Source organism: Crocuta crocuta, unplaced genomic scaffold (assembly GCF_008692635.1).
Source record: "Crocuta crocuta isolate KB4526 unplaced genomic scaffold, BGI_CrCroc_1.0 scaffold90, whole genome shotgun sequence".
NCBI classification, from domain to species: domain Eukaryota; kingdom Metazoa; phylum Chordata; class Mammalia; order Carnivora; family Hyaenidae; genus Crocuta; species Crocuta crocuta.
Genome location: NW_027527449.1, coordinates 2,126,454 through 2,185,529, shown reverse-complemented (window position 1 = coordinate 2,185,529; position 59,076 = coordinate 2,126,454). Strand labels below are relative to the sequence as shown.

The 59,076-nt window shown below is 40.0% G+C and overlaps 1 long non-coding RNA gene across 1 annotated transcript; it reads left to right on the top strand.

The window, feature by feature from the left end:
* Window positions 1-24,079: 24,079 nt before the first annotated feature.
* Window positions 24,080-35,713, top strand: LOC144230196 (uncharacterized). Its single transcript, XR_013334724.1, has 5 exons — window positions 24,080-24,266; window positions 33,506-33,679; window positions 33,810-33,932; window positions 34,850-34,918; window positions 35,638-35,713. It is a non-coding gene; the product is annotated as an uncharacterized LOC144230196 (long non-coding RNA).
* The last annotated feature ends 23,363 nt before the right edge of the window (window positions 35,714-59,076 follow it).

Sequence of the window (59,076 nt, the reverse complement as noted above, 5' to 3'; positions counted from 1 at the left end):
AAAAAAAAAAAAATATCCAAAAAAGACCCAACTGCCACCGCCCCCTCCCCCCCAAAAGAAAATCACTCAGAATCTTTAAGAGACAAATTTATTCCTCTTTGAACACTATTCTCAAAAGAGACCGAGAGCAATTCCTTTGTTGAAAAGAATAAAAGAGCAACACTGAACTACAGGCATTCTATCACTCTGTTCTAGAAAATACTGTGCAAATATTAAGACTGTAGACATTTTCCTCTGCATCTTATTTCACTTTTAAGCTAACTTTCTATCTCAAATATAAAATTGCTTAACATCTAAATGAAGATTTCTATATCCCAGAGTCATCAAAATTACTGCTTGTACATGAAATCTTCTTGCTGGTAACTTTATATTTAACCTCCAAGGAATATAACAAATATCTGTTTACAAAGCATAAGGAAGCTCATAGCACTGAATAATTTTAGCAATGGCTCCTGAACACGAGAGCTGGTGATTTTAAACTATGATTCTGCAGATTGTTAAGAATGATTTGCACATCAGGTGTCTTAATAAAGAGGCTGAGTGTCAGGAGTCATTAGCCCAATGGACCCTGTGAACCAGTGTCTGTTTCAGAAATTGATAACAGAAGAGCTTTGTCAAATAGGAAAAAAAAATAAACTCGATTTTCGCATAGGCACCATTTAGCCTAACCATCTTGCTTACTCCTTGACCCTCTGTCCTCCACCGATTAGGGAAGTACACACATTGCTCTGTGAAATAAATCTGATCCTCCATTTGACTATAGGAAGTTCCCAGGGTTTCAACATAGCTAAGGACTTGATATGTAATATCTCACTTAATTACACCATGAACCTTTGAGGTTGGTATTATTTTCACCATCTTAAAGAAGAAACGCAGAGAGGTTAAGTGATTTGTCTAATACCACACAGCTTGTGAAGAACAGAGTTAATATTCAAACCCGGTGCATTCCAGAACCTGAATTTTTTTATCAAGCTGATATGATTTATATGGCATCAAAAAAGTTTTCTTTTCATCCAAACATACAACTACGATGACTTATGTACTATAGTGTCTTCAATTTTACTACTGGGGTTTATTGCTGTTTTTTCTATTAGTTCTTTTTAAGAAATGTTATGCTACCAGGGTGCCTGGGTGGCTCAGTCAGTTAAGCGTCCGATTTTGGCTCAAGTCTTGATCTCACAGTTCCTGAGTTTGAGCCCCATGTCAGGCTCTGTGCTGACAGTTCAGAGCTTGGAGCCTGCTTTGGACTCTGTATTTCCTTCTCTCTCTGCCTTTCCCCTGCTTGTATTCTCACTCTCTCAAAAATAAAGAAACATTTTTAAAAAAGAAATGTGATGCTACTAAAAGGGGTAATTCATCGAGTTACTAATGTGTATCAAATTATTAAAATTATTAAGGAGTGCTAACTTACAAATTAATCCTGTGCGGTTTAAAGGCAGATGAAATCACAAGGTACCTAAAAGCCAGGGACTCAACAAAAATGGGAGAATACAAAAGAATGGGAGTGTGAAAGGGTGGGGAGCAAAGACAAACCTAATTTATATGTCCTGTCCTCAGCGTCTGTTCTATATTTAAAGGAAACATCTCTTCCCATTCCATCTGAAGCTCACATTATCGACAGCATTTATTGTAAGAAGAAGGATTCAAGGAACATGTTTTGATGCTTGATATTTTATGTCCTGACTGAATGCTCATGTTTTATTTGGCAAGAGCAATCCAAGAGCAGCCAGAGTGAGGGAACGCGAATGAGGTAGAAAGGAGAGAATGTATGCACACAAAGGGAGGCACTGCCCTGCTGGTCACAGCTTCCCAGCCGGTCTCCAGAGAGCTGGGTGACCACAAAGAACATCTCAAAAGAGAGGCTAATATGGAAAAATCACCATCTCTGAAAAGCCCATCAGAGGCAGGAATGGAGAGAGAATTGATTCCATGTCTTCTTTTTTTTAAGATTTTTTTGTTTTTGTTTTTGTTTTTTGAGAGAGAAAGGGGGAGAAAGAGAGATAGAGAAGGGAAGGGGCAGAGACAGAGGGAGACAGAATCCCAAGAAGGTCTGAGCTGTCAGCACAGAGCCCGATGTGGGGCTCAAACCCACAGAACTGTGAGATCATGACCCGAGCTGAAATCAAGAGCCAGACGCTTAACCGATGAAGCCACCCAGGCACCCCGAATTGATTCCATGTCTAATACTGATCAAAGTTCACCGTAGGCGGCATAGAATTCCTAGCATGTGATATTTTTACTCTTGTCATATGGATTGTTCACACTTTACCGACGATTAATACCTGTGTATGCTAGCTGAGCTAACATAGAGGGTATTGCATGGTTTATCTGAAACAGGGGAACCAGAGAAGCACCCACTTGGCCTTCAAGGCTGCCCCTCAGCTCTGAGCGTTATAACCATGACTCACAGAACCACTTGCCTTTGACTGGTTCCGTTAAATACAAACTGAGGAGTTGCTGGGACATACAGTCCCTTGCATGGCCAACAAGGGCTCATTTTACTGTTGTTGGATCTATTCCATTCTTGACTGCGAGTCTATCTTTAATATCCAGTTATAAATGGTAAGATTCTGACTTTTGAGAATATTGGAGAAATGAGTCAACATACAGAATATATTAAATGATTTTTTTTGTGAGGCCCTGGACAGAAATTGTAGAACGAGTTATAGACCTTGGGAGGTTTTCACCACCAGGAGGCTATTCATAAAAGCACACTGCTTTCCAATGGCAGGTATCTGAGGAAGCAAGCCAGAGGGCAATTAAAGTTAATTGATATGTTATTGTTCTCTGTGTTGTAACATTAAAATAAAGGAGAAAAAAAAGAGTTAACTTGTCAAATTGCTCTTTTATGTACCAAAACTGAAAACAAATGAAGACATCCTTATGACGGAGGTATTAACCAAATACTTTCCTTGACCTTGACCTTATTCTCCTCCCTAAACAGTGTGGTAAGGCCTAAAAAAGCTGCCCACTCATTTAAAAAGTACTTTGAAGGGTGGAAATTTACTTGAAACGGTGGTTTCTGATTATGGAAGAATTCATTGCACATAAAAGACATTTAAGTCCTTTGGTAATAATTTCATCCACATTAAAGTTCAAGCATAGTTTCTTAGCTATATTAGCAATTTGACCTCTTTGATTGTTATAAACTTGGTCCATTTTTTTCCTTCTCTCCTATTCTTTCCATCTCTTTAATATGCATACAGAGTTTAAAAATCTGGTTAAAAAGATTATAAATTAGTCTATGCCCAAAGAGTTAACTAGTTGTAGAAATCAAGAGACACCAGAATTCTACTTATTCTATAGGTACAATAGCCATCCATAAGTCACTAAGACATCCTCAAATATTTTCTGTTTTCTCATAAATGGTAATATAAAAATTTCTATTTGAGACATTAGGAAAATAACCAATTAGGATAAGTGACAACTAACATTTGTTAGTATGCTATGTGTCCCAGGTTCATACTGCTTGCTTATAATTCTCATAATTTTATAAGTTAAATATTATCATTACTCATATTTTTCAAAAATATTTCGAAAATATTATCATTTTCATATTTTATTTATTTTGAGAGAGAGTGTGTACTGAAGGGACAGAGAGAGAGGGAAGGAGAGAGAATCCCAAGCAGGCACCACACTATCAGCACAGGGCCCAATGTGGGATTCAAACTCACAAACCATGAGATCATGACCTGGGCTGAAATCAAGAGACAGACGCTTAACCAACGAAGCCACCTTGGAGCCACTATCATTACTCAGATTTTAATCATGAAATTGAGTCTTAGACATTCAGTTGCTATAAGCGATTTCTTTCCTCTTCACATAGGTATTACCTGCTTGATGGCAGAAATCTATTCCTGAAAAACAGACTTTCTGCATGGAAACATTAAGAGCCCATTTCTATCTATTTTAAATGATAAAAATTATAGTGTGTTATATATCAAATCAAAACTGCAAATCAAGTTCCTAAAAGGTCACTGAAACAAGTAAAATGCTTACATAGGTAAAAAACTATCAAGTTAGGATGTCAAATGCCTAAAGCTGTATTCCCTGATCAATACACAATGCATATGGCTGTTGACAGTGACTGAATGAGGAAGATGCCCGTTCTTAAGCCAGCAACAGCCAGGGTGGACATGCCTTGGGCTGGAATTCCTTTCACTGTTCAAAGGACTCTGACAGTCTACCAATTGTATTTGGGCTATAATTTAAGGTTTACATGCACAGTGACCTGTTTAAAATGAACACTGAGTTTTGAGGTCCTGAAATTTTTCCTTTCCAAATATTAGCCATAGTTTATTTTAGGGGGAATTACCTATATGCATGTGATATGCAAATAGATGACATAGCACAATGGAGGAATTTGAGAAAGGATTATTTATAAAGGTATGAGCAAGGTTAAGAGAAGCCCGTTCTGGGCCCAAAACATTGAGGGGGTCCTAAGTGACATCTGGAAAATGTAGCTGAAAATATAGAAGAGGCCACTCAGAGGCAGCTGTGGCCTTAGCAGAAGGATGGTGCTACCCCATAGCCCAACTGGGAGGGGTCTGGGGAATAAGGATCCCAACCCTCTGATCCCCTGCTGGTTTTCCAATGCTACACTCAACTGGAAGCCAGAGATCAAGGAAGGCTGCTGATGGAATCTATAGAAGTCAGCCTTCCAGGACAGCAAGCAGGGTGCAGAAAGGGAGAGAGTAGATCAGAAAACATTTATCACAACAAGCAGGAGTTTGTCCTAGTTTGAATTCTCTGCTTTGACCCTCCGTGTTGAATTGGTTTCCATAAACGATATCAAGTCTCTTGTCATTTTCCTCTATCTTCCAGAAGCAGAACGCTGAAGTGGGAACCAAGTTCACCCCAAAACTTCTAACCAATTTCATATTGCTGAGATCCCTCGTGTAAAAATCGTATACACAAATACGAGTTGGACCAGAGAATAAACTGTTACGTGTTCCAGACAAGAAAACCCCAGTTGAAATGGGCTTTAAGTCTTCCCTTTGCAACGAAAATATTTGTAGGATGAGTTCTATCTATAGAAATTTATTCAATTCAAACCCCCTGAATTTTCCAAATTGGCTTAGAGGCCTTAGGCATTTCAGAACTACCATTGCCTCCAAAATCTTTGGCCAAAAATAGATTCCCACAGCAGCTGCAGACATCAGCAACTTGTAGGAAGTTAAAACTGACATTGCCCAAGAACTAAATCACCCTCTGGTCAGCTGCTGATAGGCTAACACTCCCTAACCCCTTTCCCAGAAGCAATCAAGCAAGAGGATGGTTACATCTGCAGATGAGTCCTACCTCCATGGAACTCTTTCAGTCTTAAGAGGTTTCTGTTGCTTTACCTGAATGCCATCGTCTGCTGAGGGGACATGGCTAATTGCTTGCTAGCTGTAGAAGGCGGCCAAAGGAGTCATGAGAGGTCCCAAATCAGAAGAAGTCATCCATGTTGATAAATTGGCTCCTGACTCATTCTATACTGCCTGCGGGAACTCATAAGGGCCATGGTCTGTCACAAGTGTAGACTCCTTAGATAAGGGGCTAGCTACACTCAGGGGAAGTAGATGTCAAAACCTAAGCCAGTGACTGCGAGCTTTATATTGTTGTACTTAGTTCTCAAAGATGACACCACCGATGGTGATTATGCTGTGTATGTGTAGGGAATCTGGAAATCCTGATCCGGGAAATCCTGATCCGGGATCACACTGTGCACCCATAAAGGCTGCCCTTTGGCTTGTGGCTGCTGCCACTATTTACAGAACCACAGAATCCTTATTTCCCAGTCTACCAAATGAGCCCTCATTTGCTGATGTATATGTTTTGATAGGAATCCTTTTCAATGGTGCTACTGGCTTTACGAGTGGACATTGGTAGAGTATGTCATTTACTCATGGTGGTTCCACAGGCCCACGGACAAGCTGCAGGGCACAGGAGAGATTCTTCTTTAGGGTGATTAGTGCAACTGTTATGAGGTGTTTCCCATTTTTACTCACTGCTCCATCCCTCATTGACAGTCATGTCACTCCCAGCTTAAACTTCTCAAAGGCTTTCTATTGTAAAGAGAAGAGATCACCAACGAGTAAGTATGGCGGACACAGTTTGCGTCTTGCACCTGACTCTTCTCACATGCCACGTGCCCTCTAGCCACAGTGCTAACCATGTGGGACCCTTGTCTTTCCTACTCTTGCTGCAGTAAAACTTCCTCCCCGACTCTTGCTCTAGGCCCAGACTCTCTCAAGTGCTGCCTCTTCAGAGTTAAAATGAGCAAATCAGAGAACTCTAGATGCTGGCGAGGATGTGGAGAAACGGGCACCCTCCTACACTGTTGGTGGGAATGTAAACTGGTACAGCCCATCTGGAAAACAGTGTGGAGGTTCCTCAGGAAACTCACAATAGAACTCCCCTATGACCCAGCAATAGCACTGCTAGGAATTTACCCAAGGGATACAGAAATGCTGATGCATAGGAGCACATGTACCCCAATGTTCATAGCAGCACTCTCCACAATAGCTAAAACATGGAAAGAGCCTAAGTGTCCATCAACAGACGAATGGATCAAGAAGATGTGGTTTATCTATACCATGGAATACTACATGGCAATGAGAAACAATGAAATCTGGCCATGTGTAGCAACATGGATGGACCTTGAGGGTGTTATGCTGAGCGAAATAAGTCAGGCAGAGAAGGACAAATATCATATGTTTGCACGTATAGGAGGATTAGGAGGAACTTGACGGAGGAACAAGGGGGAGAAGAAGGGCAGAAATGGTGGGGGAAAGGGAGAGAAGCAAACCATAAGAGACTCTTGAATGCTGACAAAAACTGAGGACTGATGGATGTGGGGGGAGGGGGGATGGGCATGTAGGAGGACACTTGTGGGGATGAGCACTGAGTGTTATGTGGAAACTAATTTGACAATAAACTATTAAAAAAAAAAAAAAAGAAAAACTCCCTGCCCCCCAGCCACTCCCCATTACATGGCTCTATACGTTCACTGCATAACAAATTACTAAAATTGAAATAAGCTTTAAAAATTTCTGGTACTGTCTACCACCTCTATTTTGTTCCCTGCGGAATCTCCTGTTCGTAGAACTATTCTTAACACATAGTATCAAATACATATTTGTTGAAGGAATTTCTCTAAATGTAATTTCCACTGGACTGTCCATCATCTGCCTGTGAGGTTGCAGTATTTTGCATGCATGTGTGTGATCATGGGCACAAGGGTAGCAAGATGATGGAAATACGGAAAAGACTAAAGACGCATTCCCTGTTTTCAGAAATGGGAGTTCTACCACCTTCTCAGGTTTGAGAAAGAAACATTAGCACATTTATATATGAAATATGCTGATTCACCCATAAACTTTTATATCCATTCATTTTAGTACAAATTCACATCTTAGCAGAAATCACCTAAATTCCCAAACCATGTTGGAAAATAATTGTCACCATGGATGTTTATTCATGTTGTTATTCATATTTAATTGCTAAAGGAAAAAGGAAACAGAAAAGAGAAGTCCTCGTTTTCTCTCTCATTGTCTCTCTCTTAGCCAAATCAAGAAGGCATACCCTAGTAACCATAAAACTATCAAAGGAAATGGGACTCTTAGTTACCATCGGTTACCAGACAACTACTTGAAATTTCCCTGCCTCAATTTTCTCACAGTAAACTTCCCTCTTTATGTGGGTAATGAAATGACTTTCTCAAAATAAGAAGTATTAGTCCCTAGTAGATGGTAAAATATCTTCCCTACGGGCAGATTTTTCAAAGGTTTTAGATTCTTATGTCTTTTTCATTGCCACAATCACTATGAACACAATCAACTAACATATTTTGTTCATGACGTGCCCTCTGACCTTGTAGAATTAATAGTATGTTTTAAACTAGGAGAAAAATTCTCTCTAAGCCTTAGTAGGAGCATGGCCAGTATATAAAGTCCTTAGAATGTATTTTGAGCTGCTGGGAGTTACTTATATTGGATGTTTGATGTACGCATTCTGTTTTGCTTTCCTCTGAAATAATTCATTTGCCTTCTAAATGGAATCATGAAAATACTTAATAAAAATGGTAATACATCCAAGGGCACATGGTTATAACTGAAGGATTGATGCAGAGAACATTTTAGCGAGTGAAGGTTGGAGGTCGTGTATGGAGACTGGAGAAGAGGCTGGGCTGTTCATTAAGTGATAGTCGGCTTCATGACATTTTCCTTTTGAAAGATACTGAGTTGTGGTTAGGATTCCTTTTGTAAGTTTTATCTGGGGTTAATGTATCTTTCTCTAGCGAATCTTTCACGACCAGTTACACATCAGAGTATGGTACAGAGCTGCTAGTTAGAAAATTATACTAGAGAATGGGTTTGAAGTCACAGACTCTCATGCCCCAGTTCTAGGAAGTCTTGAGAACATAAGTGTTACAGATAATGCCTCTCAGATCGCAGAGAAGGGATGGAAGGAATATAAAGATAAATTTCCACAAGCAATCAACAGTTACAAACCGGGACACCTAAAATCCAGCAGTGAGCTGTGGGTTGTGGGTTCCCTTCTCCATGCTCTCTCCAAAAGATAAATAAAAGGTGACAACCTCAGGTTAGCAGAATGATTCAAGGCTATCTACCCGCTGGCTGCGTCCCCCCCACCCTACCTTGCCCTTTCACCACAGCCTGTCCTTCCCCATAGCCTCTCAGTCTCTTCCATAATCCTCAGTTTAATTAGCCCCTGGAAAGTCCCAAGTGAAGGAGCTACTTGTCCCTCTCAAGATTAGTTACTACTGAGCTATGCAGAGGCCCAGAAAATTGGTTTATAGTTTTTTTTTCCCTTCCATCTTCAGAGTTACAAACCACCCACAGACATCTGTGAGTCACCTATTGCTCATAACGATTGCATCTTTCTGCTGAGGAGACCACAGATCTTGTTGACCTTGACTGAGAAAAGGTGATAAGCCCAAACTGCAAGGGTCAAAGCTGAAGACAGGCACTGTTAAGCCTGAGGGAATGAAAACGGAGTTTGTTGGGCAATATTGTTGTTTTAAAAATGTGGTTTTTTGAAAAATCATTTCAAAATAACTTAGAAGGTAGACATCCAGGTTTTGGGGAGGGGTATCACCTAAACTTTGGAATCAGAATTTCTGGAGAGGGTGCTCAGGAATCAGCATTCTAAATAAATTTGGTTGGCTGTGTTTGGTAATTAAATAAAAGAACTGCCCCCCTACCCCTCAAAGGATCAGTTCCTCTTTTAAGGGAAAGCTGTGAAGACAATACCCCACTTGGTCCCAGCAGGTTTGCAGGGTAAAACCCAAAATAATAAGGATGGGAGAAGCTGACGGTAACAGCAGCTCATTTGGGTGGTTCTTAATTACTTTGGACTCAGAACTCCTTTATGTTTAAAAAACAAAACAAAACAAACAGATAAAGGTTTTTTCTTAATGTGGGTTTTATCTATCAATATTTATCATACTAGAAATTTAAAATATGCTTATGAATACATAACACCCAGGGGCACCTGGGTGGCTCAGTCAGTTAAGCATTTCACTTCAACTCAGGTCATGATGGCACAGTCCATGAGTTCGAGCCCCGCATCAGGCTCCGTGCTGACAGCTCCGAGCCTGGAGCCTGTCTCAGATTCTGTATCTCCCTCTCTCTCTGCCCTTCCCCCACTCATGCTCTATCTCCCATTAGCTCTCAAAAATAAACATAAAAAATAACAATAGACCCCATTATATGTTAACAAAAATAAGAGATTTTAATGAAAAATACCGATATTTTTTAAATGAAACCTGTAGTGAGAAGAATGGCATCATTCTACAGTTTTGCAAATCTCTACTGTCTGACATAACAGAAGAGAGCTGGATTCTCAGACCTGCTTCTACGTTCCATCTATTGTGAAATCCTAGGTCACGTGGCTTCTGTATACTCAAAGCCCACTGGTGAGAGAATAAGAGGGAAAAGACAAATCATCTCAGCATTTTTATGAAAATAGTTTTGATCTGATTGGACCCACAGGTAGGATCTCAAGGACCCTCCCAGAGGCCCCCCGACTCTGCCACAGTTTGAGAACAGGTGGCTTCTAAGAGTTCTGAGCTCCTTTTACCATTTAACTCCCACAACAACCCTGTGAGGCACATACTGTTTTCATTATCTCTATTCTACAAGTGTGGAACCTGGGATAGAGAGACAGCATAAGAAGTCACAGCTGGACTTAGAGCCAACAGTCTAATGCCAGTAGCCAAGACCTTGACCCTGGTGTCCTACTGCCTTTAGGTTTGGAAAGCTGAGGACGGGCATATCCCCAGGACATCCATCCAAACTAAGACTCTAGCTCGCAGTCACTGGTGGAGATTTTGACATCTACTTCTCCTGAGTGTGTCTGGCCCCTTATCTAAGGAGTCGTCACTCCTGACACACTGAGGCCCTTACGAGTTCCCACAGGCAGAATAGGGTGTGTCTGGAGCCAATTTATCAACAAGGATGACTTTTGCTCTGATCTGGGGATCTCTGGTGGCCTCATACAACCAGCAAGCAATTAGCCACGTCCTGGTGGCAGATAGTCCATTCACGGAAAGCAGCAAAAACTTTCCACGGCCGAGACAAGGACCATGATGATGGCACTCATTAGTGCGGGCTTGCACGGTGACAGGGGACCCAGCAGCAAGGCTTCCCCCGCCCCCTCCACACTCCTCCAGGGGGCTCCTGGGCTTCCACTGGACCCAGTCAGCTTTACCCCTTGTGGCTTCAGTTCCTGCAGTGAAGGAATCCTCAGGTAGGAGGCACACAGAGAATACTTAAAACACCGAGTTATAGATCAGGGAACAGGGAGAGGGAAAGGTCCCTCCTTTGTTGATCACCTTGCTAGGGGCAGGTGCATTTTCCACATTTGATTTCTCTGTTTTTTAAAGTTAATGTATTTATTTTGTGAGAGACAGAGAGAACAAGCATTGAAGGGGCAGAGAGAGGAGGACAGAGGGCCCGCGGTGGGCTCCTTGTAGACAGCACAGAGCTGAGGTGGGGCTCGAGCTCACCAACTGCGAGATCATGATCTGAATGAGCCACCTAGGTGCCCCTCCTTTCTCTCTTTTCAATATTGATCCTTTCTAGAAAAGAAAGGCCCTCAGTAGACCACCATACAGGAATACATGGATTCCTTTGGTGGTATGTTTGTATGTATCTATCTATTTGCGAGAGAGAGAGACAGAGAGAGAGAGAGAGCATGAGCAGGGGAAGGGCAGAGAGAGAGGAGATAACGGGAATTCTAAGCAGGCTCTACACTGTCAGCATGGAGCCCAATGTGGGGCTCAAACTCACAAACCATCTGATCATGACCAGAGCCAAAGACACTTAACTGACTGAGCCACCCAGGCGCCCCACCTTCAGTGGTTTTTAATGTAGCAAACAGCATGATAGGAATTAGAATGACTCTACATTTATAAAAGATAAGATGGGACAAACTTTTTAAAACTTGCCCCGTAGCAACTTAAAACCTACTAAAAATGTAATAAAAAATACATGGCTGTAATACTTTTAGAAATAAATATTTACTTGATCTTGACACAATAGGATTATAACTTCCCTAAAATGGGTGTCTTTTTTTTTATTTGCCAAGTAATATGCTTCTTGTCATACAATATTAAAAGAACAAAGAAACAGACTGAAAAACACTTTATCTTTAAGTTATTTAGGCCTAAACTGAAGGAATATTAAGACTTGCAGTTAAGGAAAAATCAATGAGGATGTTAGGCCTTTGGGCAGACTTGCCTTGCATTTTAACAGAGTGCTTATTCTATCAAATAAAAAAAAAAAAAAAGAAAAGAAAACACACACACACCCAAATACTCCCTCTTAAAGTCGGAAAGAAGACAACGAGGAACAGGGTGGCCCTGGGTGGTAAAGATCACACTGGCAGTGAAGAAGTTAAATGCTGTCTGATCTCTTTCTGTTCTCCCTCACATCTTAACCAAAGAATGATTTCGATCTCTAAGCTGCTTCTAATTAGGTCTTAATGACCTCAGAGTTGTGTGAGTTTACCATGTTCTGTACCTCATTTGATTTCCCCCCTGGGCTAAAACAATACCAAGAGAATGGAAATGAAGATAAAATACACCTCTATGGTCCCAATGGTTATTGCATCAGAGATATATAAATACAGAGAAGTCTAGAGGGAAAGATTATTATTAACACTAGCTCCATGACCTATGCTAACCAAGAAACGAAAGTAATTATAGTGCTTTCGTGTGCCGGGTGAGGGGGTCCTCACACTCAGAAATCATGAATGAAACGATGGCACACAGCTCTACTGGTGCCTCCAAGGCTGGAGGTTTGGGGACTAGTGAGTGCTCTGTACAGAAGGAATGGAAAAACAATGCGCAGTCCCTGAGAAGTGTCAGGAGAAGTGTGACTTTTTTCCTTGAGGTGGGGGAGCCACTTATCATTAACCTACATGACAACAATAATGAGAAAATAACTGAGTATGAAAAAAAAGATGCATAACATATGGTGTCTGATAGCAAAATACAGCACCATAGTGGAGAGATTTTCAGAGTGATGTTACACAGCCTTTAAGGTGAATTTCAAATGTTAACATTTCTCTTTTAATAGGTGACATGACTATTATATGCATATGTGCCTGCTTTCTACATACCCCAGCCTCCTATTTGTAAGTGAATGAGGGTGTAGTAAATATTTAGTCACTAGTAATCCTGGGTGTTACGTTTTATTTATTTGCATTTTAGAGTTTGCACTCATTATAACTCTATAATTGGCAATCCCTCTTAACTAAGGACTCATTCAGTTGTTTTAAAAAAATCTCAACAGATTTTAGCCAAGGATTAAGAGGAAAAAGAGTTACCAAACAAGACTTCAAATGTTGTAAGACAGGATGACTCATTTGGAAGTGCTGTTAAATCCGTAAATCTTGAACAGGCTTAAAAATATGCCTAAAAATAAAGTGACCTAGGTATCATTTAAAGAGGAGAAAGGAAAAAGAAGAAGGAGGAGGAAGAGGAGGAGGAGGAGGAGGAGGAGGAGAAAATAAAGCTTGACAATAGGCCATTACAGCACATTGACTGAGCTGGTAAAGTCACCATGATTAAAATGAAGTAATTCACTTTGAACTAACACTACTTGACTCCTCTAATGTGCCTGAGGACTGTCCGTGTCGAGCCCAGAGGAAATCTTTTGTGCTTCAGTTAGCAATAAAGCTTGGAAATCATTATTCTTTCTAAGATGAACATAGATAACAGAGGAAACCAGAAATGTCCATGCTCTTGCATTAAACTTGCAGCCTGCAGGTGGCCTAGCTATATGCTGCCTAAAAATGGGTGAGGTTTTTATAGATGTACTAGTTTAAATGTCATAAAAGCCTCATCACATGAAGAAGCCATCAGCCAATGAATTTAGCTTATTAACGGGCAAAGCGCACTGTTGAGGATGTATGCAAACCACCATCAAGGGCGATAAAGATCACTCCCTAATGCATGAAACCTACACATTTAAGATTATCATCATTAAACAAAGCATTATATTGGCCTTTTGGTCTTTTCAAATGAGCTGTCCACATGAAGGTATCTCCCATTTTGTTCTGCTTTGTAGAAAAAGCAATCTTTTAAGAGCGGATGTTTTGCAATTTGGGGTGGGGGGGTAGTGACAGAATTGGGAAGTCATTCTGATTTTTGTGCATCTTGCTCTGCCCTGCTAAACGTGTAGCTTCTCTCATAGGACCGCTGCTTCATGTCCATTTATCTGAGTACCTACTGTGTATTAAACCCTCCATGACAAAACATCAAAACACAACAAAATCAGCTAGACACCCTGTTTTCCCTTCCCCGCAGTTAATTATGAGGCGATTTCAGGACATACTGTTACAGGTTACTCAGAGTGTCCCATCACTCAGTTCTACAATTTTAGAAGCAGAAATGAATTGTCTCTCTGTTCTTCCACGGAATAAATGCCTTCCCTTTGATGCTTTTATGCCACTGTGTAAAACACAGTGAAGTGAGGTACATGAAACTAGGTTAAAAAGCTTAATATAACTATACTAGGTTGACAAAGCTGAGGATTAAAATTCAGTCGCGCATGCAAAAAGTGTAATAAATGAATGAAAATATATGTTATGGGTCATTTCTGCTTTAATAGCACCTTTGTGCTATGGAATCCAAATAGCAACAGTCATCTTATACACGCCTCACAAATGAAAGAACATTAGGTTTCTAGGAAGCTAATGACACAGCCAGCACGGAATGAGCCTTGTGCCCACGGATTTATTTCATGCAAACATACAGGGCGTGTAGAGATAACTTATCAGTCAAAGATAGGACTCCATTTAAAGCTGCTGCAACATTGATGTTGTGGTTTGTCTCCATTTTTCAGCTAAATAGAGGTTTTCTTTTTCGCTTCCCATAAAGTCTTCAACTAGCTCAAGCCTTCTAATAAATTGCAAACTCTGTAACAATATATCTTCTATTATGCCGCTTGTTACTTTACTAAGACAGGAAATTAAAGCAATAAAACACTTTCAAAATGATAGGGCGCACTCAGGCAGTCATTTTTCTTATGTTCCAGTATTATTCTTCAAAAGACCTTTTATGATACTAATATTAAATTCTTTGAAGTCAGAAGAATCTGTTGAAAGTGTTGAATTTCTAAGATATAGAGCTCAAATATTGCATCTACTCATGCATTTATTAAAATTGAATATGGAGTAGAAAATTTTGAAACACAACGTACAATACGGCTAAATAATATATGACCAGATACATCTCGAGTCCACATTAGAGAGTCCATTGTGTGGAAATTTGATTGAATGCTCGGGAAAATCTATTTTGCTTTTTCTCACCTTATGTGGCCAAATGCACAACATATGTGGTCATTCACGGGAAAGGCTGGCCACAGAAAGACAAAGCTTGGTGAACCAGACAAACACCATCATGATCACTTATGCAGCATGTTCACATAAAGGAAATTGAATCAGCCTTATAAGGCTGTGCATTCTTGATTAACCTCTGAGAAAAAAGGTCAGACAACTGTTCTTTTAAAGGGCTAAAAGAGAAATGTAAAAAACTGCAATATATCCTAGGCAGTGCATTAGGCGATCGCATTAAACAGCTCATGGAGCGATGTGGAAAAAAGCTCTCTTCATTGACTATTACTAAAAAAAAAAAAGGTCTTATTTTCTTCTCAGCAATAAGCATTTCCATCCAACCTTAAGGAAAAAGAAGTAGATGGAAAATAAAGAGATAGGCAAAAAACCGTTGAAAGTGTAAATTTAAAAGAAGGGAGAGATCGTATAAAAGCTCCTCTCTCTCCCCTACCTTGTCTTAAGCACTTCATTCACACTACATACATCCCTAGCCACAGACCCCAACCTACACCCGCCTGCCCTCCCCCGTTCCTTCCTTCCTTCCCTTCTTTTTTGCAAAGGTTTGCAAAAAACCCAGCAGGCTGAAGGATGAGCACTCCGTCCCCTAAGAGGAAACAAAACCCCAACTTCCCATTAGGTAACATTACAGAGTTGCTTGAGCAGTGCAGGAATTTTCCTCCTCTTTGGAAACCCCAAAATGGTTGATCTCTTTCTCCACGTATCATTTTAAACAACTGCTATTTAGCAGGTGTGAATGTTCCAATTAAATAGCAAACACTTTTCCGAGGCAGCACTAAGAGCCTTTGCAAAGTCAGGCTCCATTCCCACCCACTTCCTTTCCTCGCTCAGCTGATTAAGGTCAGCACTTTAAAATTAGAAAACGGAGCCCTTGAACTCCTTGTCACAGTCATATACACACTTGCTAACATTAAAGGATCTTCCACACACCAAAGGGAAGTCAAACTGGGCTATGCTGCTAATTTACTTCAGTTCTTTACCAATTCCTATTCCTGTCTAGAAATATCTTTTTGATTTTTTTTTTTGAAACATTGTCCTGAATTCCCAGTGATAAAATTAGCTGGTCCAATCTGAGGCATTAGTCCTCGATAACTTCTGTTTCCCTTCTCATATGACACAGTTCGTCTCTGCTGGAATTCCTAAGCAATCAACTACCTGGCGATACTTTTCCCCAGAGACCTTTCTTTGCACACTATATCAATTAACACAAAAGCAATTTTGGACCCCCTCCAATACGCTACACTACCATCTGGCCTCCCTGGAAGCTCATGGAGAAGGGCAGATTTCAATTTGTCAAAACAAGGCAAATTCCCCAAATTATTTTCAAATTATGCATGTTTACTTTAATGTTGTGCCCATTCATCTCTTCAAAGGTACTTTGCACAGTCCTTTAAAGGGATTCTCCGGCTTGTGTGCTCTCTCTCACTCTCCCCCTCTCTCTTAAGAAGTAGAAATTGGGGTTATCAGGGCTAAATTTTAACTTTAAAGAAATAAGAGTTTATAAAAGCTAAAGAGCTTGCTAATCAGGGTCAATAACACATTATCAGATGTGTTCACACCCTACACGCTCTGTTGCAACTGCCCACTTATTAATTTGGGAATGTTTGATTTTTAGGCAGTAACACATCCATTATTATTTGAGAGGTCCTAAGAAGACTCGCATCAAAGAAATATGTTCCAGGTGTGACCATTTGCCACTCTTTCCCTGTAAGGCTCTGAAAATTCCTGATAGAATATAAGCAGTTAATTTGGAAGTATTAATAAATTAAGTCATTTTTCACTCATTATAAAGAACTGATTTGGCAGATGAGTTTGGCCATTACCTTGGAAAGTTCTGTTGTGAGGAGAGAGGGCAAGGGAGATGTAGAGTCAGCCAATGCAGCAGCCACTGGCACAATGTAAATTTATTAAAATTAAACACAAGTTCAGAAACTCTCCTTTCTCCTTAGTCATATTAGTCACATTATAAGTGCTCAACAGTCACATGTGGCTAGTGACTACCATTCCAGAGAGCACAGCCGTGGGACCTCCCCATCACTGAAGAAAATTCTATTGGGCAGTACTCATGTTCAAGAACAGAGAATGTTCCAGATGAAGGTGGCTGGCAGGAAGTTTCTTGCTAGAAAAGATGCAAAATGGCCCCCAAAGCAGGCAGGACAAAATGCATGAGATCAAATTGTGGTTTTTCCTGAAGGTGGACCCTTTCTATAAGTGTGAGGAGTCCAGGAAAGATGAGAACATCTTACTTAGTTTACCTGGTTGTATGTCCCTGGGAAGCTTTACTTCATTTTACTCGTATTAGTCGTTTTACTTCATTTTAGTCGTTTGGGTTGACTAGTATCCACCCTGACCTTTGCCGGCTGCAATTATCTTCCTATTATGCTCAGCCAAGTGCTATATGTCAAGCGGATCCTAACCCTGGTTCCAAGGAATGACCCTGGTCTGGCCCGCTGGAGGGTTGCAACTATCCTAAGCCGCTGCTCTGGATTACAATTGTTCTGCCCATCCGATCTCATTAGAGCTCCTTCTGGCTTCTTGCTTAGTGACTAGGAGGAGATACGCCCCCCACCCCATGACTGCAGATGCCGAGAAGACACATCCAACTAGCAAACACCTTACTACACGAAATGAGGACTGTCTGCGACTGAGGGCCACAGAGACGGCAGCAGAAGCAGAGATGAGAGGTCAGGTTCCGGGGACTACATGGGAGGCACTGGATCCGCACATGCTCCAAACCAGATTTTTACCAGACTGATACAAGTCTCTCCACGTCCATTTGGACCACAAGGTTCTCTCTCATCAGTGAGTATATATACACACACGTAGACATGCACACGGTATATAACTGATGCCTACAAGTTGTATAGCGTGGATTTAAAAAGAGTATTCCCAGCACAGGGAAGAATGTCTGCAAAAGTCCTGGTGCAGAAAGAGCCTGATAAATTGAAGGAACAAACAAAGCGTGGCTGAAGAGTCACAGGCTGGGTTGGTTGGGGGACACAGCAAGAGGCAGAGACATCGTGTGGAGTGTAGGGTTTATTTCACAAGAAATGAGAAGGCATTAAGTGCCTGTTGGGACAGTTACATCCCTTTGGCTGCTCCCAAAGATTGAGGAAGAGAAGAGTGGCAACACGGTGTCCTGTTAGGAAACCCAAGTGGACGCCTATGGTGGACTGGACCGAGATAATGGTGTGGGGATGTGGAATGTAATTGGAGAGTAGAATCAAAAGGACTTGAAAAGAAGATTTTTGGCTGGAACACCTGGGTGGGTGGTCATAGCATTTACCAAGATGAAGGACAGAGGAAGGAAGAGAAAAGGGTGAATGGAACTTAGAACAGTACCGCCCCTCCCCAAGTCATTTGATGAAAAAGATAATGTGGACTGTCCAAGTTAAACACAATTTTAAAATGAATTCTACATTCCTGGAGTTAAAAATTGCCCTGAGGAAACATTGAGTCAAAAATTCAACTTATGTTCAAGTCCCATAGGCCCAATACTATCAAAAAATTTTAACTGCTAACTTGTTTTTGGACAATTAGGCTACCACTTATTAGATTATAATAATGTTCCAAAAATACCATTTCTAGGATGAGTTTGATTCTATTCTAGTACTCTCTAGTACTCTTGTTTTATAGTCTTTCTATTAGGCTTAAGAAGAAGCGTTGATTTTTCTACACTTCTATTATAGTGGTTTACTTGTTTTCTTATTCATTTGTGTATTTCTCTGCATATCGTAAAAGCTTGTAAGTTCATGTACCTTTGTAAACTAGTCCTGTTTTTTTTTTTTAATTTTTAAATGTTGATTGATTGATTGATTGATTGATTTTGAGAGTGGGAGAGAGCAAGCATGAGCAGGGGAGTGGCAGAGAGAGAGAGAGAGAGAGAAACGGAAGCAGGCTCTGAGTTGTCAGCATAAAGCCCCACATGGGGCTCAATCCCACGTACCGGGAGATCATGACTTGAACCAAAATCTTAACTGACTGAGCCACCCAGGTACCCTCACTAGTCCTCTATTTTTAATCTCAAGTGATGCCAGGACAAACAGTGAATCTGAGATTATATGACTGTATTATACCATGGAAGCAAGACATCCCTTAATAAACAGCATATATATGTGTACAACAACATATATTAAGTCAATTCTGCTATTATATATATATGTCTATATTTAGCAGAATTTCAAATGCTAGATTAAAATCTTAATATGCCATATATTACAAGACATTTATTAAAAACATTTCCTTTGAATAACATTAGTTGGGTCCAGAGTAGGGTCATAAGGTACTCCGTGTTTCCATTTCATGCTTAGTGGGAAGGATGGAGACAGAGTCGGCTGTGGCACCAGTCAGGTTGACCATATGTTGTTTGGACTCTTAGGAATGGGGGGGTACCCTTTGGACTTGTTACTGTATGTGGCACTCTGTTTGTGGACCACAGTATGTGGTCTCCAGGTTCCTGAACGAAATGCCATGTGGGGCTCAAAGCAGGAAAACCACTTTCTGAAGTAAGATGGTGAGGATTACTGAGGCATCTTCCCAAGGAATGATAAGACAGTAATTTTTATATTTTGAAAGATAGTATAATGCTTCCTTTTTTTTTCTTTTTATACCTTGAAATTCCTGATGAATTGTTCCCCCTCGCCTCTTTAAAAGTTTTTTATTAACATTTATTTATTTTTGAGAGACAGAGCACGAGCAGGGGAGGGGCAGAAAAAGAGAGAGACAGAGAATCTGAAGTGGGCTCCAGGCTCCAAGCTGTCAGCACAGAGCCTGACATAGGGCTTGAACTCACAAACCATGCATGAGATCATGAGCTGAGCCAAAGCTGTTGCTTGACCAGCTGAGCCACCCATGTACCCCTATTTTCCCCTCCTTGAATGCTTATTTGGGAGTAGAGGAGTCAGTCTATTTGATTAAAGATCATTCCAGTATCTATGCAGACCTTCCCATCCTTTAAAGGAGACGACCATTTTACTGCAGCCCTGATAGGGGCAGGCAACTCAAAGCTTGAACCACAATAGAACTTGAGGCAAGCTGAAGTCATCTTTATTTCTAGCCTTCTTTCATGCAATTTATTAGTGATGGCAGATTCTCTTCTGAAGCTAGTACTGAAAGCATATTTTCTCTATGATTTTATTTCCAATGGGTTTTAAGATTTTTGAAGGCAGGGATTATATCTTTATGCTCCTTTATACTTATCAAAGGAGCTTCTATAGTTCCTTGCATGCAGTAGGTGCTAGCAGGATGGGAAGCCCTTTAATATTTCATTATTTCTATGATATTTCATATAATTTTGACTGAGCCTTTAAAGGAAACATTTAGGGGCTAATTTCCCATGCTCACTGGAGCTGTATTTGCTCTTCTTGAGGCTAACTATTGCTCAGGATGATGAGAGACTGGAAGCTGCTGATGGTATTCTTGCCTCTCTTCTTCCTCTGTGAGTGTTGATTTCTCTGGCACCTGCAAACCAGTTCTAACTGAAATGGCTGATAATAAAATGTTAAATATTTAAATCATGCTTTAAGGTTTACAGTTCTCTTTTATATTCACCACGTCACTTCCGTAGACCCTCCACCAATACAAGTATTGAGGTACTAGGTTCTTCAAGTAGAGTTTTTTGCTCTCAACTATCCGATCATGATATATGCAATATCAGCTGATTGTCTCCACCAAAATGGAGAAAGTTTCACTGCTTCATATAGAGTCAGTAAATGAATATCGCTGTAATTTCAACAACTATGGCATTTTGTCATTAAGAGGCTCTTCATTTCCTAGGAGCTTCGTGTTGACTCATCCAGATAGCCTGGTTATATCCCTAATAAACGTTTCGAGAGGAGCAGGAAATAGCCATTTCAGCAGGTGGCACTGCTCATATTTGCAGTTTCTGATACTCCTTTAGGCAACATAGTTGAAGGCTGCATGATGAATGAGCAGCCACTGATTGGTCCTATTGTGCACTTGCGATTCTTCTTCTTTTTTTTTAATTTCTAACTTTAGTATGCAGACGACGCTGTTGGCGATCAAAGCATGTGCACTCTGGGGCACACGCACTAAGCTAAAATATAACAATGATATGTGGTCACATGAGCTTTGTTCAGATGAGGTTTTCTTCAGGGCTGGTAGCAAGCTCTGATAGCTCTGAGTTGAAAGTTGACCAGAGAGGTTGAAATGTACTTTTTAAAAAATGGAACCCTGATTCATAGAAATACTATGCAAGGAATACCTAGTTCGAGTCTGCTACTTCTTACCTTCACCTCTCTCCCTCCCTCTCTATTTCTTTTTTAAAGTTTGAGAGGAACAGGTCTTGAGAGTGTATGACTTGCCTAGCATCTCACAAGATGGCTTTGGCATATAGTAAGGACATTTCAATTGCTGATGATGTAGAATTTTCACTTCAAACTTACACTTAATATAAAACTTGTCACTAAGGACTCAGAAAAAATCTTGGCAAAAATCTTGTACAGATGATGATCTGCAATACCTACCACTAACTACAATGAAAATAAAAATCTCTTCAGAAGCAATCACCTCAGCAGGAACCAGAAAAAATGCAAATCAAGACAACAATAAAATGCCATTTACCTCCATTTGATTAGCAAAAGTACTCAATGAGGAACACTTCTTAGGAAGTGATAGAATGTGGAACAACGGAACCTTATGTTGCTGTGGGAGTATAAATTGGTACATCTACTCTGGAAAACACTCTATCTTGTAAAGTTGAGAATTTATGAATCTTTTTATTTAGCAATTCCATTTTTAAAGTTTTTTTTTATGTTTTATTTATTTCTGAGAGAGAGAAAGAGAGAGAGAGAGACAGTGTGCGTAGGGGAGGGTCAGAGGAAAAGGGAGGCAAAGAATCTGAAGAAGGTTCCAGGCTCTGAGCCAGCCATCAGCACAGAACCTGACACGGGGCTCAAACCCACAAACCGTAAGATCATGACCTGAGCTGAAGTCAGACGCTTAACCAACTGAGTCATATAGGCTCCCCAGCAATTCCATTTTTTTTTTTTTTACAAATAGTTTATTGTCAAATTAGTTTCCACAAAACACCCAGTACTCATCCCCACAAGTGTCCTCCTCCATGCCCATCCCCCTCCCCATCCATCAGTCCTCAGTTTTTGTCAGCATTCAAGAGTCTCTCATGGTTTGCCTCTCTCCCTTTCCCTCACCATTTTCCCCCTTCTTCTCCCCCTTGTTCCTCAGTTAAGTTCCTCCTAATCCTCCTATACGTGCAAACATATGATATTTGTCCTTCTCTGCCTGACTTATTTCACTCAGCATAACACCCTCAAGGTCCATCCATGTTGCTACACATGGCCATATTTCATTCTTTCTCATTGCCATGTAGTATTCCATGGTATAGATAAACCACATCTTCTTGATCCATTTGTCCGTGGATGGACACTTGGGCTCTCCATGTTTTAGCTATTGTGGAGAGTGCTGCTGTGAACATTGGGGTCCATGTGCCCCTATGCATCAGCATTTCTGTATCCCTTGGGTAAATTCCTAGCAGTGCTCCAGCAATTCCATTTTTAAAATACTGTTTGGTTTTAGTTATTTTTCACTTTATATAAAGGGTATTATGGTGGAGTGAATTTTGGCCCCCAATGATATGTCTACTGGGAACCTAAATAACGTGACCTTATTTGCAAAATGGGTCTGTATAGGTGCTGTTAAGTTCAGAAGCTTGAGATGAGGTCACCCTGGATTAGGGTGGGTCCGAAACTCATGGGCAAGTGTCTTTAGAAGTCACATGGACAAGAAGGGGACAGAAGACAAGGCAGACAGTAAAATGACTAAATGTGTACAAGCTAAGAAATGCCAAGTGTATGACCTGCATTGGTTTCCCTCCAAAGTAATCAAAATTAATAGTTAGAAATTTCGACCTGCAATACCTCACAATGTGAATGTATTTGGAGCAGATGCCTTTAAAGAGATAATGAAGTTACACTGAGGCCTTTAGGGTGAGTCCTAATCCAATCTGAATTGTGGCTTTACACTAAGAGGAGGTTAGGACAAGAGAAAGACAGAGGGGCCTGGGTGCACAGAGGTGTGTTCTATCGGATCTAATGGAAAAGCAGAAGGAAGGCCCACGCATCACAAACATAGACACACAAGCTCTTTTTTGTGGGTTTTTGCTTGCTTGTTTGTTGTTTTGTTTTGTTTTCTCATAACATATGTCTTATGTCTCCTCTCATAACATAAGACATTTTCTTGAGAATGTGACAACCGAGCTGATGAGAAATATAGATGAGGGACCTGCCAGCCCACTAGGGCCCCCACCCCAAGTCAAGGATGCATGTCAGAGAGAGAGTATGGCTGTGTGGATGTGAGGTCAGTGAGAGGATCACAGCCACAGCCCAGGAAGACCAGAAAAAGATGGCAGTTCATATATTTTTGCAATAAATATACACATAAAGGAATAAATAATGAACACATTCATAGGTAGATAAATGCTAGGAAATTATAACAGAGCGCCATCTAATTTTGTACACATATGCTCAACTAATTCAAATTCTTCACTCACAAAGATGATCTTATTTCGGAAACAGACTCTTAACTATAGAGAACATACTGATGGTTACCAGAGGGGAGGGATGGTGGGGGGGCAGGGGGAAAGAGGGGAAGGGGCTTAAAGAATATACTTACGATGAAAAAAAAAAGAAAAAAAAAGAATAGAGATGATCTTGTTTTAACACAGATATTTCTTGCCGACATTTACAAAGAGTCTTGCCTAAATGGAATGGACACTGAGGTAAAAAAAAAGTGGGGAATTCTACTAGTTACATGACATGGGGACAAATTATGCATCAGGCAACCGACAGCCTTGTTGTGGAAACAATACTAGTAGCACAAGAAACAGGAGGATTTTGATGGTAGGAGGACGTGTGCAAATTATGTTACTAGTGACCAGCGGTGCCTCGGCACCACTCTTTTGCTTAATAATTTGCCTGTGACAAAGGACTGTATCCTGTAATATGTGGTGGCCTTTGAACAAGTTTCTCTGTTCGCCATCCCTAACCATTGAGCTTACAGTGCCCCGCTGTCACTTCTGTCCTGGTTTAGAATGTGGCACTTAGAGTTACAGTGTGAACCCCTGGAACCTTCTCTCTTTGTGCTTTCTCTCTATTGTTTGCTCATAATGAAGGGAATGGCGGTACACTTATTCAACTGGGGTGCCTTGAGATAATGAGGCCTTTGAATAAGGCATCTCCGCTCAATGGGATGCCTTCGTTCTCTCCTAACTTGGTAGAAATAGTCGTCTTAGGTGCTTGTTAGGATTGGGAGATAACTAGCTGTTATTGCTCCTGCCTGGATGGTTTACGTAACCTTTTACCTTGTCCTTGTCCCTTTCAACCCCGGTCACTGAGAGAACAGAGATGAATGAAAGGCTTCAGGTAGTTAAATTGTCCACTTGCTAACAGTGGTGTGTGTGTGTGTGTGTGTGTGTGTGTGTGTGTACTTAAGAAAGGGCAGTGCATGCAAAAGAAGACAGAAAACTGTGTTTTCATCTGAATTTGCACCACAGGTATAATGAGATTACTATATACACATTTGAAAAACCCACATAGTTAAAAAACAGAGTCCTGTAATCTCTTATTTTCATAATACATGGAAAATGGCAAATTGTTCCTTGAATGAATAAGCAAATGATTTCTCTCTTTATACTCATGTTTTTATTCTGGTCAGAATTTCATGGCTGTGTGATTGCAAGATCTAATCTCTTCTATTTTGATGGCTTCTTATTATTTTCTTCTTTATGCTTCTTTAATAATAAAAGCAAGATATGTTAAATATTGGCCTTTTGACGACAGAAAAAAATGTAACTTAGGCAATACCTGAATTTTTTTTTGCCTAAGACTCATAGGTTCACTTTTGTCAAATTATCTTTATATTGTGTCCTCTAAAATGATCAAAAGTTTGTCCTTTAAAAAAAACTGTTCTCAACAAAAAGCAATCTTTAAAGAAGAATACCGCTAGCATTTCTTCTATTGAATGCTAGAGGGAGAATCTCTGGGAGGTCCTTAGAAAAACATTTTGGTGGTACCGCAAGGTCCAGGAGGAGTGTTTGGAGAAGGACTCTTAACTGTGCAACAATCAATAGAAAGAATCCAAGTCACTCCTTGGATCAATCACTGGAGATTATTAATATAATTATTTTTAAGTTTATTTTATTTATTTGAGAGAAAGAGAGAGAGAGTAAGTGAGTGAGCAGGGGAGGGAGAGAAAGAGGGAGAAACAGAGAATCTTAAGCAAGCTCCACACCATCAGCATGGAGCCTGACAGGGAGCTCGATTCCATGAACTGTGAGAACATGACCTGAGCCGAAATCTAGGATCGGACACTCAACTGACTGAGCCACTGAGTTGCTCCTATCAATATCATTCATTCTTGAAGTGCTAAAAATTATAAGCAGGCTGGTAAAAATATGACCTTCCGGAAGGGCCCACTATCTGCAATCGAGAAAGCAAAGGATTTTCCTGTAACCTTCTCTGGCAACTCTGGAGCTGAATTATTGATGAATGGAAATATTCAAAACTGAGAAGCGTTTTTGGATTTCTCTATGTTAATCAACACTAAAGCTTTCGCTCTTCCCAATGTGTCTCAACACAACAGGAGCACTGATTTATTGAGGAAACCAATGGTAAGCTATTTCACGATGCTCTTTCTCCAGGGAGACTCAGTGGTATATCAATTAGGCAATATGTGACAAACTAAAATATTTTATCGACAACTGTTAAGGAATATTTAAATAGGATTAAAATATAGCCCTAGATATGCTAACACTTAAAAAAAAAAAGAAAAAGAAAAAATTTCCCTCAACAGGCAGTAACTTAATAAAAGATAATATATAGATATGTCAGCAGATAAAAGATAAAGAGGAATGTGATATAAAAAGAAGTGCTGATGTCTTTTACTCCCAAAGGTAGAAGCCCGGAGTTGCTAGGCATTCCTAAGATTAAATCTAGCATCGTGCTTATGCACCATTGCTAACACAGTTTAGGAAAGACTTAACATGAGTAAATTGAATTTATAGTTAAGTGACTTCCATCACTAAATAGTACGACTAGATCTAATTTTCTTTTTCATAGAGAAATGAGTGCAGTTTTCTTTTTAAAAGAATTTGTCATTCTTTAGCAGAAAGATCAATGTATGTTGAATCTTAGGCAGGCCACCCATGTAATAATTAAACAAAAGTTTCATAGCACAATGTTACTGTAACCATGCACATATTATATCTGTGTGCCTCTGGTTAAAAAAAGTAGTTACAAATGAAAGGTTATTCAGTGTCTCAGATCAAGGGTCACAGATTGAGTAAGTCTTACAAATGCATGAAAGTCAGGGTTAGCGTAGGCTGAATACAAGGAACCTGTGAATAGCTACTAGACTGTTCTGTATGGTGGATCTGAGGGAAGGCAGACTGAATGTTGTCAGATGTCCAAGAGTTTTAAAGAAGCCTAAAACTTGGATTTTTAGGTAAAAATCTTCCTATTTTAAGTATTGATGCATTAAAAAATAATTATCTGAGTTTACTAAAACACATCTACAAACCGNGCCTCAGGACTTTTTTTTTTTTTTTTAATGTTTACTCATTTATTTTGAAAGAGAGAGTGTGTGCCTTTGTGGATATGGGATGGGCAGAGAGAGAGAGGGAGAGAATCCCAAACAAGCTTTGTGGTGTCACTGCAGAGGCCCACGTGGGGCTTGATCTCACAAACTGTGCCATCATGACCAGAGCTGAAATCAAGAGCTGGATGCTTAACCAACTGAGACATCTAGGTGCCCCAAATATCAGCTACTTCTATATCAGATTTGGGGAATACATATCCCATGTTAAAGGTCTAGAGATAGATATTTATATTATTTTCTTTAAAACAATGCATGTATCTATTTTTAATAGTCTACAAAAATAAGTAGTCAAAATTTAAAAATTTAGAATTATTTTTAAAAAAGCAGTCAGCCACTTATAAATTTTTATCAAGCATCTACTTTTTGCTCAGGAACTCTTCTAGGCACTGAGGATATACTGATAAATGAGTTAAACAAAGCCCATATCTTTAAGGTGCTTATAATCTAGTGATAATGAAAGTCATGAAGCCAAACAAATAAGTGAGAAATTTCCAACTACTTTGTAAGTGTAGGAAAAGATAGGGAATATGATTAAGCAACGCTGTGGGAGCACTCTGGCCTGAGTGGCCAGGAAGGATTCTCTGAGCAATGATATCTGAACTGCGACCTGAGTGACAGGTGGATTCAGTCATGTGGAGACTGGGGAGAACAGAGTTCTAAGTAGAAGGATGGGCAAAGAAAAACTCTTCAGGAGAGAACACACCTGCCATGTTGGACTCAAAGAAGAAGGTCATTGTGGCTCAGGATAGTGGGAGAAGAGGAAGGAGTAGAGGAAGCCTGGAACTGCATCATATAGGGCCTTTTAAACTAATGTTTTTCAAATTTTAACACACATACCGATCCCTTGGGGGGAATCTTATGAAAACGGTATCTGAGTCATTATGCCTGAGATGTTGCATTCCTAAAAAGCTACCCACTGAAACCCCTCACACCACCCTCACCTCAATGGTGAGGTGTTAGACTGAATTCTACTTTTGGTAGAAAATCATGCAGACCTAAGAGGTAGATGGAGTGAGCCTGTAAACGGGCAGAGAAAACAGTGAGGCATTTCAGTAGCCCAGAAGAGAGATCATGATGGCTTGGACTTCAAGAGGAGCTGCAGGGTAGATATTTTGAACACAGAGAAATGGGCCTTTCTGCTGAATTGGAGGATGAAGGAGAGAGGAATCAAGTTTGGCGTGGGGCATATATGGCCTAAGCAAGTTTCCCTGATGGGGAAAATTTTGGGAGGAGCATCTTTTGTAAGTCTGGTGGGAGGTGGGGGGATGGGGGATTACTTCTGTTAGTCCATATAAAAATATGTCGAATGGTTAACTAAATGGAAATATCTAAATGGAAATAACTAAATGGAAATATCTAAAAGGCAGTTTCATATGTGAGCCTAGATGAGGAGAGAGATCAACACTAAGAAACTGACTTGGGGGTCACCCATATATTGGTAGCGTTAAAGCCATGGATGGCGTAATGCTGCTTAAGACGAGACAGAGATAATGAAGGGAAAATGACCAAATCAGGAGTCGGAGGGGGGCTCCCCATCACCTAGAGATCTGGAAGACAGAAATGATCCAGCCAAGGGCTGTGGGAAGAAGTGAGGCGGAAAGAAAACTAGGAGGGCATTTTGTATGTACACCAAGACAAGAAAACATTTCAAGGAGAAAATGGCAGGGCTAATCCTGAGGAAAGGTCAGGTGATATGAAACTCAAGAACTGACCATTGATGTGATGAAATCAGCTCATTAAAAAAAAAAAAAAACAATTCAAGCATAATTTAAAAAAAAAAAGTGTTAGCTTTTAATTGTTCAACACACATGGTAGATTTTCTTTTTTGGAAAAAAAATTAAAACTAATTAGAAAATTTTAGCCTAGTGACTATGAAAAACTTAAATTATTGGGTCATATAGATAATTTACATTTTATCTCATTCATCATGCTTATTCATAGTTTGTAAAAAGATTAAGTTTTCCTATCTTCAAGTTTTGACATGGTTTCTCAGACTAAAATGAATGAACCAGAAGGATTCTTCTTACACCTGGAAATAGCTATCTTATTAGGTTGATTGTCACTTCTGAATTCACTAGTAAATGGAACTATCAAAGTAGCTACTAGCAATTTCATTACTTAAAAACAAAAAACTTCCTCCAGGGTTATCTATAACCCTTATATTTATTTTAATGACCACTGTGTCAAATTACTAGAAGTTGATTCTATTATAATTAATTCTAGTTCAGAATCTAAGGATTTAATCTAACATCAGTAAGAAAACTGGAAAGAAATTATCAGTCGCTGTTAATATTTTGTGTGGTTTCAATTTGCATATCAATATATTCCCAGCACCAACCCTTTCTCCCATTTTCCTGTGATCACCCAATGGCCTAGCAGAAGAGCCAGACTACGAAAAGTGTATCGTTCCCTTCCCATCAGTGTCACTCAAAGTAAAATATTAAAATAAACAGTAGCAAGAGAGGTCTGTTTATTTTTAATTTTCCATATTTCTTAGAATATATCAAATATTCTTCTAAAAACTTATTTTTGGTAGTAATGTTTATTTTTTCTTCCATCATACGGTGATGTGTGCTGTATGGTTCCATTTGAAGATCTGGTCATCACTTCAAGTTCAACTTCAGTACCGCTGTACTCATCAGTTTTCCCAACAAAGCAATGTTGCTTTTAGACCAATGATTCTTAAACTATTTTGGGTTGAATGTCTCTTTGAAAGCTGATGAAGCCTATAGACCTCTGAAAAGATACACATAAATACATGTGCAAGTATTTTTCACAGCTTGTTTCCCTTTACTCCATGCTCATTTCCACTACACAGCTAGATTATAAAAGCCTCTGAGGCATCAGGTCACGTTTACTCTTGATCATAATGATCACTTACTAATCGTAAAATGGAAATGGCTCCAAACTGTGCAACTAAAACAAAAAGCGCTTCAATTCTGCCCAAAACAACTTTGAATGAAGAGGCTCATTGTTTGGTTCTGTATCAGAAATGATTGTAGCATAACTAGAAATGTGTACATAATCTGTGAAGGCTGACTGATTGAGGACTTTGGCTTTACCAATGGAAGACGATCTGTACCCACAAAAGAATTCAGTGGAAAATAGAATCCAAACTCCTATGTCTAACTTGGTCGGATGAGGAGTGGGTTGTCAAGGAGTACAAGAATCCCTATCTTTCATTTTGTTTGTACCAAAGTCAAAGAAGACCTTGTGGTCAGGGCTGAATCATTGAGACCATCTGTGTTAACAGCAAAAGGATTACAATTCTGCGTTTCAATTTAAAGCCTTCTGAGAAGAAGTAACCTTCAGAAAAGTTCTGCAGATTTCTGCCTGCTGAGAAATTGAAAGGCTAGGTGACTTTTTACACCAGCCTCCAGAAATGCTTCCTCCACACTGAAAAGTTTACATTCTTCTCCACTTCCAATCTCTCCTTCCAGAGAGGCAGCTGGGACAAAAGACAGTAGATTTTCAGCAGTATCCAAAATAGTAACTTCAGAGACTTGAGTCAAAAGTTTCACTTCATTCTTATAGCTGAAAATATCAGCCAAATACCCAAGTCAGGAACAAACTCCTTCCTGTTCTAAGAAGGGTCTCTTTTTCTCTAAAAGCAAACACAACTTATGCCTGTTGTTCAATCATGGGCTTCAAGATTTGTCCTCTGGACTGCAACCCTGTACAGCATTACAAGATTAGGCTTTTGAAATGAGGAAAATTAAATTTTGAGTAAGTTTCAGTCTCTTTAAAAACTTGTCTCCAGGAAAGAAGGAAGGAAGGAAGGAAGGAAGGAAGGAAGGAAGGAAGGAAGGAAGGAAGGAAGGAAGGAAGGAACAATGAAAGGAAGGCAGCTCTATGGTCCATTGCATTTAAGGAGCAACAGATATAAGGGTCTTCTTGCATTTTTTTTGTGTATAACAACTTTATTGAGTTATAGTTGACATCCATTTGAAATTCACCCATATCACTGTAGGTATCAGGAAGTGATATCTTTTTATTGCTGAGTAGTCTTTTATGGTATATATACCACAATTTCTATAGGCATTCATTTATTGACATCGGCACTTGAGTTTTTTCCAGTTTTTTGCTATTACTAATAGGGCTGCTATGAACCCTGTTGTGTAAGTCTTTGTAGGAACACCTGCTTCCATTTTGCTAAAGTAAATTCCTTGGAGTAGAATGGTAGGTCATAGCATAGGTATGTTTTTTTTTCAGTTTTCATTTAATTCCCCAATTATTTCCAAACTGCATATACTGTTTTCCATTTCCATCAGCCATGTATCAGAGTTCCAGTTATTCCACATTCTTGCTAACACTTGCATGGCGAGTTTTTTTTCTTTTCTTTTTTTTTTTTTTTTAATTTTAGACACTATACTAAATGTGTGCAATGGAAACACTTTAGTTTTCTCTTTGGCTTGATGTTTTGATTAGCAAGAACATTTTTATATAAGCTACATGGAGGCTTTGGTGTTCCAACATGTTTGGATTAACCAAAGGTGCATAAGATTCATTGCATTTGGTTTTCTTTGCAATTGCCCTGGATAACCTAGACTTCGTGTAAATGAAAGAGAAATGTCAATAACAATGAGGGTGGATTATTTCTATCAAAATATTTTAGACAACATCGCATGGTGATCACATGCATATCATGTGCACACCTATCCTTATTTGGCGTACAATAATTTCTTAACAGCAAAATGGAACAAAGTGATTTTTTACTGTTGGGGTTCTTTCGTGGTTTCCCCACATGTAGCAAATCATCAGAGTATTAGAAAGAAGTAAATGGAAATATTTTCCTGAAAATCCAGTTTGACATATGAAATTCTTCGGTGGACTCTCTGCTTACGAATCCCTGCTCTAGAGTTCCATGTTCTCATGTGTGGGAAAGGGAATCCCTCTGTTTTTCCCCAAGTAGGAGGAATTGTTACTTTGGGTGGTCCAAGACCAAGAGATTTTAAAAAAATAATATCTATCTGTTTTTGAGGGAGAGAGAGAGAGAGAAACAGTGCTCAAGCAGGGGAGGAACAGAGAGAGAGGGAGGCACAGAATCTAAAGCAGGCTCCAGGCTCTGAGCTGTCAGCACAGAGCCCAACATGGGGCTCGAACTCACAAACTGCAAGGTCACAACCAGAGCTGAAGTCACATGCTTAATGGACTGAGCCACCCAGGCGCCCTGAGACTAAGACATTTACTGGCTCACATTTTGTGTGGGAACGGTCACTGTGTGTTAAAGGACACAGTCTATGTCCAGTGTTCCCTAGCTATCCTTTCTTCTTTCAAAGAATTCCCCCAAGGTGGGAAGGGTCTGCACCCCACCCTCCACCCCCAGTTCAGACTTGCCAAGGACTTTCTGTTCCAAAACAACCATTTGTAACTGGCAGGTAAAACAGACAGGAGTTTGTTCTCTCCAGCTGGGTTAGCTGAAGCTGTGGGTTCTGGGAAGGTAGCTCTTTGGCTGAAGCTGTATTTATAGCTGATGAGTTTTCCATGGAGCCCTCTTTTGAGTGGCATCAGACGCCTGAAGAGTTATTCATAAATTGGTACTTTTTTCCCATTTTATTTGGCACTGTTTTTATGTACATGGTTTCTTGGTCAAGAGCCCTGGGGGAAAGAAGGGTTGGCTAAAGAGATTTGGGGTTACAAGTGAAAATGGTCTCTTCCAGTTATACGTCAAGGTTAGAATTATATTTGATTCAATGCCTCCTTTTTTAGTCATAACATTTTACATATTGCTTCCTTTTTAGTTTTAGTTTTGTCTCCCCAATCCGGGTGCTTATCTGACCACGCTTGCATTATCATAATTATTTTTTAAAAACTCACTTCCATAAAGTGTGCATATTATACATAGCATGTAATTAATGTTCTCTAAGAAAAGTTCAGGTATTGGGCAATAGTATTAAACATGAAACATAGGAGATGTATCAATTTCTTCTAAGAGTAGTCCTCAAGTAGTATATAATCCAAAGTTATAAAAAATGATATAGAGTTATTTGTCAGAATGGCTCACCATAACAAAAAACACACATAAAATACATGTATCTATAAAGCCATCAAATTAGGGGGGAAATGTCCAGGAAATTATTTGCTTAATATTCCCCTATCAAGTTTATTTTGTCCAGTCTCCTTTTCAAAGACAGATTACCACCCAAATCACTGAAGACAGATGGCTGCCTCTATTTTTAAAATGTTCTAGAGTCGATAATTTCACAAACTCCTTCAGTAGTCTGTTTCAGCGTTTAATCACTGTTACACTCAAGACGTTCTTCCTTATGTCTAATATATGATGTCTAAATAATGAAATACACTGAGTGGAATAAGGAGGGTAATTTTAACTCTCACAGCTGCTAGAACTAGAGACCTAAACAATTTTTCAATGAGACACATGGTTCAATTACGCTCTCTCCGGGGTTGACATCTCCATCCCTGACCTCTCACCCTCCTTGTAAGTCTATAATTCTCACTTTCCACAGGATATTGTCCCCTGAATATCCTACAGACCTTTGGAAATTAAACTAATGAAAGAAGACTCATTTCACTTCTTAAAAATGCAATTTCCTTCCATTTGTAGTTTTATGGGTTACTTTTTCTTCCAAATTTATTTTTCTCCCTGTCTTCTCTCTTTGCAAGAGAAAATGCAGCAAATTGCTACATGTATCTATTCATCATCCCATAGAGTTTCTCAATTAGTCAGTTGTGGTTAAGGGTCCATGGATTTCATTCCTAACCACTTCGGGTTCCCAGTCCCAGGTGGAGTGTCTGACCTTCCCATCGCCAGTGGATCCTCAATGTAGGACTTGGGGTAACAAAGACAACAAGAATAAGTTCTTTTTTTTTTTTTTTCCTTGCAGTCCATAGTGATGTTTCTTCTAGCCATGGACGTCTCCTGAGAAGCTATGATTAAGCATAAGTTTTTATTCCTTAATTCCTTTTAGGTGTTAGGAAACTCTTTCAAAAGGAGTTAGAGATGATTAAATGTTAGGATATGAGTTCACTGAGTATCCCTTCCTAGGGTATGTGAACTTTAAACATATTTGATGTGAGGAAAGAGACTGCCTTCCTGGAGGGTTGAGTTCACATTACACCACGGTGCCTTCTCTCAGGATGGCGACCAAAGACAGCTGCCGCATTTCTGCTGGCTGCAGGTGAGTGGCCGCAGGGCCACTGGGCTCGTCTCATCTAGCAAGTAAGTGCCCTCTGGATGACCCCTGCTTTCCTAGCGCCCAGTCAGACCATCACTTTCCTCCCCCGAACCCCGCAGAGCACACACCTTCCCTCCCCTAACAATGAACTTGCTGAATTCTTCCTTCTCTCAGGACTGCACAGAAAGGCTGCTGCGTTCTGTCATTGAAAATCACTGCAGTGGAGCCCAAAATGATCCCTTCCAAATTTCCCCAGAACTCAGGAGTTCAAACACTTACAATAAAGCAAAGACAAAGGTAGGCATCTTAAGAATACTAATTAGGGTCTCTACACTGAGATTAGGAAGCTATGTTGAAGTTAAACATTGAAACAAGGTGGGGACAAAGCTAGGTACAAGAATTTAAGAAATTCCTGGGGCACCTGCGTGGCTCAGATGGTTAAGCATCTGACTCTCGATTTCAGCTCAGGTCATAGTCTCATGGTCTGTGAGACTGAGCCCTGTGCTGGGCTCTGCACTGACAGTATGGAGCCTGCTTGGGATTCTCTCTCTCCCTCTTCTTTGTGACCCTCTGCCACTCATGTTCTCTCTCTTAAAATACATAAANGCGAAAGTCGGAAAGTCGGACGCTTAACCGACTAAGCCACCCAGGCGCCCCCATAAATAAACTTAAAAAGAAAAAGAATTTAAGAAATTCTCAGCATTCACATTAGTAATTGAGGGGCAGCATGTAAAGCTTCTGGTTAAGGAAGGGATCCCAGGGGGGCGCTTCGGTGGCTCAGTCAGTTAAGTGTTGGACTTTGGCTCATGGTTCGTGGGTTCAAGCCCCGTGTCGGGCTCTGTGCTGACAGCTAGCTCAGAGCCTGGAGCCTGTTTCAGATTCTGGTCTCCCTCTCTCTCTGACCCTCCCCTGCTCTCTCTCTCTCTCTCTCTCATAAATCAATCAATCAATCAATCAATCAATCAATCAATCAATAAGGGATCCCAGGGCCAGAAGGACTGAGTTTGAAAGTCTGTTCTTTCACTCTCTGGTCATCAGGCTTGGGCATGCCAGTCAACTGTTTCATCCGCAAAATGAGGACAGGGCCGACTTCATGTATGGTTGTTAAGCTAAAATCTCAGGCATAATGTGTGCATAGAAAGTGTTCATTGCGCTTAGTCATTAGGGATAAGCAGTAGCAAACTGATGCTGCAAACTGATGCTACATTTTCCAGACTTTTTGACACCAAGGAGAAATAGAGGGCAGAGCAGGTCTTCTTCCGGGACAGGAGTGGCTTCAGCAGGTACAGAGCCTATGGGACTGACGCCTGGGTAAGGTGAAGGGAGATGATGGGATCGATGGGAAGTGCCTGGCACCGAGCCCAGTGCCCAGAGGTCAATAAATGCTGCTTGAATTTGGTAAATTAGTAAGGGTCTGTTTTTGTTTGTTTGTTTTTTTTCTTTTTTCCCCAGATAGAGCAATAGTGAGAGAGTACAGAATTAAAGAAAGACATTAGAAAAAGATAGAGAGACGTTGCTGCTAATTATGTTGGCGTAGATATCTATTTTTAAGTCAAAAGGTGCAGGATGGAGGGCGAACAGGAAAGAAGAACAAATAAATTGGGAGAGAGCGGGGGACTGTGGCTTCCATTTAGTAAATACAGATAAGGAGAATAAAGGAAAGTGTGGTTGGATTGAATTAACTAGTGTGTTATTGACCAGTAACAGCATGACATTGCATTCTTCATGAAGACACTTAAGAAGGATGCTTAAGGAATTTCTTTTAAGGAAAAAATAATACTTTCTGTTGGCTTGGTTTTGCTATCTTTTTTAGGAAACCCCATGAGTTGGCCTTGGATTTGAACAGAGGCAGTTCCAGAGGGATCCCCATTTTCTGGACTTACACTTGCAAATTGCCCAGAGCTGGGACCTTACTGTGGCTCTCTTGCTGTCCTCTGATTTACTGTCTAGTTTGGTCCTCACAACAGTTATGTGAGGCAGATATTATCATTTCTCTTTGCAGATGAGGACACTGTCACAACCACAATCAGAAGGAATCTGGGGGTTACCTGAGGTCTCTGAATGCATCCCTTTAAATGCTAAAGGACTTTCTGGTATGTTTTGTGATCTTTGGCTGTGGGTGAATGGGCACAGGTAAGTGCCTGTGGGGCACTTACCACAGGCATTTGCCAATTAGGGAAATCTTTTAACAATCCATCCATCCATATACAATGGATATATCCTTGTGTGGGATAATATATCGGCTTGACACCTTGGCCCCGGGGGTGAGTTTAAGTTCCCTCTAACCAACACAGTTCAAAGCAAAGAAATGATTACTTTTCCGTTTCTTTTGATAAGATCTTCAGCCGAGACCTGCATTCTCATGATGAAGGAAAAGAGTGGAAGCCAACATTTTCCTTCGTTCTAATTCTTAATCCAGGCCCCAACTCCCAAGATGCCTGAAGCTAGTCAATTAACCTCTGTGGGCTACTGACAATGCAGTAGTAAAACTGGACAAAAAATAGAAACACACACACACACACACACACACACACACACATCTAAGACAGTTTTGCTCTTGTACACATTTATAGAAAAAAAAGTACACAGAAACAACAGAATCTCTAAAAGAAGTAAAGTGAAGGTTCCAAAGGGGCAAGAGGTAGTTTATAGAGGCTAGATAGCACTGGCCTGCACACAACAAATACTTGATTAAAAGAATCCTAGGCATTTGACTGAAATGGGCTCATTTGCTATTTAGTTTTCTAGAGTTAATGACACTTGTTCTGCACTACATTATTTTTGTCCTGTTTAAATAATAATTTAAGAAAGAAAAGAAATGGAAACACAGGACCAAGTGCCCTTTGGTTCGCTGGAGGGGAAACACAATGCTAAATAGTCTCATTTTTTAGTATACCATCACATTTAAAATAGTTTTCTCCCTGCGTTAAATTAACCTACAAGTCTCAGAAGTTGAATGACTTTTCTTATGGGTCTTTGTGATTCCTTTACCCCGAACATTCTGCCTGATAGATGAATATACAAACAATATCGAAGCTTCAGGCTGTGATATACAAATAAGAACAACAAGAGATAATGCAACTAGAATTAAATTCGGAGACTGTATTTGTTTTCTCTGCATGCTTAATGTCCTCTCTGAGGATTGAAAACTGTAAATAATAAGAATTTTATTTTTTTAATGTGGTCCATTTGTGAATTAAATACAAGGTTCTTTGTGTTTTCTAAAGCAAGCATTTTTTTAAATTGAAATATACGTGCTTAGTTACTAAGTTCTACCCTCTTCTTACCCACAAGGAAAAGCTATGGAGGTAGGTAGGGACCTGATCATATACAACGAAGATCCTTGTGTAGGTAAATAGTTGGATGATTGAAAAGGAGGAAGGATTTTTAGCCACTGGATACATTTGTTTCATATCACTTCCTTAATTGAACTGTTGGAGAATTCTGACTCTGTAGCTTTAATGCATCCCTAAGGATTAATCAAATCGAATAACAATGCCAAGTGCAACCTATGCTTTATGCCCTTGTTTCTGCCTCTAAATATAAAAGCAGCTTGAAGGAAAATATTTCATTAGACACCTATGTTTGTGCACAGCGCGGTCATGACCAATGCAAGAGTGAGATGTAGTTGTGATTTTAAAAAAATCAAATTTGTAAAGTTTAAAAAATTGTGAGTTTTGAAAAGCACTCCATTTTCTTTCTTTTGTTTTTTAATTTTTATTTATTTGTAGAGAGAAAGCATGACCAGGGGAGGAGCAGGGGGAGAGAGAAAGAGTCTCAAGCAGGCTCTATGCCCAGCATGGAGCCTGACACAGGGCTCCATCCCACAACCCTGGGATCCTGTCCTGATCTGAAATCAAGAGTCAGATGCTCACCCAACTGGGCCACCCAGGAGCCCCCCAGAACACCTATTTTAAAAACTGTAAGTCCAGTATTGTTAGAGGAAGAAAGAGGGGCGCCTGGGTGGCTTAGTCGGCTAAGCGTCCGACTTTCGCTTAGGTCATGATCTCGCGGTTTGCGGGTTCGAGCCCCGCGTCGGGCTCTGTGCTGACTGCCAGCTCAGAGCCTGGAGCCTGTTTCAGTCTGTGACTCCCTCTCTCTCTGACCCTCCCCTGCTCGCGCTGTCTCTCTCTCTGTCTCTCTCCTAGAAATAAATAAAACAAAAAAAAAATTTTAGAGGAAGAAAGAAAATAGATGGAATTTTGGTCCTGGGGCAACCATCTTCTAGACTTCCCTCATTTAGAGTCAGGATTGAAATAGAAATATTAGGTTTTCTGCATCAATTTAAAACATTTCCTTAGGTTGTTGGTGATTTCAAAGGGGAGGAACATTCTAACCAGTGCGGGTATTTAGTTTATGTCATTCCCTTTATTTCAATGTGAGATGATTTATCCAGCAATAAAATGGAAATAATAAAAGCACTGCTTAAAATCATACCACTGTGGACATTTAAAAGTGCTCTTTGGGGGTGGGGACATTTCGCTACGTGATGGCTCTCTGTCATGCCCACCCCTACCCCACTATTCAATATGAATAATTGCTCTCCCAAAGGAGTGTGTGTGTGTGTGTGTGTGTGTGTGTGTGTGTTTCTGTTTGCCATTTTCAAGCTACACAGTGATAAAACTATGGAAATAATTATGATATGACAAAATCATTGTTATAAAGGCTAAACTTTTGTGCTGGGGCAAAACAATGAGAAAGGACTTCAGTGAGGGTCCAGGTTCTCAGCAAGTTACCTGGAGCAAAACGAAGTGATAGAATGAAGACTTTTTCAAGAAGGACACCTGCAGTTTATCTGAAGCAGGATTTTATACCCGCTTCCAAAAACCAGAGGTATTCTGGCTCTGTGAGTGCAGGTTTGACCCTCTGAAGAAAGCAAGCCACCCTCCTCTGTTTCTGCAGAATTCTTCATAATAGATGGGGAGTGCTGGCGCCCCTCCTCTGGCTGTTCTACTGATCTCGCCAATGAGTCTTCCACCAACACTTATTGAATGTCTATTAATGTGACAGTGTTATTCACACAATAAGCTTGGGGGAGAAATAATTAAAAGAAAAAACAAAGTGTTGCCTACCTTCGAGAAGCTTGGAACACTAGGGATAGACTCCTTCATCAGAAAGATCTTTCTAAACTGATAACTGCTTTGAAAGGGGCTTTGAGTGTGCAGGAGGTGTGCAAGAAGCAAAAGTGATCTAGGCTAAGGGGACAAGGAAACTTCCCAAAAAGAACAGATTTTGAGTGCAAAACAAAGATGAGGTCTATTTCTGAATCCTTATTACCTTTGCTAGTCATAGTAGGATATTATTAGAAGAGGCTAGGAGTAAGTGGGATGGATTACACAGATGTTAGGAGTCTGCGTGTATATGAATGTTTTGAGAGGCCAGACATTGTCAATGACGGGGTATGAGTGAGTTCGTGAAATCAGCGGGTGAGATAATCAACGTGATAATGTTTCAGACAAAATCATGGGCACGTTCCGAAACCATTTCTTCATCATTAAATATTTTCATCTGCCTCAAAAATCTATTTGAGATTAAACTTGAATAATGCCTGTAAAGAAGCTATCACAGTGACTCCCTTTTAAAACGGAAATTATGATTTTCAAGGGCAGATGAGAGGCTCAACAAACAGCTCACAAGGCTGTCCATAACGAGAGTGATCACAAAATTTGCTGTCCACATCAGGACACTGTTGAGCATGAGAGCATTGGAACAAGCATGCATACTGCAGACTGTGGTCTCCCTGTCTCTCTTGACTGCCTAGCAGACATGATGTTCAAAAGCAATTAGCCAACATTCCGCTCTGTGCACACAAGGCATGGCCAACTCCCTGAAGACTGTGCTTCATAGGATGACGTGGTGGAACTCTGCCTGGAATATTGTGACAAAATACAACTCTGATAATGTGGATCATTTTGAAGTATATAGCTATTAGAAGGGAAATGTCATGGCTGCAACCAACCATTTTCCCTTTATTAGAAAATTAATACCTGCACATAGTAAACCGCTTAAGCCATATGGATGGGTATAAAACAGTACGTACAAACCTCCATCTTTTCCCTGGTCTCACTGCTCATTATTTCTTGAATACCCACTCAAGCATGTATGTGTGAGTGTCTGTGCATGAATGTGTGTGTGTAGGTCTATGTTTCTATAGTTAATGCTTCATATCTAATAATGTAATCTATGTCTTTTAAGAAATAAGTGAATTTAGAATGGATGGTTAATGCCGAGAATATAAAACATTCTTCAAAGACAAATTAATAAAATGCTTCCACCTTTAAGACCAATGGCAGCACCACAAGACTGTTGGTTTTCCTTTGCAGACCATGAGGACCTTGGCCACCAGGGTGAAGACGTCCCTGAGAACGAGGTTCAATGTCCCTGGGTTGGGAATCCCAGTCCCTTCTCCCCACTGACAGCAAAAGAGTTTTCTTCCTCTCTCCTGAATGTCGGATACTCTCTTTTTGTAGTTTAAAGTCATAGACACTTTGTCTTGATTAGCCCAGATCACCTGCACCTGGATGGACTCCACTGTCTTCATCAAGTGCCTCAAGGTCAATCAAGGATCATCCTCATCCCAGAGACAGAGCAGGAGGCTCTAAGCCAGCTCTTGTTCACACACCAATCACAAATGATTTCTGCCTTCTCCGCTCCCTTTTTTTTTTCTAAATGCAGAGCGTGTACAACAGCTGTGAATGTGAGAGACAGGCCAGTGCCCCGTGCAAAGAGAAACAGTCACCAGTACTTGGAAAACATTATGGTGCCTGCCATCCTGAGCTTGTGAAACGAGGGACAATGAATACATTTAGCCATTAACAACTTTATTTCTAAAGCAAACATATGTGCTTGCAATATGAGCCTGTGCTCCTTGGAATTAATTGCCTGACGGAAGTAAATTTAAGGCACAGCATCGTTTACGAGGCAGAGACACCAAGAGGTTCACAACAGCCCAAGCAGGTAACTCTTCCACAGACCCTACAAAGGAAGCCAATGGTTTGTTTTCCAACATTTTTAATAAATGCAGTGGTATTTTGAGAGTTTGAGAAGGGGAAAGTCTGGTCATCTGTGGTGTTTCTTACAAAAGACTGCTCAAAGCAAGGCGGCAGGAAAACTGGGATATCTCAAGAACCCACTGTGGCCTTTCTTGCTGGTGGCTCCTCATTCCTTTAATTATTTTCCTGGAGCTACACTTTCCTTTCTCTGCTGCGTGTACTATTTCTCCTAGTTGCCTTGAGCTGCGAAGCATGCAGGAATGGTAGTGTGTCTCTGCTGGCATGCCCTGCCTTTTCAAGAAAAACAGAATAAATACAAGACAACTAGGCTCCTAGGATAGTTCTCCCTCTTGTATAAAACCAAACGATATGCACACTTCTGGACCTCTGGTAGCTGACATGGGCAAGGCTCTTAATTCCTTGACTGGGAGAAATTCTGAACCTGATTCAGTCAAAACTCTAGAGGGTATTAAGAGGAAGTATCAAGGTGGGGTCATTTCCTACTTGGGTGAAAATACCTCCCCCACTTAACCCTGATATTCTCTCCTTCCAGCGGGGGCTTGGGTTCCCATGTTTCCTCTTTCTCTTCTCCCCTAGAGAAAACATTCTGATACTCCTTACCATGATCAGGGTCTGGGGGCCTTCGTACTCCTACCCGAGCTGTTTTTTTTACAGGGATTATTTTTTTTTGAAAACATTCTATGTTATTAAAGATCTCTCCATCAGAGACTAATACTTTACACAGATTCTCTCTCAAAGTGCGTGTGGAGAAGAACTCCTTGGGTTTCCACAGAAGAGGCTGGGAACAGTGAAGGGCGGAGTGTCGGCTGTATTGTGAGTCTCTAGAGACAGAGACCAGCCTCCATCATGCTCTCTCTCTAAGCTTATGGGGGTTTCTTCTGAGGAACCATGGTGCAGCCTTACAAATATTTTCTTCATCCTGCGGCGAACGTCTCCAGTCATGGGAATGTTTGTGAGGACTGTTAGTATAACCCAAGTGGGCTGGGGATTGACTAGGAAACAAGAAAAACCCCTCTCCCATTCTTGACAGACCTAGGCCCCTCTTCATGGTGACCCAGAGCAAAACGCGACTCAGAAATTTTGGTTTCGGAATTCCCCTCAGCTTCAAACATTTCCCAAATCTGAAGTCCGCTATTATCTCGGCCATCTGCGCATTTCTGTAAAAAGATGCTGAGTTGAAAGTTTCTGCAAAGATGTAGATATAATTTACATTTCAAAATTCAAAGTGACCAGTTTGGTATAATAATAAGGATTCACTGAAAAATCCATATTCTATCACATTTTCTCTAGAAGTCAAGAAAGAATATGTTCAACCTTCCCAGCTTACTGCCTGCCTACTTAACTCCACGAAGACAATTATCTGGTTTTAGAAGCAAGAGGGAGTATTCCAGGAGTAAGCACAGATGTAAGGACGGAATCTAGAAGGCCCCTCATACATTAGCCCTGTGTCCAGGTGGGGAATTCCCTCCTGCGTGGGTCAAGGTGGACGCGCTGAGCGCCTCAGTACTAACACACATTGTTTGACAGCAAACGGAAAAACAGATGACCAGGATATAAATAAAGAGAAGAGAAGCTGCTTCCTTCTATTGATATCTCTCACCTATGCAGAGATTATTAAGTGCAGAGACTTTCCAAGTGGCTTACACGTGTTAGGGACCAAACCATATACTATATCCTCCCCAAATCCACATGTTGAAGCTTGAACCCCAGTAACTCAGAAAGCAACTGTATTTGGTGATAAGGTTTCAAAAAAGTAATCAAGGTAAAATTAAGTCATATGGGCGAGTCCTAATCCAACATGACAGACAGGTTTCCTTATAAGAAGGGGAGATTGGGACATGGATCCTTGGACACGGGCACAACCATGTGAGGACACAGCAAGAAGACTGTCATCTGCAAGCCAAGGAGAAAGGCCTCAGGAAAACGTAACCTCCCTGACACCTTAATCTTGGACATCTATTCTCCAGAACTGTAAGACAATACAATTCCACTGTTTAAGGTATCCCGTCTGTGTTATTTTGTTACGTATGTCCCAGAAAACCTCTACAACATTTATTAAGTAGTGCACCCCTCACTGGAATCCTCTGATGTATGTGCTGTGATTAATTCACTTTCCACATGCAAAGTCTGAAGCTCACAGAAATGTCACTGGTGAAGGTTTCAGCCCTGGTAAGCGGCAGAGTCAAGTCTGGGTATCTGCAGGCTGGGCCTGGGGAGCCAGGCCCTTCTCCTCTGTAGGACAGGTATCTGTCCGTGGCTGACTGAAGAAACCGAATGAGAAAACGGACAGACACCACCTGGAACATCATGGACTCCTGTCAGAAAAGCCAGGCCCTTGCCCCTCTTGTTTCTCTCTCTTGCTCAGATATGGGCTAGAAAGCTGTTGCTTGTGCGGTCAGCAAAGCCCAAGGACGGTTTCTCAGGGAGGAAGGTGAGCCACTTAGCAAAGGAGACTCATCAGAGGGTTTGGGACTTTAGCGAGAAGTGGTGCAAACTGCAAGGTAGACAGACTGAGGGAAGAAGACAGAAAAGACATGTCTCCGCCCGTAAAATATATTAAAACAAACAAACAAACAAACAAACAAAAAACAACTCTGTCTGCAGAGAAAGGGTCTCCTATTCCTAGCTATGAAAGGGTCCTTGGCCCTCCTGCTTATTTCCTGTGCACCTTCCCAACGGGGAGGCTGCTCGGTTCACACCACTGACCCACCCAAGTACCTAGAAAGTGCCTAGAACTCTGTCCCTGCCTTTTTGTGTATAGAGAAACATGTGGGGAAACAGATCTTGAGACACCAGAAAACTCCAGCCTATTGCTTCATCAAGAACCATGAAGGAGCAATGGCGGCTTATCAGACTCTTGAGAAAAACCAAAAGGGTGGAGGATGAGAAAAACTTCCATTACAGAAAAACAGAGATGTTTCTCGGAACTGAAGATAATTCTTTTTAATTAGAATTCTTAAACAGATCCGAGAAGAGAGTATATTCATTAAAAATGCATAAAAGTAGATCCAACTGCTATAAAAACAGAGTGGTCAGAAGCAAAGACCTCTGGATATTAAAAGTGTGCTCACACTCCTCCCTTTCACCAAACGGACGGGGCATTTAATAGAATACAGCATTAAACTTTGTTGGCCATCTTGGAGCCAGAGGTGAGGTATCGATCTATCCTCTGTACGGTGAAAGACAAAAGGGTGAAAGATAGTAGAGGAAAGTGTATGGTGGTGGAGGCAAGTTTTAACAAGTCCAACATTTATCCCATAGGAGTTCGGAAAGAAGAGGGTAGAGATAATATTGGTAAAGAAAATATAGAGAAATAATAACAGAAATGTTCTTTCCAAGGTTTGAGATTGAAATGACCCACCATGTCCTCATGAGGATGCGTGAAATACTCTCAAACCTACACACATCCAGGTGAGGTTTCAGAACTCCAAGGACAAAGAAGACATCCTAAAAAAAAATCCAGAGAGGAAAAGAAGAATGATAGCTCCTGTAAAAATACACTTCAGTCTTACAATTAGATGTTCATTTTTCGTGCTTAATAGCTTAAAATAGCAGTCTGGGTGGCTTTCCTTCACACATTAATTCAGGGAACCAAGTTTCTTCCACCTAGTAACTCCGTCATCTGCTGCCCAGTGGTGGAAAGGAAACAATGCGGAAAACCATAGTTGCTTCATAAAAGCCTTGGCCCCTAAAAGGAATATACCATTTCCACTTTTGATACCTGGCCTAACGTAAAGGAGGCTGGGAAATGTAATCTGTGTGTCCTTGGAGAAGGAGAGCAGATTCATTCCAGTGAATAACTAGAATGTTCTTTTACAGGGTGAGAGTCAGTCTAACCAAAGTATGACAACTAACAGCAGAGAAGAACAGTGGTGTTAGGAAGTAAGAGAATTCTTCAAATTCTGAAGAAAAAAGAATTTGAACGTGAACTTTTATGGATAGCTCAATTATCAAATTAAGTATAAGAGCAACGACTCAAAAAGTTTACTCCCACTCAACCTATATGAAAAAAAAATTACTTCTCAACTTCGCCAATTAAAAAAACATAGATAATTTCAAGAAAGGAGGCAACATGGTTTGTAAGCAACAGTAGAGACTATGAGTGAGAAGAAGCTAGAAAGAAAGTAATAGCAGATATAATATACTGTGATGAATGGTAACATCTTTTTAAATTGGTATCACTTGAAAGGCAGGATTGCACGTCACATTTTATGAGTCAAATTATTGCATTTAGTTTCAGAACAAAAAAGAAATCACATTATCACATAATGGTAAATGCTATTAATTCTATTTTAGATCACACTGTAGCTGGAACATCAAATACTCGATGATTATGATGTAAATATAAATAAGAATATAATTAATACATCAGAGAGTAGAGTTGTTAAAGTAAATCTTGAAATTTTTATTGGAGGCCAAGAGAGTCTTTCTAAATTTCATAAACTAAGAAACATAAAAATAAATATGTGGTAAAATATGATAATGATGACAAGGGTAACTATAAATTTGTATTCCTAATGGTTGATGGAGAATGAAATTGGGATATTGGGGGATTGGGAGTGATCAAGAATTTCAATATACATTTTATATATCCCTGAATTGCTAGCATTAAAACAAACAAACAAACAAACAAACCTAGGGGCGCCTGGGTGGCTCAGTCGGTTAAGCATCCGACTTAGGCTCAGGTCATGAGATCATGGCTTGTGGGTTCGAGCCCCACATCGGGCTCTGTGCTGACAGCTTTGAGCCTGGAGCCTGCTTCAGATTCTGTGTCTCCCTCTCTCTCTGCCCCTCCCCCGCTCATGCTGTCTCTATCTCTCTCTCAAAAATAAATAAAACATTAAAAATAATTAAAAATAAACTATTTGCATGGATTACTTCTATAACAAAAATTATTTTTAAAAGTTCATTCAATTCAAAATGAATAATAACATTCTAAGTGGTTGAAAAACAAAGCTGGATGTAGAAACCTCTGGAAACTTTTATGATATATTGGCTTCTCCATTATTAGTTACTTAATCTCTCAATTCTGTTGCAACTAGGTACCTAATCTGTTAATTTACCTTCTCTAGCTCATTTTCAGTGTTGTAGAATGAAGGTCTTGATTTAAATAATTCCTAAGTCCTTCCTCTCCAATGCTAGGTCCCAGTGACTTCCATATAATGATGCTGTATGTAAAAATAAAATAATCCTCACTTCAATAAAGGGAAGTAATTAATGTTATTTCTGTGTTGGTGTAATAGCTCTTTCTCCTTTTATATTTTTACGTGAAGTTTGTCTACTATGACCTTTATCAAACTCATTTACTTCTTTTTTTTTTTTAATTTTTTTTAAGGTTTTTTAAAATTTATTTCGAGAGAGAGAGAGAGAGAGACAGCATGAGCAGGGGAGGGTCAGAGAGAGAGGGAGTCACAGACTGAAATAGGCTTCAGGCTCTGAGCTGGCAGTCAGCACAGAGCCCGACGCGGGGCTCGAACCCACGAACCGCGAGATCATGACCTAAGCGAAAGTCGGACGCTTAACCGACTAAGCCACCCAGGCGCCCCAAACTCATTTACTTCTGAATCAATCACCATATTCAAATAAATGAGAGTATTTCTATGGAGGAAAAGAGAATTTGTTCCCTTGATAGCCAAGGACCTAGGAAGAGTGATTGGATAGGAACTTTGGAAGAGTTTTCCCTCAGCTGAACAGAAGCATAAAAGCAGGTATCAAATATAGCTATCGAATTACTCACTGTGTATTTTGTAGGACTAAATCTTTGGGGAATTTCAACTTTATTAATGGCCTCTTCTGAGGCCTCAATTTCTGTAGGATTTGTGCAAACATCTCCGAGTTTCTTAGTGTGCAAACTATACCCATATGATATCCTCAAGGTTTATTCCCTGCTTCTGAAAGCATATTTCTTTGAATTCTACCCATTTCTCATTTGAGATATTGGAGACAGGTTTATTCTGAACAATATACTTGTTTCAGAAAGGGGCCTTGCACGTCCAGAAGAGGGGCTGAATAAGGATATAATTTTAATGCTTGTCTATTTTAATAGAACAAAATGTTTTTAAATAGTCAATAAGTGTCTACCACAAATTATTTATTTTCTAACACTGGCTAGAAATTAAATTTTGGCAGCAAATCATTTATGCCTTTGATGAGAGAGAGAGAGGAGGGGAGGGGAGGGGAGGGGAGGGAAGGGGAGGGGAGGGAAGGGGAGGGAAGGGAAGAAATCTACTAGGTGGCACTTAGTTTCCCTTGATCCAATTCCTTAAGGAATAATTTCCTACATTTCATGTTTTCACCAATTCATATCTTATTAGCAAGGATTGACAGTTTTGTATTATCAGCATATAAATATTGTCTACTAAAAATGGTAATGAAATGGTACTAAAAATGGTACAGTCATTTGACTGTATAAATTAACATAAAGATTCCTATTTCTTTAATAAAAAGTATTTAAGAAATATATTGCTTCTATGAGAGTAATAAGACAATCACATTTTCATATTTTCATTTTTGTAATTGAATATAGGCTTACTCTAGTTTTGTAATCTTTATCATATTTTATATACCTTCTTATTTTAACTCTGTTACCAAAAAGGAAAAAAAAAACAACAACAATAACAAAAAACAGCAGTACATTAAAAACAAAAATCACATTTTGTTGGGATTTTCTCCTTGAGCTGCCGTAGGAAGTACTGAAAATTTTAACAGGTTACTTTTCATGACGCTCTCAGGCCATTTGTTTAGTACTTTAGGTTTTTGGGAACTTCTTACTCAAGCACTCAAACTTTGGGAACTGCTGAACCAAATCCCTGAAACCGACAGAAGTTTCTAAGTAGAAAAATGCTTGTAAACTTGTTTAAATTTCATAGTTTATCAGAATGATGGTTTATCTATGGTTTACAGATTCTTACAGCATCTCTATGGATAAAATATGATAAGATAAACTGTACAGCTGTAAAAATGCCTGCTTCTTATTTGAGCCAATAAGTATTATAAAGACTCATATCATGGTGGTCAAATATATGAGTATATTCTCTTTTTCTCCTCCTTTTCTCTGAAAGGAAAAAGAGCATAGCAATAAAATGTACAGTAAGAAACAGGAATTACTGGCATGTCTTTGAGGTCAAAATGTTGTTAAGGTTTCATGTGACAGAAAGGATGGAACAAAAGACTTTATAACTTATGTNTTTTAATTACTATTCAAAAATATATAGTTCTACACTGAGGATAAATAACAAAAAATGTAAAGAATGGAATAATTTAAAAATTCCATAGGATTTAATGAATTCCTGGGTACCTGGGTGGCTCAGTCAGTTAAGCATATGACTCTTGATTTTGGCTCAGGTCATGGTCTCACAGTTCGTAGGACTGAGTCCCACATCGGACTTTGCACTGATGTGCAGAGCCTGCTTGGGATTTTCTCTCTCCCTCACTCTCTGCCCTTCTCCTGCTCATGTTCTCTCTTTCTTTTGCTCTCTCTCTCTCTCTCTTTCTCAAACCAAATAAAAACAGTAAAAGAATAAAAATAAGTTAATGTCTACTAGGTGCTGTCCACTAAGTTTGTAATGGCTTATCCAGTAACTGCATGTATTTTCTCTCTTGTTCCTTCTCGTCTTCTTTCTACCTCTAGCCTTCTTGAATTCTGAGGCCACAATGGAAATTGCATCTCTTGGGTACCCTGTGGTGAACTTCCCTGATCAGGACCAACCACTGCCCCTCTCTACCCATTGTCCTTTGTCTAAGAGCACACAAATCCCAAGCCTGCCCTCAGCCAGCACAGCAGGGGTACCAGTGCAGGGGGTTCCTAAAAGACACAAGAGTAGCTTGGGCTCAGTGTCCCCCATCAGTCTGGCCATCAGAGGTGCACTACAAAGGTGCACTCCTTCCTCGGTGCTCCTGTCTTCCTTTCTACTTCACAAGGATAGAAATTCATGGCAGGCGAAACACTCTCCCCACCTTCTTTGGCTCTGTCCCCCTTTCATATGTGCTTCCCACCTATTAATCTCTTGCAGACCTCATCCCATTCTGGATGTCTGCTTCCTAGAAGACCCCAGGAAACCCGAACCCTTTTGATATCCACCTTAGGGACCTGCCTACCCTTCTCTGCTTTACCTACCACTGCCTACCAGAAGCTTCCTTCTGATTACTTCTCACCCTCTTTCTGTTTTCCAATCCTTTCTTATCTGGACATACCACCTAGCTCTATCATGTCTCTCTTTGTCATTTAGGTCTGTTATAGTCTGTTTTGCTTCCTGATGTATCCCGAATCCTTAAAACTGTGGCTGACACATAGTGCGTGTTCAATAGGCATTTACTGAATAAATGAATGTCAATTCTGAGAAAGACTGAAAAGCATAGTTCTGGAATATGGTTCTTTTCTGACAATGTAGATACAAGTTGACTCTTATTGTTTCTGACATCTAGTGGCAGGATGGAAAAACTATCCTGAGACCGGAAGTAACTTCACTGGCTGGCTAAAGTCCAAACAATAGAAAATGTCAAAGCCTGACTCTTCAGGGTATATAAATTTTTTTATAAGTTTAGTACACCTTTTAGATATTTAGCAGGTTATGTATTCATCAGTGAGAACTCCAGTAAATTCTAGCAGACAGTAGTGAAATCCAATGAGAAAGGACTAATCAACCCTAGCTGGGTAAATAAGTGAGAGAGCAGGCTGAATCTTATCATCACAGATCACATTCTGACATCCCATGCCACCTACCCATTGAAAAAAAATGTACACATTAAATCATAAAAAAAAAAAAAAGACTCAGTAAGTTGTAGTGTAGCAACAATAGAATTTAGAGCACATATAATGAGTCAGGTTTTAATTCTCAGATTCACAATGGCCAAATAGTGCACTTGAACTCCAGAAGAAGCTTAACCAAGGACCTAGTGACCTATATCCACACCATATTCCTACTCTGGCAAATCAGACAGCAAAGTGAGAAATAGCTGAGCAGCAGAGCAACTCACTTTTATTACTTTTCTCCCTTTTATTACTATGCATTCAATAAATGTGTGCTTTTAAGTGCCACCTATGTGCCAGGCACTGTTCTAAGCTCTTGGGGCACATCAAGGGACAGAAGGGACAAAATTCATTGCCATCGGGAAGCTGATCTCAGGTTCCTCTTATTCTCCAAAGGACTGCAATTCTACAGATGTTGTCACATGACAAAGATACGCTGTCTGTAACAGGCAACAGGTGACTAAGTCTGCTCGTGGGAATAGTAAGATCTGTGGTGGCTCAGAAAGGAGCAGGGGATCAGGGTCTGTTTTCCTATGAGGGGCACTTTACTAGGCCAGCTACTCCAAAGAATTGAATAAGTATTAGATTTTCTGTGAGGGCTCTGCTGTCTGAGAAGTAGGTCAGAAAAAGATAGTTCCAGAGGGCAGAAAAAGACTCTACAGTTCCAGAATTCCCTGAGGAGTTGGGTGGGAGGGGAGGACCACACTGGCCCTGAGATGACAGAGGGTGCTTCGACCCTGAGATGACAAAAAATAAAAAACAGTGGTAGGCATCAATGACCATCCTTAACCCTTTATGTGGGTCAAACATATGCTTGGAAATCTATCAGTTGTAAAAAGGGATGAGAAAGATTTTATATGCTTGATAATTCCTTTACTCAAATTTTAAGAAACCCAATGAATTTCCTAGTTCCTGATGTGAGATATCTGTCTGTCTATCATCTATCTATCTATCTATCTATCTATCTATCTATCTATCTATCTATCTATCTATCTATCTATCTATCTATCTATCTATCAGCCTGTCTGCCTGCCTGTCTATCTTATCCATCCATCCATCCATCCATCCATCCATCCATCCATCCATCCGTCCGTCCGTCCGTCCGTCCGTCCATGTGTCTGTCTTATCTATCTATCTATCTATCTATCTATCTATCTATCTATCTATCTATCAATCGATCAATAAATATAGAATTAAGTAGATCTATTTCTTCCCTTTGTGTCTTGGAGAATACACATCTCTAATAATATCATGAAGTTTCATTATGAGTTTTATCAACAGATGAAGATATTAAACTCTACCTTAAATGCTTACAGCTTTATAGTCCTGGACAAGTTACTTCATTTCCCTTTTTCTCTGTCTCTTCATCCATAAAATAAGTAATAATAGCACCTACCTCAACTCAGTATTAGTGTGGAAACACCTGGTACATAACAAAACATGTTAGTTTCCTTTTACCGTACGGGTTGCTTTTGAGTAACTCATAAAGATAAATATACTGTGATTTTTCTGCTTCATTCCAAATCCTAACTAAAGATGTATAATGTGAGAGACATAAGATACCTCACTGCCTTGCTGCTTTCTCTGTGTTAAAATCAGACTTTTTATTTTTTTTTAAGATCATATTTTTTAAAAAAATGATGTTCAGCATTTAGGGAAACATATTGCTAATTCACAAGGTTATCCATTTGATGGTGTCTGCCTAATGCGGTGATTGAATAATTTATGCTAGTGTTAATTAGACTCCTCCTCTTTGCTAAAAGTATCTAAGTCAAGATAAAGTTACTACATTTTCAAGAGACATCTAACAGAATAAATGCCAGTCTATTTTTGAAAAGTTGTTATAAACTATCAGTTGACTCTTTCAACTGTATCGAGGGCACAAAGCTCAAAGTACACTGATTTTTAGCACTCATTTTTACTGTGATGAAGTAAAAAAGCCCTTTTAGATACATTCTACCTTGCTGGCAGGTTCTGACAATATTTCACTTGAAAATCACTGGAAATGTAGCCATTCTTATTGATCAGAGTATGGTGTCTGAAGTGGGATCATTTGCAGTAACCCTTCACATCCCAGCTCCCAACACTCAGGCTCCCTTGAGGAGGGGAGAATGGCTTAATGTCCCCGTAAGTAAGGTTGAGGATGCTGGGATGGAGACTTCCTATTTTGGAGCCTTGGAAAGTGGCATCTTCATCGGCAGATCCTTTTTCTAGTTGATATGGGAGCAATTTTGAGGACCAGAGAGGGTCTTGGACAGCCTCGCCGAATTTCCGAAGAACACAGAATGGCACAGTGGAACAATTTACTTTTTCTTTGACTTTAGAAAAGCCTAGATGTAGCTGACTAACATGAAGGAGTCTTTGAGTCAAGAGGAGGTGGCAATGCTGTGGATGCCATATAGACATGCGGTTGGGGAACCAGATGTAAAGACAGACATTTCAGAGACGAATAACAACAACTGAGAACCAGATGGGACTATGTAAACCACAGCTGGCTTCTGTGTGGACAGTTACCAGATGAGAACCAGATGCAGATCCCAACGCCGAGATCCTCTCTAAGGCCACCACGCATTGATGCCTGAGGAAGGGTGGGGAGGAGGAACATCTCAAACTGATGAAATTGAGTTTACCTGGACTTGACTAAATAAAAATCCCTCCAATCAAGTCGAATAGAAGCCCGGGATAGAGGTTCAATTTAATAGCAGAAAAAGAGTATCTTTTCTTTCAAATGTATGTCTAGAAGAGTTTGAAGACACTGGCAAATGTGTACTTTTCCAAAATTTCTCTTGCACTCTTCCTCTTCATGCTATTATTTCCCAAATAGTGTTTTGTGAAACATGAGTTCTGTGGCACATTCCCAGATGTTCTAGAGAAAGTAGCAATTCCTCTGGTTATTAATTTCAGGGGAATACTACAAAATATTAAAGTTCTAAAAACTCTTGCAAAAAGAAAACCTTTCCACTTTGACTTCAACTAATCTTCTCCAAGTCATTTCAACACAACATGTTTTTTTGTTTGTTTGTTTTTGTTTTGCCAAACATCTGTGAGGGAACTAGTGTTCCATAGAGAAGTTTGGCAATGCTGTTCTGCCAATCATAACATATAATTTCCATCTCTGCCTCTTCAATTTAAAACACTGTATTTGTGGGGGCACCTGGGTGGCTAGTCATTTAAGCATCTGACTTCAGCTCAGGTCATTATCTCACGGTCTGGGAGTTCAAGCCCCACATCAGGCTCTGTGCTGACACCTCAGAGCCTGGAGCCTACTTCAGATTCTGTATTTCCCTCCCTCTCTCTCTGCCCCTTCTCTGCTCATGCTCTGTCTGTCTCTCTCTCAAAAAATAATAAACATTAAAGAAATTAAAAAACAAAAATCCCCACTCCATTTGTGACTGATTTGTGTCTCATTTAATTTTTTAACAAATTTTTAATTAATGTTTTTTATTTATTTCTGAGAGAGAGAGAGAGAGAAAGAGAGAGAGAGAGAGAAACAGCGTGAGCAGGGGAGGATCAGAGAGAGAGAGAGAGAGAGACACAGAATCTGAAGCAGGCTCCAGGCTCTGAGCTGGCTGTCAGCACAGAGCCCAATGTGCGGGCCCGAACCCATGAACCATGAGATCATGACCTGAGCTGAAGTTGGACGCTCAACCAACTGAGCCACCCAGGCGCCCCAAGTGCCTCATTTTAAATCAACAGATTCAGCAAGCATTGTGTGATCTCTTACTATGCGCTTCACTTGACTATAGAATTTTAGAACTCCTGGAGCACTGCTCCCCAGCCTCACTAAGACTGACATCTAACAGAGAGACAGTTTAAGTTGTATGACTTTATGACTTGATACCTTGTATGTTGGGAATGACTACCATGTGCTCACTCACCCACGTGCTTACTCACCTGCTAACCCTCTACCAAAGCTTCCTCTCACCACCATCAGGAGCGTGCACAGGAAGCTGAGTACAGCTCAGGAGTAGGTATGGATGAAGCATTCAGAGCACTGGGGGTGCCGGGGGGCTGGGTGGGGGCTCTGTGGGCAAGGTGTCCCAGCAGCTCCCCAGCAGATTCCCCATGGCGCCCATGATGACAGGAATGGGATCCATGCCCGTTTGCTTCATTCACATCCTACCGGTCGCTTCCCACAGCCTCTTTCCCCCCAATCCATCCTCTGAGTCACGCAGCTCATGACTCGGTCCTCCAGATGGGTGAGAAAGTTTTGGGTGTGTCCCCTGAGCTGGGGACACTGGGCACTGGCTTATGTGCTCTCACTTTCCCCTGCAGGAGAAAGCAGGGTTCAGGATGGGCTCTCCCCGCACTGAGCTGTGCTGACTTGGGGGAGGCGTACTGTGGATAAAGTCAAACTATCCCTTCTGCCCTTTCCAGTGAGTCCAAATTAGGATTTTTTTTCCCCCTAACAGTCTGCTGGAACTTTTCTGTCAGACCCCTCGATTTCCATATAGGTTTTCTCATCCATGAGAGAAGCCATCCTTGTTTGTCCATAGTAGTGTTCTCAGAGGTTCCGGACCACAGCCTAGAGGGGCTGGAGCCCATTCAGAGGTCACCTCAGGGTCCACAGCTGGGAACGAGGTCTGTACTATTTCCCAACACAGGGGTGGGGGAGAGTGCCCATGTCCCTTGGCTTATAGGGCTGGGTTCCACAGATCTCACCAAGGTAGTTCTGTCCGTGGATGGATATCGTGTTGGTGTTACTGTTGAAGCACGGATAGGACAAAGGGCAACTTACTTGGCTGTCTTGAAATAAGTATTTTTTAATGGCTTCAATATTTCTATTTTCTAAAAATACACAATGTTTCCTATTCAGTACAAGTCAAAATCATGGACTTCTGTGTCTAAGGAAATCAACTAACTGAAATCTACTCAGTATAATTCTTTAGTAAGAAATTGTCCTAGATAGGGGCGTCTGGGTGTCTCAGTCGGTTAAGTGTCTGACTTCGGCTCAGGTCATGATCTTACAGTTCATGGGTTCAGGCCCTGCGTCGGGCTCTGTGCTGACAGCTCAGAGCCTGGAGACTGCTTTGTATTCTATGTCTCCCTCTTTCTCTGACCCTCCCTTGCTGTGCTCTGTCTCTTTGTCTCTCAAAAATAAATAAACATTAAAGAGAATTTTAAAAAAATTTGTCCTAGCTAATGTAGAAATAGACTGAGAAATATAATATTAAATATGTAAAATGATAATATATAAAATAAATTATATAAAATGTATACATAGCAAGCACATTCTTTAAGATTTAGTTCAGCCATTTCTTTCTACTGAGGTCACTGTAATATGTATTCTCTACCCTATGACTTTGCTATGTTCCTTTCCTTGAGTCCCTATAATATCTTGTGTACATTTCTATCATTATATTTACTATATTGTACCTATCGCCTTATACAGTTATTTCTCACATTACAAAGTTTGCTTTTTATTTGCCAGAATTGTCAGGCTTATCAGTGTATCACTGTGGCTTAGTACATTACCTGATGTATAGTAACCATTTAGTAAAATGTCTTTTCTAAATACGTTTCTTTTCATAATGCCTGAGTTTATGAATATATACATGTAACTTCGCTCAACAATAGATGAAAATTATTCTGCATACTGCCCCGGACCAATGGGGGAAAGAATGTGCATTCTAGGTGCCCACATTCTCCCATTCAGCAGTTTGTCATCCAGTGAAGATCAAAGAGCAATTTTAGGGAGAAAGAGCAATATACACAAGTTAGGGAATCATTTGACTAGTAACAAAAATCCCTCTTTACAAAAAGTCTTCTAGTGTGAAGAGCATAATCAGGCTGTTAACTCTCTTGTTATATCAAGTGACATTCACAAATAAATACACTGAAATATTACCATGATATATATATAGTCGTGGTACTATCTGAGGATCTGGAGGTCCTTGGATAAAAGGATATAGTATTGGACTAGACATATATTGATGAATTCCACTGGTAGTTCCTTCACTGAGAGGATAGTTTGATCAAAAAGCCACAAAGCTTCCCACTGAGATATTAAAGAGGAAAAAGTGAAGATTCATTAATACTTTAAAGGTGAACCTGCCTAGTGCTGATCACAGCAGGAGACTCTGGCTTATGTAAATCGATGCCTTCATTAAGGATACAAAAATATTTTGCAAATTATGGGAGGTCAGAAATAGTGATTGACTAGGTTTACCTGTGAACTCTTTCATTAACATTCTATACTTTCATAGAAGAGAGCTGATCTGAGTAGAGAGTAGAGAAGGGTGATGTTTTTATTGAGATTCCTATTCACGCAAGATACTGGTTGACGATTTATATATGCCTTGCTTAATGAAAAACCTTTAAATACATACAGTTGGTCTCATTTGATACTTGAGCCCACTAGACATGAGATATATCATGTGGTGTTTAAGAGAATGGATCCTGGAATTACATGCCCCTGGATTTTAATCGGTCCTCTGAAACTTGTCTAATAACTCTGTGACTTTAGGGAAGTTACTCAACCTCTCTATGCCTCATTATTCTGATCCTTTAAATAGGGATAACATAGTGCCTACTTTGTTAAGCTAATTGTGAACTTAGTAAACCCTAATAGGTATGTTATTAATATTATAATAAAAGGCTCAGTCCATTCTGAACTATTTAAAATAGTTTTTTTCTCAATTGTAAAGTTACACTATACATAAATGATGTGTTCCAAGGACTATTAGCTCTCAGTTCTATACACATACCCCTAACCTTCCCAAGGTAAATACTGTATTTTCAAGTGTTATAGGTTGAATTGGGAACCCCTCAAGTTCATATGTGGAAGCCCTAACCCCACTATTTCAGAGTATTTGGAAATAGATAACTAAAGATAAAATCAGATAGGTAAGATGAAGTCCCTAGGGTAGGCCCTAATCCAAATATCTGGTGCCCTTAAAGAAAGAAAAAAAAAGGTACGGAGAGACACACACAGTGAGAGCACTTGTAAAGATCAAGGTAGAGGTCAGGTTGATGTTCTATAAGCCAAAGGTCATCAAAGACTGGAGCGAACACCAGGAGATAGAGGAGAGATGGGTCCAGATTCCTCCTCACAAACCTCAGGAGAAACTAACCCTGCAACATCTTGATCTCAGGCTTCTAGCCTCCAAAACTGTGAGGCAATACATTTCTGTTGTTTGGGGCACTTTGTTTAAGGCAGCAGCCCAGGCAAACCAGTATACCCAGCGTCCACTGCTGTGACGTATGGTCATGAAAATAAGTCCCAGCCCCAGTCACATGAGCAGAAATATTATGTACAACTTCCAGTTGGCCTCTTTTTTTTTTTTAAATCTTTTTTTTAATGTTTATTTATTTTGGGGAGAGAGAGTCAGAGAGCAAGCAGGGGAGGGGCAGAGAGAGGAGACACAGAATCTAAAGCAGGCTCCAGGCTCTGAGATGTCAGCAAAGAGCCCGACATGGGGCTCAAACCCACGGACCACGAGATTATGACCTGAGCTAAAGTCATGCTTAATCAACTGAGCCACTCAGGTACCCCCTCTTTTTTTTTTTTTTTTTCTTTTTAAAAGAAGGTATTTGTTCTTTAAAGCTAAAAACCTATGGACAGGAAAACCTTTTAAACATAAAAACAAAGTAAAAAAAAAAAAAGAATGTAATATATAAGGATTCTCTATTTGGTTACAAATGACTTTAAATATTTTGTTTATCAAAACTAAGAAGCTAAGTAACATAAAACTGGCAAAATATTTTCAATATATAAGTACAAGTGATATTTTCAATATACAAGTACAAGTGAGGGTATATACAATATAAAGTATTCTTGATCAACAGCAGCTGGAAAAGATACACACATTGCACATAGCAACGAAATACATAGTAACCAACATCACAGAAGTCAAAACGACATTTCAAGTAGGTAAAGTTAAAAAAGAAAACAAGACACTCACAATTAGCAAAGGAAAATGCACATCTTCTTCAAGCCTGGTAGTGAGTGGGAGGCTGAACTGTTATCTCCCTAGGTGGTTGACATTATGTATGAAAAAGTTTAACAGTGTTGTTCATATGCTTAAAACCAGAAAATCTACTTCTGTAGTATAATTTTAAAGAATTTATCTCATGGGTTCCTGGGAGGCTCAGTCAGTTAAGTGTCCGTCTCTCGGTTTTGGCCTAGGTCACGATCCTGTGGTTCGTGGGTTCAAGCACTGACAGTGCAGAGCCTGCTTGGGATTCTTTCCCACCCTCTCTTTCTTCCCCTCCCCCGCTGGTGAACACACACACACACACACTCTCTCTCTCTCTCTCAAAATAAATAAACCTTAAAAAAAGAAAAAAAAAGAATTTAATGAAAGTAATGAAAAATACACTCATGCCACTGCTATTAATAATAGCAAAAATTGGAAATAAGTACAATGGTAGGTTTTAAAGTCGGTTATGTATAAAATGCCTAAGTAAACACAGCACACTTCTGGAGCATAAAATTTATGCTGCTACAAAAAGCCTAATCCCATAGAGAGTGCTTATGATATTCTACTAAGTGAAACAGCAATTTATTAAATAATAGTGTATAAAAAATTCTGGAAGGTGAATATTGGTTATCCCTGCTCTGACATTACTATTTTTAAATCATTTTTTTTTCTTTTGTTGTTCATATATTCCAGTTTTTTAATCAGAAAAGTAAAATCTGACTGCTCACCCTATAGAATGCCACAATCACCCAGTTGTCAGATTTAATGTCACACTCAGGAAAGTTTTTGCTTCGCATAGCAGGCGGCAAAATTCTCTTTCAACTAAACACTTACAAATCCCATAAAAACAAATCACTCGAATTTTTTCATTATTGAGGATTGACAATTATCAATTTAGGAGTGAAAGCCTTCCTCCTCCCTCTCATTACTGTTCTCACTCAGACTTAGAGCAATGTCCCCTCCCTTTTGTCATCTACCCTTTGCCTGACACCCTGTAGCAAAAGATCCTATGTCTACCCAGAGCAAAGCAGTCAAGCGGGAAAAGGCACTGCCTTCCCCAGGGGCTCTATAGCAGGGAACGTTCACTCTGTGGAATGCATCCACATACAATAGAATGCACACCTCTGCTAACAAATGATGCAAATCTACTGTGGAAAAATTCCAATCTACTCCGTTAAACACTGAGAAAGGGTACAACAGATATGTCCTCTGTGTCTTCGTTTGTATAAAAAAGTAGGTGTATGCACATGCTTGAATATGGCGAGCATAACTTTGGGAAGGGGGGCTGGGGGCTGGCACATAGAGGACGAAGCAGTCTACAGCCACCGTATATCTTTATACGGTACATATCCCCCGTATATGCAGACGTACCATTAAAGCTAAAAACACATTTTAAAAAAGCAAACAGTGATCCACTGTTTTAATGGATCCATCCATTAAAAAAGAAAGATATATCATTGCTTTCTTTAAAACTGAAGGCACAACATTTCCAAATTATATAATTGAATCTTATTTATTTTAATTTTTAAAAATGTTTTTATTATTTATTTATTTATTTAAACAAATAGTTTATTGTCAATTTGGTTTCCATATAACACCCAGTGCTCATCCCCACAAGTGCCCTCCTCCATGCTCATCCCCTCCTTTTATTTATTTATTTAAACAAATAGTTTATTGTCAATTTGGTTTCCATATAACACCCAGTGCTCATCCCCACAAGTGCCCGCCTCCATGCCCATCCCCCCCTCCCCCCACAT